At 44.4% G+C, this 72,089-nt stretch overlaps 2 protein-coding genes across 5 annotated transcripts in view; both read left to right on the top strand.

Moving 5' to 3' along the window:
- The window catches only part of LOC147013357 (ras GTPase-activating protein nGAP-like), a 404,833-nt gene extending 399,249 nt beyond the window's left edge, over window positions 1-5,584 (top strand). For 2 of the 3 annotated variants that reach the window (XM_085855117.1, XM_085855120.1), the window contains exons 20-21: window positions 1,155-1,242; window positions 1,494-5,584. In XM_085855117.1, coding sequence (XP_085711243.1) covers window positions 1,155-1,242; window positions 1,494-1,658 — 253 coding nt within the window. In that variant the 3' untranslated portion in view covers window positions 1,659-5,584. Of the gene's footprint in view, window positions 1-1,154; window positions 1,253-1,493 lie in introns of all 3 variants that reach the window. The other variant, XM_085855118.1, reaches the window with a different exon arrangement.
- Window positions 5,585-23,923: 18,339 nt separating this feature from the next.
- On the top strand, window positions 23,924-34,851 carry LOC147013360 (uncharacterized). 2 transcript variants are annotated; one of them, XM_085855122.1, is made up of 7 exons: window positions 23,924-24,105; window positions 28,540-28,656; window positions 29,222-29,376; window positions 29,577-30,564; window positions 30,971-31,030; window positions 31,131-31,413; window positions 33,679-34,851. In XM_085855122.1, exons 3-4 carry the CDS (start codon window positions 29,252-29,254, stop codon window positions 29,893-29,895), a joined length of 444 nt encoding a protein of 147 aa, XP_085711248.1. In that variant the 5' UTR covers window positions 23,924-24,105; window positions 28,540-28,656; window positions 29,222-29,251; the 3' UTR covers window positions 29,896-30,564; window positions 30,971-31,030; window positions 31,131-31,413; window positions 33,679-34,851. The 2 variants fall into 2 exon arrangements, with proteins under 2 accessions (XP_085711248.1, XP_085711247.1); XM_085855121.1 differs by lacking the exon at window positions 23,924-24,105 and having other exon boundaries at window positions 28,206-28,656; window positions 29,577-31,413.
- Window positions 34,852-72,089: the final 37,238 nt, after the last annotated feature.

The raw sequence follows: 72,089 nt of genomic DNA on the forward strand, positions 1-72,089 counted from the left end.
TTTTTTTTCCACATCATCAAAACCATCATAAAGCACTCAAAAAAGATTGAAAGTATTGGTTCATAAATGGATACACTTTCGAAACTCAAGAACCACAATTATTCGATCTATATTCCATCTTTGTCACAAACAAGTGTCCTTGTTGAGGAATGTCATGGCTCGTTTCATTGACCTTTCTCAAGTCACGCAAACGTGTCAGCTAGCCACATGGTATGACATTCAAGTGCTAATGAAATAACAAATACAACAATGAAGGAAACGTTTATTTTCCTCGTTTAACATTTGAAACAGTATCAAGGTGTGCAAAACCCCATATTGATGGTGAAACGTACGACACTGGAGCCTGGTGTTGGCTTAGCGGTTAGGGTGGTGGCTTGAGATTCTAAGGTCCTGAGTTTGAGCCCCATTGGTTGCTGAATTAACACCAGGGGTTTGACTCAGCCTGTCATCCTTCCGAGGTTGGTGAAATGCGAACCAGTGTACTGGTAATAGGGGCACTGCATCAGTGGCATAGCTGTGCCAATGAGCAATGATGCAACCAGTAGCCAAAAAGGCTGTACACAAAGGGACTACACTGTGAACATTTCCATGAGGTGGATATCAGTTTGTGGATGGTCACAATATATATATATATATATATATATATATATATATATATATATATATATATATATATATATATATATATATATATATAATACTTACATTAGACCTCACTTGTTTTGAGATACATGTATACACACACACACACACACACACACACACACACACACACACACACACACACACACACACACACACACACACACACAGTTATGTTCCATATTCCAATGTACAACCATTTGCAGAACATTTGAAAAATGCCTCATACATTTCTGGAAAGGCTGCATGCAAAACACCTAATTTTTGATTCATTTCACACCTTGATTTCAGGTAATCTATAATTAACAGCTGAAATACTGAGATTGATCGGTATTTGTGAATACCAACTAAGGTTTCGCCATGCTTTCAATTTCAAAGCTTTTCTATTTCACTGGCTTTGTCTCATTCTTCTTTAACTCACTGGTTTCATGATGGAAAAGCTGTTTGGTGAAAGAAAGCCTTTGCTAATGAAGCAAGAAACGATCAGAATGATGCAACTGTTTGGTCTGCAGGCTACGTGTGGTGGAGGATGAGCTTAAGAAGGACCATGCAGAGATGCAGGCCATTGTTGAGTCCAAGCAGGACATCATCCTTGCGCAGGTAGCACACGGTACATGACGTCTGCTTCTTGACACATCTTACGAAGATTATATGCTGTGCCGGCCTCGTGTTTGAGGGTGATGGGTAATAATGTCCTTGTGACAACACTGTAGTGAAGATGTGTTATACCAGCTGTCAATTATAGCTTGTGTGTAACACAATGAGCAGATAAAACAGTAAATGCTCGCTTGGTGTGCAAACTGATGCATTGTCCCAGAGTGTGCATGACATGGCGCACTGCCTGCGTACAGAATCAAAAGATGCATTCGCTGGAGGAAGCAAATGGCCGCCTGCTGAGCGCGCTGACGCAGCTGAAGGAGCGCTACAGCAGGCAAACACGCAACGGGCTGTCGGGCAGCGCACAGCCACCCAAGCTTTCTATCACCGAGAACGGAGAGTTTAAGAACAGCTCGTGACATCATATCGGCCCTGAATCGTGCTACGACTCGAAGACTTGGGCACCCAGCACTTATAGACTCGCAAACTTGCTGTTTCAACAGTTTGCAACTGTGACGATATTGAGGGTTTTGAAATTTTTGAAAGCCGCGAATGTTAACAGGGCTTCCCCTCTCTCTCGTTTTGTTTTCCAAATGGCTTTGCGTGATTGATCACAACTGACTCAATCTCGGAATCTCCACTTGGAAATGATGCTGCAGGGACCATTATTCTTCCACAAGTCTTGTTTTCAAACACCTCAACTGAATGTGGACCAACATGAACTTTTAACTGGCTGCAAACCCCTGAAATACAAACCACTATATTGATCAAAATAGCACATAACATACTGATTGGGTGACAAGAATCTCACATGAACTGCACATATTATAGCTTTCTGGGTTATGCTAGTGAAGATATCTAAGCAGTTATCGATGCATGGAGCGAGTTGCGTTTCTGAAGTCAAAACCACTGGATGGTTTCAAACAGATTGGCCAATGATGGAATGGATATGTTTGTTTGGAGCCATTGTGACATGGTGTTTGTGCAGTAAGAATCTGCAAGATCTGAGAGAGAATCATCCAGTGAGCCGGAAGTCGAAGGCAAGGGTGGAAGATGCAGATGTCGCTTTGGCAGCAAATTCCTCTGTGGTGGCCCAGGCCCTCCGAGGGATGTGAATCTCAAACCCGAAACATACCACTCGCTCCATGACCAGGGTGAGCAGGAGAGAAGATGAAAAATCACGATCATAAACATCGGATCCGGAGCTTCACCGACCATTGGGATGAGCTGATGAATAACCTTCAGGTGGTCCTTGTCGGTGACCCCGTGCATAGACTTGTTTGTTTTTCGTCTCAAAACCATGTCCAGTATTTCTTTTAGAATCCGCCATGACAACTTTGATACCCGTTCCTGCAAACTTTTTAACTTGTTTGCCTTCCCCTGCTCCTGTGAAGAATCAGTGCCAGCCAGAATGTACGAAGCAAACAGGGTACCGGACAAGGTTCTTCCTGACGACAAGGGAAGGCGAAAGCATTTCCTTTGTCCGTTTGTTTTACCACTCTTCTTTCTGAACCACATTTGAACGTGCAAATGAAATGACCATATTTATTACCGTATTACCTTTTGCATCCTTTTCAGCACAAATGGTGTTCTTTCGTCTTCTTTTTTTAACGCAACTTGTGAATGGAATTTTAGACACGATGCATCTACGATCTCGACTGCTACAATGCAGTTTTATTTGCACTTTTTAAATCCATGAGCATTATACTTCCGAGTTTTAACGCGCGCCTTTTCCGCGGTAACATTGTAAATAATTATTTTTGTTAAGCATCGACCTTCCAAAAGAAACGAAAAGCCATCTCATTTCCCTCACCTTATACCTCATCAGCAGCAGAATTGAAAAAATATGGATAGTTTGAATATATACATGTATATATATATATATACATATATATATATATATATATATATATATATATATATATATATACATATATATATATATATATATATATATATATATATATATATATATATATATTCGTAAACCAATCACTTTTTGCTATGTTTGGGCAATAGCCCATAACCTTGCATGTAATTCAGTTACTTTTCGTCGCTGCCTTAATTTAAACCGATACTACCGATTTACATTGTATTTCTCGACCCTCTGTTTTATTCCCGAAACGTGTACAGGGTGAATCGAGTGCAATGTCGAACATATTGTGACCACACGGTAAATGACACATTTTGTGTCATGCAGCCTCTGCTATGGACCGAATAGCTGCGTGTTGTCAACCTGAAGTGACGATCTCAGAAGACCCGAGTAGGTACGAAGCAATATGTGTAGGTGGGGGGCTACCTGGCTGGTTAGCATTCTGGTTGCACACGTCCTCGCCTCTGAAGGCATTTAGCTCGAATTAACCCCTGAATGGTTAGTCACCTGCTGGTTGCCTTATCGCTTGTCTAGGTATGACACCAGGCAGTGGCAAACATAGGGTGCAGTGTCCGGGTCATCTAACGGTGGAGTCAAGTGGCGTCGAAGCATTCTGCGTACATGCACATGTCCATGCTTTATCTGTGCAGGCAGTAATGAACTGCCATGTAACACCGCACCACCTTGCCCCGTCTAATAATTCATGATTGCACAATCCTTCGCCAAGCCTTTATCTTGGCAGTGACAGCAGTCGCAATGCAGGAAATGTCCCTGAGAGAGGACTCTAATTAAAAACCTCATTCAGGCACCAACCAAATCCTATGGGTTTGCATGAGATTTGGGCACTATCTCCATGATCAGATTCAAAGTTTAACGCCAAGCGTAAGTCCCAAAAGTTAATGAGCTAAACCTACACGAGCAGATGGGCCATCCTGATTCATCTTCTCTGATGAGCCCTCTTGGACCGGCTATCACTGATGTGCCAGGTGCCTGTTTCAGAAGAACATTCAGCCTCGCTGACACACTCATGGCTAATTTGAAACGCAGCTGCCTCCCGAACATTCGTCCTTTCTCAAATTCCTCTGCATAATGCAGCCAGGGGCAGAGTGGTGGGGGAGGGGGGCAGACGTTTCATATTTAAACAGCACAGCTGTACAGAAGTGGGGCAAATGTCAAGTTGATGGAGATGTCATTTTCAATTCCGATTGCTGGAGCGAATCGGCATGCATCTCGTGAGGCATATGCTTGGCCATCGAGGCAGCCTGAATTTTAAACTCGCTTTGATAATACCACAGACCATTCTCAACATCATGGCTGAAAGGGATGATGTATATGATGGAAAGGGGGAGGGGCGAGGAAAAGGTGGTCTGCAGAATACAAGCTCTTAATGTTTTGAGTAAGGTGCTTTGGCAGCCTTCTCATGAGCGTTCTGCACTAATTATAACTGCAAGCTTCCGACAGCTCATATTTGCCATCTGTTTGCACCCGAAGAAGAATCCCAAGCTTTTTAGCTCAAACGCCGCTTTGACATCATGTTGCAGCCATGGCACCTTAACTCCAACTTCAGGGACCCGGCTCATGCAACGTTCCGACAAATTGGACCTGATTGCCTGAAACGTGCCCCACCAACGTCTGCTGCGATGACTTTAAAAGTTTTCGATGAAAAATAATATCGTCAAGCCGTTTGATCAGTGCAGCATCATTTTTAAAACAAAATATTTCACCCTTTCTTAGTTTACGCAGAGTCGAATCAGGTTTTTGTTTCTTTCAAGTGCTTTGTTTCCTGATGTGCTTTTTCTCGAGGACCGTCAGTTCGTGCTCTCGCATTGGGATTTGCTATGTAATTAAACATGTCATGCGCTGCTTGATTTTATGCTTTCATCGAGTTGGTTTTTGGTTACATATTGCGCACGGAAAAGGATTGATTGTGATGGTGCAACAACATTGACGGATTGGTGGGTGGGGGCCGCATTGCACAATTCTGTATCTGTGGACATTGTAATAATAGCTAATGCTGATTTATGGGTCTCATTATGTACACCGCTCTCATTTGGCCTTTGGAAATTTCATGTAGCTGGGGGTTGAGACCACCCTCGCCGGTGGCTAAGCGCTCCGACTCCATGGTGGTGGGATCTCCAGTTTGGGTTAAAATCATGTCATCTCCCCATGCCCTATTCATGATTATGCATATTTGCTATCTTTCATATGTGCCACACATCTCCATATACACATATATGCATAGGATATAAGCCGTGGCTTTAAATTTTTTTTTACTTTTTTTCCCCAATTACACAATACCATCGCTTTGTTTCATCTGCTTATAACACAACATTATCTGGAATTCCTGTGTATCATAAATACATGTACATATAAATATTTGTACAGAACCAGAGGGAAGACAAAACATTCCCGCTGAGCGTTGCCTATATTGTATCTCGGTCTTAAATGAATTAAAAGTGTTATTCTGTTGCATGGCTTTGTCCATTGAGATCTGCTCATGGCGCATGGAACCAGATTCCTCAACAACACTGATCAGGGGATGCTGCTGGAAGAGAATCGTTAAATGCGTCTCGGTGCCCGTATATTGCACGCCTAAAACATGGTTCCGTTTCACAATGGAATCCAACCGCCTCTCTCCCAGTGCTGCAACTAAATGGAAAATCAATTTTGCTGCCTGTCTGAGTGCAACTCTCTGTGGAAGGTTTTGCATTTGGACATCAAGGTAAGGGCTTTGGGGGGGGAGGAGGGAGAAGTGAGGGGAGTAGTGGAGACGGTATATTTTTCGTGGTCTCCAGGTGGGCCAAGAATCATTTCACCATGCAATGAAGTGCTTGGAAATCCATAAATAGATATGACGGGGCCTCGGATGCTTTCAGCCCAGGGAATTGCAGGGTATGCTCACTGTAAGGAGGCAGCCACAAGCCAGTCAGGTCTTCCCCTGGCGCCAAATGAAATCTCAGGCGGGATGTGACATCGGAGATCGGTTTTGCATGATCTGAGCATGCTGTGCCGGGATGCTTTTCACGCTTGGTTTATCAAACGCTGCGCTGCAAAGTTTCGCACGAAAGTTTGACACTTTAATCCCGTTGGAGGCCAAAACAAAAGGCTTTCCACAGATGCAGCTGGCAATTCTCGTGTGGCTTAAACCTTCAGGAACTTTAAGCGGTCCACTTCACAAGACTTACACGTACACAGCCACAACTGTGCCTCAGTAACTTTACTCTTGTTCTGAGTCATGATAAGTGTCGATACTCAGTCACACGGATGCTGCAAATCATAGCGGATGTTCAGTACATGTGATGCAACCCCAGGCAGGTGTTCCATACGTGTGATGCGATTCCAAGTGGATATTTGATCGCGGATAAATATTTTGTCCATATGATGCAACCTCTGGTGGATGTTCCTCTCTTGATGCAATTCCAAGCGCATTTTGTAGTGGATGCTCCAAACTTGTGATGCAATTCCTAATATGTTTTGTATTTAAACGAACATTATGTGATGATATGGTTACTGAAAAAGGATTCGTTTTTGCAATTGTGCTTTAGTTCTTTCTGCAAGGCATGGCACCATCGAATGCCTGCTTGCAATATAGTGGGGCAACTTAGCTAAATATAGCATAACAATTGTGCATTTTGTGAGGAAAGCACCAAATTTGGCACACTAGTAGCCGATCATATTATGAACAGATTTGGATATGGGGCCATCTCAAATTTTTGATGGCAGTGGAAAATGGCTGCTACAGCCATCAGCAGCTGAATTTGAGATGGCCCAATATCCAAATCTGTTCATAATATGATAGGCTACTCTTGTGCCAAATTTGGTGCTTTCCTCACAAAATGCACAATTGTAATGCTAAGTTGCCCCACTATATACCAATGCCAGAAGTTTAAATAATGAGAGATGGAAGAGCTTGAAGCCAAAGTAGATAGCGAGGAGTACGAAATAGTTGTAGTGAGTGAGACATGGTTTAAGGAGGAGAGTAACTGGAGGACAGAATTAGAAGGCTTCAAGGTGTGTTGGTGTGATAGGAAGGAGAGAATAGAAGGAGTAGCAATCTGGGTAAAGGACAACATTGCATCAAGAGAAAGGGGTGACATTAAGGAGGGAATTAATGTGGAGGATTCTGTGTGGGTAGAGATTAGAGATTGTAAAAACAGTAAGATACTGGTGGGATGCTTTTATAAGGCTCCGGTGTGAAAGAAGAGGAGAAAGGAGGAGAACATGAAGAATTCAAAAGGGCATGTAGTAAGGGAAGAGTATTGATTATGGGGGATTTAACTTGCCAGGGATAGAATGGGTCCAGGAACAGGGAAAGGGCAGAGCGGATGAGGATTTCCTCGTTTTAGTCCAGAATTGCTTTTTCACTCAGTTTGTAGATAAGCCCACGAGGGGGAGTGCAGTATTAGACCTCCTTTTAAGTAAAGATTCCAATATGGTGGAGGAGGTGGAGGTAGGGGAGCATTTTGCATCAAATGACCATAACATTGTGTGTGCAAAGATTCTGTTAAGCATTAGAGTTCAGGATAGTGGAGTAAGGCTATTAAATTTCAGGAAGGCATACCTTGAGGGTCTGAGGAGAGAATTGGGTGATGTGGATTGGGAGACTCTAACAACAGGACAATCAGCATCAGAGAAATGGGAAACCTTCAAGGAGCAAATGTGTCGAGTGTAGAGTAAGTACATTCCAATGAGGTGTAAAACTGGAAGCAGAAAGAGAGTAGTGTGGGGGTTGAGCAGTGAGATGAGGAATGCTGTTAAAGAGAAGCAAAAGGCATTTTTATTAGGTTTAAAATAACAGGACTGGAGTTAGATTTATATCACTATCGAAGTAAACAGAGGCAAGTTAAGAAAATAACTCGGCAAGCCAAAAGAGAGTACGACAAGGACATGGCTAAGAATATTAAACATAATAGCAAGGCTTTCTTGAAGTATATCAGGGGAAAAGAACAGGTTAGGACCAGTGTGGGCACATTGAGGAATATCACCAGTTGAGTGGTTAGTGATGAAAGTGAGATGGCAGGCTTATTAAACAGGTATTTTTCTTCAACTTTTGCACAAGAACAGTCAGGAGAATTTCCAACAGCTGAGAGTATCTATCGAGGAGGTGAGGAAGGGCTTTTACACAAGATCCAGGTTGGAGTGGAGGAAGTAAAGGAACAGCTAGGTAATCTCAGAGAAGATAAGTCTCCGGGTCCAGATAATATGCAACCGAGAGTATTGATGGAGGTAGGTGTGCAGGTAAGCGAGATGTTAACGGATATTTTCAATGTTTCACTGGAGTCAGGACAGGTACCGGAGGATTGGAGAGTAGTAAATGTAACACCATCATTTAATAAAGGATCCAGAGAAGAATTGGGAAACTATTGACCTGTTAGTTTGACTTCAGTTGTGGGGAAGGTGTTGAAGACATCAATTAGGGACCAGATGAGGAACCATTTAAATAAATACAAGCTAATTAAAGGTAGTCGGCATGGGTTTACCAAAGGTAGTTCCTGTTTAACAAATCTTTGAGGGTTCTATGAAGCAGTGTCTGATTGGGTGGATGAGGGAAAGGCAGTGGACATAGTATATCTAGACTTTAAGAAGGCATTTGATAAGGGACCACATCGGAGGTTGTTAGCCAAAGTGAGGGCTTGTGGAGTGGCTGGTCAGGTCGCAAATTGGATTGAAAACTGGCTTAGTGATAGGAAGCAAAGAGTGGTTGTGAGCGGGATGATGTCTTGCTGGGAGGATGTAAGTAGCGGGGTACCTCAGGGATCAGTACTCGGACCATTACTATTCATTATTTACATCAACGATTTGGATAATGGGGTATAGGGTAACCTTTCCAAATTTGCAGATGACACAAAGCTTGGAGGTAAGGTGAATCGCAGAGAGGATGGTTATCAGATACAGGAAAGTATTGATACTTGTATAGATTGGGCAAAAGATTGGCAGATGGAATTTAACCTGAGCAAGTGTAAGGTGTTGGGGATAGGAAAGAACAATGAAAATAGAGATTACAGGATGTAAGGGGTCATTTTGGAGCGTGTCACACAGGAGAAGGATCTGGGGGTGGTAATAGATATGGGAGGTGAGCAGGCAGCACAATGCCAGGCCGCTATGTGTCGAGCAAATCGAGTTTCAGGTTGTATTCGGAGGGGGATCAATTAATTATAAATCAAAAGTGGTGGTGTTAACATTGTATCGGAATTTAGTGAGGGCCACATCTCGAATATTGTGTACGGAGTGCTGTTTATGGGGGTCTTGTCAAGGGGGGTTGTGTGGTTGATGTTGTGTGCTTTTAACCAAGCCCATGCGCCCTCCCCTGAGTGGAAGAAAAAAAAATACCAGAACAAAAACAAACAAACAAACAAAACTTTTATTTCATTAATTAAAAACTTTTTTTGCATTTTCTTCCTTGGATCTTGTGTTGATAAATTAGTATGGTGTTCGCGAAGGCATGATGGGCTGAATGGCCTTCACCTGTATTAGATTTTGTTGTGAATATCTATAATATATATATATATATATATATATATATATATATATATATATATATATATATATATATATATATATATATATATAAATATGCTCTTTGATGATAGGAGGAAACGCACAGGTTTCCTTCCCTTTCCGTAACCTTCCCGGGTCAGATTGCAGTAGTGTGTATCAGGATGGTGCTGAAGTGTCGTCCACCAGACGGCGGTCTCCTTGGGTTAACCTGAGGCGGTCCCTTCAGGTGGGTGCCTGGAATGTCCTATCTCTAAGAGAGGATGATCACCTGTCTCTGTTATCATCTGAGATCAAGCGTTTGGACATCGGTATTGCAGCACTCTCTGAGGTTCGGAGACCGGATTGCGGCGAGATCATGGCGGATGGTTACACCTACTATTGGTCTGGTCGCTCTGATGGTTACCATACCCAAGGATTTGCTGTCACTGTGTCCAATAAGCTGATTCCAATGATAATTGAAGTAACACTGGTCAACGAACATATTATGAGACGAAGGATTCGTCACTCCTTAGGTGTCGTTTCCCTGGTGTCTGTATGTGCTCCGGCTGAGGCAAGTGATCTCACCGTGAAGGATGCATTCTATGCCACGTTCGAGTCTGTAGTTAATCAATGTCTTCTTGTCTTCTTCTTATTCTTATTCTTCTTCTTATTCTTCTTGTCTTGGGGATATTCTTCTTGTCTTGAAGGATTTAAATATATCGACTGGAACTGATGGGGATGGTTAATCAACATGTGTTGGTCCCCATGGGTCTGGAACTGTGAACCAGAATAGCACTAAGTTCCTTGACTTTGCAAGAAGTCATGGACTTAGGGTGGCCGGTTCATGGTTTCAGTGCCCACAGGCTTATCGCTGGACTTGGTATTCCAACTCTGGTGGTGTGGCAAAGGAGATTGACCACGTGCCGTTGATGGTCACTGGAGGATGATCCGGAACTGCGGGGTCTACCGGAGTGCTCATTTCCTCAATACCAACCACAAGCTTGTTGTAGCAACTCTGAAGTTGCAACTTATATCTGGGAGAATGGTACCATCCCAGCCTCGGCTGGGATGAGAGGGTAGCTTAAGGATGAGAGGGTAGCTGAGAAGTTTGTAAACAGGTTCAGTGGGGCATTAGGTCACTTAATCGGGGCATTATGTCACTTAATGTGGTCACATAATAGGGCATTAGGCCACCATGTGTGGCCAGTACAGCCTGTACGTGCCATCATATGGAGTCCACCAGCATCTGGAATTCTGCAGTTAGGATGCGGCACCATTCTTCCAGGAGTCATTCAACTCACACCTGTTTGATGGAGGTGGAAAACGCTGTCTCAGGCACCATTCCAGAATATCCCAGAAATGCTCGATTGGATTCAGATCTCTTGACTGAGAAGGTCATGACATATGGATAACATCAGTGTCATGCTCATCAAACCAATGGGTGACCATATGCGCTCTTTAGATAGGGGCATTGTCATCGGGGAAGACACCCCTCCCGGCAGGAAAGAAATGCTGCAACATGAGGTGGAAATGGGCACTTGGTACCAGTAAATATCGATTGGCATTGACCTGGCCTTCTAAGGGAATCACTGCACCCAAACCATGCCAGGCAAATGCATCTCACAACATTACAGAACCACCTGAACCCTTCACTGTTGGAACCAAGCACTCAGGGTTGGGGAGTTCTTTAGGTTGGCACCACATATACACTTGTCTGTTTGTCGAGAACATGGTGAAGGATTATTCATCTGACCATTTCACTTTTTTTCACTGCTCGGTAGTCCATTGCCAATGTTCTTTGCTCCACTGGACTCTCAATCGTGCATTTCCAGGTGTGATAAGCGCTTTGTGCACTACAACCCAAGCATGTTATCCCGCTTGTGGAGTTCTCGGCGGACTGTTTTTTTTTTTTAAATGAAACCTGCTACTCATGCCCCAGGTTGAAATTTACAGTCAATTGATCTGCAGTTGCTCACCAGCTTTGCCTTGTACTTCAAATTAATGCCCATATATCACGATCCTGGAGGATGTGCTTATGCCGCCCACTGTTGCCCTTTGCTGATGATGTCTTTCCCTCAGAGTTCCATGCTGACATCACGTTAAACACTTGCTCGTAAAACATTAGAACGTTGAGCTGTCTTTGTCACTGAAGCTCCTGCCAAATGCGCCTCAACAATCATCCCTCTTGTGGCCATGCTTGCCATAGTTATGGGCAACCAGGCCTGTGCAGCATATATATATATATATATATATATATATATATATATATATATATATATATATATATATATATATATATATATATATATATATATATATATATATATTACATGACCTGAAGCATGCTGGGATATTACTTCCTTCATAAACACATGGGCCACACCTGTGTGGAAGCCGTTGCTTTCAATATACTTGGTGTCCCTCAATTACCCAGGTGTTTCCAGTTTTTTTGTCCACTACCTGTCTGTATAAACATCTTTTGAGACACCCCGTATATATATATATATATATATATATATATATATATATATATATATATATATATATATATATATATATATATATATATATATACATATATATATATATATATATATATATATATATATATATATATATATATATATATATATATATATATATATATATATATATATATATATATATATATATATATATATATATATATATATATATACACACACACCCCATTCATATCATCGGTGCAGCGACGCTCCCAGCAATGATGTGACCAGCAGCCACAGGTGCATACGAAATGATGTTGAACACCCCATTCATATCATCCCAAATGGACTTGAGGATTAAGTTTGGTGATTTGACCCACAAAGCTGCTCTTCACCCTTTCCAACACAGAGTAGTGTGATGAAATTAAAATATTTGGTTCTGCAATAAAAATCCTATGTTTCCACGGTGCTGCGATGTAGACTAAAGCCTAACCACCCCAGGCTTGGAAAACGCCCGACATGGCAATTTGCAGTATTGAATTTAGGAATACATTGCTGAATGGGATAGGAGATAATGGATATAATAAAATCCAGGATGCCTGTTAAAATTATTTAACGTCCAGCCCAGAAACCCAACGCGTGATGCAGAGTGTGCGTCTGCATTGTATTGCAGTGGAGTATCAAAGCCTCACTTCTTCAAGCCATTTCACTTGCACGAGGTTTTTCGTGGCCGTTGTTTTCTGAAGATGGGCACCTTGTGCTCACATCTCGAGTTCATGGGAACACCTCTCAAAGGCCCTCTTCAGAGTTGTATGCTGGTCATTTTGAGTACCTTTCCGATGGGATCTCAAAGTGTGATCTTATTTTAAGGAATAGGAAGACAGAATAACAAATTGAGCAAATTCCAAAAGATGATTGAGAACTGTAACATGATACTTTGCCAAAAAAAAAAACAACCAACTGGTGCAGCGCAGAGCTGTGTATGAAGGAGCATCATTGTTCAATAAATTCTCTCCATGACGAATTATGACCTTTGACACCAGCTTTCAAAGTCGTATATCCTTTGTGATTTGTGATGTACAGTGTAGTACTACACTATTTTCAGTATATAAATATATATTTCGTCAATAAGGTACTTCCAGCTGAACTCGCAGTCTGCAACGGGAAGATCTTGTGAAAGACACGGACTGCACACGAGCAGTGTCAGCTGCCACCTGTGGTCCGTATGCCAACCAACCAATCTTTTCAGAAAAATGCCAGTCCATAACTTCGGAATCAATCCACGGATGCATTTCTGGATCACTGGCCTTCATCGGGATGGAGTGGGGGCAGTTTTGTATATTTCATGGTCTCTGCCCATTGTAGATTACATGTTAAGCTAGAACGACATTTTTAAGGATAAAAATCTTATTTCCTGGTTGCCTAAATCCTCGTAAACTGTGCAATCCACCTAAATAAGGTAGATGTGTTGTATGTTCCCCCTGTCAGAACCCTTGCAACAATTGCTCGTGTGACACAAGGGTTCATGGTGACCGTTCCAGTGAAGAGGTACCATTTTGTATATCTTTATAATTAAAAATGTAATGAAGCTGCATGCATATGAAGCCTTCGAACCTATCTAAGCTATGTAACCATGATATATATATATATATATATATATATATATATATATATATATATAAAAATATAAAAATATATATATATATATATATATAGTTACTCCTTGTGTTTTCACATCCGCACCCAACCACCCCCGTCCACAGGTTGTGAATAATGGAATGACCCTCACATGTGTAAAGGTTAGCTGCGTAAGTAGTTGGGGACAGTCTGGCGGTGATTGTTGAGGGTGAAGTTGGTTAACCGATGGAATGGTTATCCTTCAAATAGCCAATGATCCAATCTTCTGGAGAGTCAGAGGTGCCATAAGTCCTCTCCCCCACTGTCTTGTGGGTCATCCATGGTGGAGTAAAATGAGGAGAAGAAAAACCCTGATGTAACACCAATAGGCTGCAGAAGCTCATTAGGCTTGGTTGCCAATTCTCCTCTTAGCTGATGATTGCAAACCTCATCCATCCTTGGTAGCAGTGATGATGCACCACAGTCATAGTCAGTTGAAAACATGAAAATCATGTCACAACGTTGAGTGGAGGCCAAATAATAATAATAATCATAATAATTATTATTATTATTATTATTATTATTATGTATGCGCATAAGCAGTAGGCATGTTTTTGCTTCATATAATACGCCGGGTTTATTCTTTTCAGGGGTGATTGAGGCAGCTGTCTGACCAATACATGACCCAAATAAAGGGATGAGCAATTTGTGGACGAAATGAAGGTTTTTGTATGTAAGCCTGAGTTGTCAAGGCTGGACAGTGAGTGTATCATGTAGTGCCATTCCTAACAGCAAGGACCACCCTGCGATCCAGCAAGCCATCTGCACCCGTCCTGGGTGTTCGAGAGAGATGGGGACCACTGCACATCAGCCCCATGTTGAGTCAGGAGCTGACATTCATGGCACAGTCACAGGACAATTGGAGGCAGATGCAGAACAGCACCCTCACGGGGAGGATGACCTCACTCTGGACCAATGTGCACGCCATGCTGTAAGGAAAGAGGGTGACACGTGGCCCATGCTCCCAGGAACCACTCCCACAATGAGTGGGGATTCACCCTTGATTCCATCAAACTTCACCCCCCCCCCGACCCTCCCACATCCTTAAGTATCGGCACTGGTCGTGGAGATGAGTGAGTTAGTCTTCACCTTCGTCTGCAAGTTCTTCTTCAGCCAGTGGTTTGGCTGGAGAGACTTGCAGAGAGAGCTTCCGGAGAAAGCAGACCAAGCGCCAAGCAGTATTGAGCGAGAGGTGAAATCCGCATGCACAAAGGAGAGATAGTTCTCATTCTCACACGTTCTTTCTCCCTTTACCAACTTGTCTACTGTGGATGCATAAGAGTCATCAGCAATGGCAAAGCCCGAAGGACCACTCTTTTTAGAGCAGCCACTGACTCATACCATGTCTTTCTCACTCCATACACCACACCACATCTCATTCACACCTCTTCAACACACACCCAGAAACCCCCTAAGCTCTTCATCATCTGCCACCCTCACCTTCCCTGAACTTTGGACGAGTACGTGCCCACATGTATGTCCTGGGTAAGCCGAAGGTTGCCAATGCCTCAGCTTTTCTCTCATCTCTCTCGTACTTGTCTACCCTTCCGTGAAGTGATCCTAATAGCAGCCGTTGTGTTAGCTTCAACACCTGTTGTTGTTATCAGCAGCACATCTGCACCACCAGAAAATGATGCAACCAGCAGCCACAAGCTGCACACGATAGCTAGTGAGCCAGCACGAAAGAATCAGGAGAAATGTTGGAATGATCCGGGAAACTCCAAGAGCAACCGTTGAATTCAAAACTCAAGCTGGTCACCAATCTATCCCTTTCCGTTCATGTGATGACGTCATGCTGTAATCCCCACAGCACATGAACCAAAGTATTCAATGTTACATACCATAAGCACAATGAGGCTATTTGGATCTTTTGCTTACAAACTCCGGTAGAGAAAAACATTCATTCTTAAACTCTATGAATACACAGGTTTTATTGTGCAGTACTTACAACGAATGAGTCATGGTATCTGCACAATGGATTGCATACAGATACAATGACTGATTAATTTATATTGTAAGTACAGCACTGAACAATAAAACCTGTATATTAAGAATATAAAATGTAATGCTTTGCTGAAGTGGTAAAGAGACCTTCAGGCAACCCTGCTCACGAATATTACAAACCATTATATCATTACATAATACATGGGATGATGATACAATGAAAACTGAAATGGGTTGTTGAGAACCGAACATGGTTACCATGACAACAATGCTTGCAGCGTCACAAAGACCATCGTGGTGATGCATTGTGTGTTTACGTTTTGGAACATTTAGACCATTTGGCCCCATTCGCTGCTCCGATGTGGTCGTACCTTGTTGTGCTCTTGGGTTTTTTCCAAGAATTTCAAGAAAATATGTTTCCAGTGCACCTGCAAATGCGTCCTGGCTTGTGGGCCAGAAGGAAATCTTACCAGGTGAGTGGGAAACGTAGAGAGAAGACAGTCACTGATGGGCATAAGGTAAAGGGTGAAAGATCTCATTGATTGTTATTAAAAGGAAGTTATAGGAAGGGCGCAGGTTGTGATATTAAATAAATAATGACGGTTTCATTCCGGTGTGAACAAACGCTCTCAAATCTTGTTACAAGCAAACCACACCTGTTCTGGAATGTTCGATCCGTTTGCTGGGCTTGTGGTCAGAACATCAGGTTTCAACTTCAGTTTCAAAGGATCCCATTTAAGGATTGTTATGAAGGAAATAGATTCCTGTTTTCATTGAAATAACATAAATATATTAAACTTGTTATATCCGTGTCCACAGGTCTTTGGGAAAGGTTCCATCTTTGGTCCGATGGATGTTGGAGAGCTCGTGTTGCTATGGGAGAGACTTGGACATGCTGTCATGGTCATCTCCATGGTGATATTTATCATCAACTCGCTTTGTGCGATTTACTTATGGATGAAGAAACGGCTCCGGTAAACCTCTTCACAATTCTTCATTTTATGATTGATCTTCAAATTAAGAACAGCAAACTATGATCCCGATGGACCTCTCTACCGATGAATATGTTATTATTGGAGTTTATATATCTGGTGGTACTCTGATTGATACATTTGAACGACGCAGAGAAGTGTTCTCCAAAACGAAGTTATGGTTATTTGTGTGTGTTCACAGAAAGGACAACAAAGTGGATGGAGAAGATGAGGCTGATGGGGAGGATAAGGATGTGCAAGATGATGATGACGATGACGACAACATGTTGGATTCAGACGATGACAAATGTGATTGTGACGATGGAGATGATGAATGTGATTGTGACGATGGAGATGATGAATGTGATTGTGACGATGGAGATGATGAATGTGATTGTGACGATGGAGATGATGAATGTGATTGTGATAATGGAGACGATGAATGTGATTGTTATGATGATGATGGATGTGATTGTGACGATGACAACGAGTGTGATTGTGACGATGGAGATGATGAATGTGATTGTGACGATGATGATGGATGTGATTGTGACGATGACGACGAGTGCGATTGTGACGATGGAGATGATGAATGTGATTGTGACGATGACGGATGTCATTGTGAGGGTGGAAACAACGAATGTGTTTTTTCCGATGATGATTCTCATTGAAGACCAGGAATCCCAGGTTCGCAAGGGAGGAGGGGAAGAGGCTTTATTTTGTGTTATACAACTTCCACGGAGTTGATTTCGTTTTCGCGATCGTTTTTCCAAGTAGTTTTCGAATAGATAAGGTCACTAACACGGTTTCTCCATCCTCTAGCTGGGTAGAGTTTGCACATCACTTGCTGAAAAGAGTAGTCTGTGTTGAAAAAAGACTATTTTGATGTTTGTGTGGTGCGTGGTTTCAAGGTTCTAAAGGGGTCGAAGCAGTTCAAAGGGTGTGAAGGTCGTACGAGATCTAAAGGGCTTCAGGGTCAACAGGGTCTAAAGGAGCAACAGCAGCAACAGAAGCAGCACATTGTTGAGGGGCTGCAGGAAAAGTAGAAGCCTCATTGTGATGACAGGCCACAACAGAACCAGAAGCAACACGTCACTGAGAGGCTACAACAGATGCAGCACAGTGTTGAGGAACTCCAGCTGGACCATAATTCTCACCATGACGACGGGCTCCAACAGCAGAAGCAGCACGGTGTTGATGGGCCATAAGATCACGTGCAGGACGTTCAACAGGTAAGCACTCTTCAATACTTTGGGGAAGTTGGAGTGAACAGACTGGATGCAAACACAGCAAACCCCACAATCAGGAGATTAAGCTGAAATACATTTTGGTTGTTGTTTTTTTTATAGACATTGCTGTTCACACTTCCTTCCATGAAGAAGAATGTTCTTAATTGTGGAGATAATTGTAATTATACTTTTGGTGTGAAGGTGACTTATTGACATGGTCATCGCCATAAAGGAGAGATATCAAAAAGTTTCTCCCCTCGATTGAATTAGATCACCTCATTCACCTTTTCGGCGGTACCTATTACGTCAATGCATTCCCATCTGTGCCCTTTCCTGAACAAGTTATCAAACTGATGAAGATATCAATGTGTTTAATCTCTCATATTTTTGTTGTTTTTTTTCCAAAGAAGAGGTGCTTCTTCACTCTCCTTCACCCCATCGAATGAAACAATCATACCGGTTGGAACGTAAGTTGCCAAGATTCTTGCCTTACATCACAAATTATTCCAAACTTTGAATAAACTACATGTTCTTCACCCCCATCTTGTCCCTTTCTGTGTGTCTCAGAAGCGTTGAGAACAAACAAATGTTTTGCTGCACTCTCAGCCTGACAATCACCAAACAGGTCATCCAATTGGTGAAAGTCTGGCATGAGTGTTCATGGACCCGTACAGAAGTCAGCGTGTACACCTGGATGATCATTAAAATTAATTAAATCGATGAAGGTTGTTTATTAAATCGAAGCAGGTTGGACGTCACGTGGCGATTCTCAAGCTTCCTCCTTACTTCAACACCTCCTGCCGTGACCAAGGGGAAAGAAGTAAGTCCTGTTTTTTTAATTGTATTTGCTGTATTAACTTTTCCTGTTTTAAGGTAATTGTTTGAAAAACTTCAATCAAAACCCAGTGGGATTTTGTGATGAAGAAAATCAAGATGTGAAATTGAAGGCAAAATAAAAGAAGAATTGAACTGAGATGCAGAAAGCAATGGACAGAATACAGGGTTTCCAGGATTGTGTTGGAAGGTATTATAATGATGAAGATTATGGTGGTGGTGCCATTGAGTGGTTTTCACTTCGTTTTGCTGATGTTTGTGCAGAGACCCACAAAACGAGTTCTACCCTGATGACCCACAAAATTCGTGAAAATCAGGATAAGAGTTCCACCTTGATGGCTCATAATGTGAGACCTTCCTTGGAGACGCACAGAATTCAGGGAAATCAGGAAAATATTTCTGCCTTGGAGACTCGAAAAGCGGGTTCTATTTTGGAGGCTCTTCTTATGGGTTCATCTTTGGAGACCTTTGGAGTTCTCAACCTATCGATGTCGTTCTTCGTTGGATGGTGCTTAATGAGTGGTAAGTTCAGTTCATTAAAAATTAATGAAATTATGTATTATTTAATTCGATATTTGATTTGTAATGTGTTTATTTATTCTTTTTCAGCAATATCAAGAAAGAGCAAGGAAGACCTGGGATTTCTTTGTACAAATTTACAATATATCTCCTCCTTTCTACTTCTTCAAACTTGAAAGAACTGAAACTTCATAATCAAGGCAGAACTCGAAGAAAACAAAGAAACAAAAAAAACTTTGTTGAGTCGAAAGACTGTATTAACCTCGTCATGTTATTGTGGATCTGAGAAAGAAATAAATAACGATTGAACTGTTAAAAATTTTCTCGAAAATTTTATTTTCCACTCTGAACATCAGTGTGTTGCACCGGAAGCGGATTAACACAAGGCAGATTAATGCAAGTCCCCACACTCGATTGTTCACTGGGCTTTGAAGACGTTTGTGTGTCACAAACGAAACATCGCCTGAGACTTGATTGGCTCGTGCCAGTTTCAATTAAAATTGGTGCGAGTTTGGTCGAGTTTTGTCATTTTGGCTGGCTGTACCTTTCTAATAATCTATATATTAAAACTGAAGGACCAATTTTGTGCTCCTCCGAGGGGTCGCGTCACGTTTTTCTCGGTGCTGTGAACTGGACTGAAAGAAACTTCGTTCCTGTAAGAGTGCATCGCTCATAGTGGCAATAGCCAATCTTCAACTCTGAAGCAGAATAAACACTTTTCGTTGAGACGGCGGCGATGAGTGAAGAGGCGGGGGCTGGGGTGAATTAGGTGGGGTTGAGTGTGAGGGGGTGGACAAGGGGTGGGGGCCCGGGGGCAAGTGGGGGGGGGAATCAAGAGACGGGGGGCGGGGAGTGAAGAGGCGGGGGGCCGGGCCAGGGTAATTACATTTTTGGGCGGGGGTAAGCAAATTGAAGGCGGGGGGGGAATGGGGCAGGGGCGGGGGGTGAGTAGGCGGGGGCAAGCATGCCCTGTCCAGTCCATGTCCCTCGAGTGTGGGTGAGCTGGTGAGGGTGGTTGAATGAATGGAATCCATCTGTGACGGGGTTTCGGCTAGTTACAATGAATCATCCCAACCACAAAGACTTGATATATAATTACAATGAACCCCCTCCCCCTCCCCTACCCCTGAATGATCTGCTGGGTACCCTTGTCTGTGTTTAGCTGTAAGTAAATCATGAGTTACATTTACTCTATGGCTAGGATACGGCGGCCGTTCCTCCCCCCCCCCATTGAATTGACAGAAACGTGCGGCGGCCACAGAGTTTCTGAGGTGGCCTCAGGGTGGCCCTACGCCGTATGGCTATCTTTTACAGGCCGTAGGAGTCTCCGTGGAATTAAAGCGCGGAGTTATAACGTTTTTCATTTCTAGGTTGTCCGTAGCAATTCGCCAAGCCGTAGCCATGACGTAGATGTTCCACGTCAACCGTATGTAGGGCGTACGGTGGGCTTGCGTTATTTGTGTGGCTGCCGTAGGCTCTTATCAAAGAAAAATGAATTTTCCCAACCCCCCCCCCCCACTTAAAAATTACGTTCGCCTTAGGGCCCCCCTGCGGTCGCCTTGCAGGCACCTTGAGGCTACCTTGAAAATTCTATGGCTGCCGCAGGGACGCCATAAGATCATTGTGCGACATCAAATCAGACTGTGCGGCACCCCCACGTTTTCGGTCTCCACAATTTCTAAATACCCCGTGTGGCTACCCGAAAAATAAAAACATATGTGACTGTTCCATTGTGTGACCGTGGAAATACTGCGGCCGCCCTATAATTGCTAGTGGCCGTAGATTTTTTAGACCCTACGGCCGCCGAGCCAAATGTGACTGAAGCATAAGTCAACCCCCGATAAGCATTTGCTCTTCGTCTCTTTCCTGGCATTTTGATTGATTTTGCTTTGAAATTCATTCTTTATTTACCTCAGCAAATCTTCTTCTTCTTCTTCTTTCGGCTGCTCCCGTTCGGGGTCGCCACAGCGGATCATCCGTATGATCCGCATAGTGATTTGGCACATGTTTTACACCGGATGCCCTTCCTGACGCAACCCTGGTCGCCTCTTACGACACAGGGATATGGTACACCTATTTTAACCGGGGTATACACCGGCCCAGTGCACTGGTACTCATTTCGCCGACCTCGGAAGGATGACAGGCTGAGTCAACCCCCTGGTGTATTAATTCAGTGGCCCAACGGGGCTTGAACTCCGGACCTTTTGGATCCCAAGCCGCTGCCCTAACTACTGCGCCAACACCAGGCTCAAATAATATTTACCTCAGCAAATAAAAAGTTGTTTTTATTTATTTATTTTATTATTATTAAATTATTTGTCGATTTCCAACCTGTCCGTGTTTGTCCTTTCCTTCCATTGGTCCCGTATTGTCCGAACGAGATAGACTGGGAGGTAATTACCACAGATTTGACCAAAAAATCGTCGGCATGCATCAGCGGTTAAAACGCTCGGCCGCCCTTATTAAAATCTAATCAGATAATATTGGTGCTTTTCGAGGGCGCGCTCCACGCTCAGGTAACCACGTGACCTCTAGTTAAACGGAATAATTAGATGGTGGACACTGGAATTCGTGGTTGAATGGATGGCGTTCATGGATTTAAGACAACCCACCATACCACAATATTAAATGTGAGCGGTGGCCCCAGGTCCGGCTCTACCGACGACAACTGGGGATTAATCCCCCTGAGTGACAAGCTGGTGTCTCGTTACCCGTAGCGGCAACAACTGGTGTTGGGAGTGGGAGATTTTTCGAACCCCACTTGATCAATAAATTGGTGTCAGGTCGTCGACCTGTGGTGTGCTTGACGCACCTCGAAATTCAGAGCGGTTAGACCAAATTTTAGTTAAATTTATTGGGACGAACAATGGCGGACCAACACGGGCAGGTCCTGGTGGGCCATGTAGATGATGTAAATATGGATACGGGATTGACCCAAGACCTGGATGAAGTCACAATGGAGGGTGAAGAGGAAGCAATGGGAGAGATGGAAAATAACCCCCACCTTTGGCCTCTGGAAAATGCGGCACCGATAGCACAGAACGCCGGTTTATCGCCACCAGTGCTGCCCGAGAATGACATGATGTTGTTCATGAGGCAATTAATGGCACAAATGAAAATGTCGAGCGAAGCGATGAGCAGAAAAATGGACGTATGGACGAAGAAAACAACAGCAGAATGGAAGCGATGAGCAGAAAAATGGACGTGATGGGCGATGAAATAACAAGGGAGATGAGTGAAGCGATGGGCAGAAAAATGGTGGCGGTGCGAGAGGAGGTAAGGGAGTGTCGGATCGGTGTCCGGGAAGAGATGAGGGATGAGGGATGAGGGAGAGCGAGGTCAGACTGATGGGACAGATTGGGAACATGACGAAGGAGGTAGAAGGACTGACGATAGGACAGAATGAGTTGAAGGAACAAATGGAGAAGAACACAGGGGCGATAAAGGATGTTAAGAGCCGCCAAGAAGGAAACAACAAGAGAGATGACGGAAATTAAGCGAATGTAAAATGGCACATGAGAAACTAACGAAGAGAGTAGAGGAGGTGACACAGACGATGAGAACACAGGGAACGGGAAATGGAAACACAAATAGAAACAACGAAGGTGACGTTAGAGGGGGAAATACAGGGGGCGCATCGGGAATTAACGATGGTTAAAGAGGAGGTGGATGAGGTAAAAATCGGGATTATTGAAATTAAAGCAAAATAGGTAGAAACAGGTAGTGGAGTAAAGGAAGAGATTCTTTATTGAATGCAAGGACGTTATATTTGCAGCGTGACAGAGTGCTCGAAGGACGGGAGGAGGTGGGTATGACGAAGGTGAGTCATGGCGAGACCGGGAGTGTGCATGATGCGATTGGGTGTGTGTCGAGCTTGGGGGGAATGAAAGACCCGGGATTTCTTGGAGTGCCCAATGTGCCGGAGTATGTGCGGAGTGCATGTGATATAATATGGATGAGTGCACACAAAAGAGTGGGACACGGATCGACCCAGACGGGAGTAGTGGTGAGTGTGACAGACCGGAGGGGCGAGCCTCCTGAGAGGGACAGAGGTGTATTGGAAACCACGCCAGCTCCATGGGACTTTGCGTACGAGGTACGGGAGTGTGCGCGGTCCGTGCCTCGCAGACCGCCCAAGCACGGATGGTGGTGCGATGTGTTAATGGCTTCAGAGGGGCCGGCGTGGAAACGCTCCATGACAGCTCATTATCATAGGAGACGGTGACGGTAACCCCCAGGTGTGGAGCACAGTTGTGAAACAGCCCCACACACCGGGCCTAAGGGGTTAGGCCCACGTGGGTCTGGTGGGAGTGCTAGCGATGGTAGCCTCCATGTGGGTACCGAAGCAGAGACCATGAGGGAGGGCTAGCATAAGTTTTGGGACCAAGAGCAACAATAGGGACTGTTTAGGTAGAGACATGAACGTGTCGTGGGGACGAAGCTGAGCGACAGAGTTAAATGGAACGTGCATCGTATAAAGGAAGACGAGAGTGCACGAGTTAGTGAGGGGAAATTAGTTTGGTGATGCTGTGTCGGTGAGTGGAAATGTGTTTGTGTGTGATAAATGAATTATGAGTGTGAGTGCAGGGCAATGGCCGGTATGAGTGTGAGTAATGGAATGCATGGTGTGAAGGATTGAATGGGGGAGTGGATCCCACCCAAGGAAACCCGGGGGTTCGTTTAAAGTTAGGTAGAGGGATTAGGTAAATTTACACATGGATGTCGTTATGCAGTTGGTGCTGATTGTGGAAAGTTTTTTTTAAAAACATTTTTTGTGTATGGTGCAGGAGATAATGGACCGGCTGGGGGTGTGGCTTGTGAGTGTAGTGTTCGGATGAAGCAGGCTCCCCGGGGGTCGCTGTTGGCTCGTCGGCCAGGTGAGGCTCTAGGTAGGTCCAGGGGACCATTAGTGTATTCGTGGACGCAGGTACCCAAGGAGAGGGGGCCTGGCGTGCCAGTGTAGTGTTCAATTAGACCGGGTGCCCGAGCAGCGGAACCCGGGGCGCTGAAATGCCATGTGGGCATCGAGTGGGGGATTGCCAGTGAGAGCATCCCCCATGTTAGGGTGAGGAGCAGGCAAGCTCGGAGGCAGCTCCAGCATCCCGGGGGTGCTCATGGCGAGTATGCAGGTGAGCAGACCTGCTAGTGGAGCCACACTACCCATCCACGAAATTGTGCGATGGTGCAGAAAGAAAATTTGGTGGGCAACACCTAAAATTGTTAGACCACCAACACGTAGGCAATGGGAAATTGGGTTTTTAGAACCCCATCGTTTAACAAAGGCCTTTTGGCAGGGTATAACCCTGGGGACAGTTTAAAAGTGTGACAATATTAGCGTAGTTAGGATTGATGAAGACCCCTTCGCACCATCCACTGTCGGGATGATCGCCGGCTGCTGGACTTGCCCTCCGTCGGACTCGAGAACGAGACTTTATCACGATGTAAGTGTAGGATTGCATGTAGTTCGGCTCTTCCTTCCCATGGAACTTTGGTGGGATTGGGTACGAATTTGGCAATGTGGATAGTGGGATATAGGAGTCGAGACGTAGCGACAAATTGTAAAAAGAGGGGGGCTCGGGTCGTGTATATGGGAAAGATGGATGGGTGCGGACGAGTAGGGCCAACCTCGAGCTCTCTCTCCCGGTACCACCACCACTGCCTCAAGTATTTGCACACCAGGGACCGGCTGACCATGTTGGTCGGACCTGGTGTTTGGCATTACCTGGATTGCCTTTTTTTTTCTTTTCGTGCTGTTGCTGTTTCGCTTTGCGTACGAGGTACGAGTTGTATGGACTGACTTTGTCAGGTCAGGTTCGATCTGTGACCTGCTACAGGTACCATGTAAACCTGTACTAACCTGTTCCATGGTCGGGTTGTCGGCGACTAAACCGTCTCCCCCACCAGGTTTTCTGGTGAGGAGGGTGTTTGGATATGGACACCCAGCAGGATTAAAAACAAAACCTGTCAAAGGGCGGAGGAGCTCCTTGTGAGCCAACGGCCATCCATATCTAGTGCCCAACTGTGTCTGCGGACGTCCTCCTGCAGTTGGGTTACTTCTTATTAGGAGGTTGGTGGCAGGATTTGCACTCCGGCCACCGTAAAACGCTTCATTCCACAAAACGCAAAAACGCAAAAAAATCTGAAAACCCACTCCGTGGGAGTACCTCCTGTGCAGCTTCCCTTCGCAGGGCAGCTCACCGGATGATGGGATTGGGGCAAAGCCTTCGGGACCCCCAATCTTTGATAGGAGGGAAACCACGGGGTAACATCCCTGGGTCAGATTGCGGGAGAGTGTGTCGGAGTGGTGCTGAGGTGTCGTCCACCAGACGGCGGTCTCCTTGGGTTAACCTGAGGCGGTCCCTTCGGGTGGGTGCCTGGAATGTCCTATCCCTAAGAGAGGATGATCACCTGTCTCTGTTATCATCTGAGCTCAAGCGTTTGGACATCGGGATTGCAGCTCTCTCTGAGGTTCGGAGACCGGATTGCGGCGAGATAATGGTGGGTGGTTACACCTACTATTGGTCTGGTCGCTCTGATGGTTACCATACCCAAGGAGTTGCTGTAGCTGTGTCCAATAAGCTGACCCCAATGATAATTGAGGTAACACCGGTCAACGAGCGTATTATGAGATTAAGGATTCGTCACTCCTTCGGTGTCATTTCCCTGGTCTCTATTTATGCTCCGACTGAGGCGAGTGATCTTACCGTGAAGGACACATTCTACGCCACACTCGAGTCTGTGGTTGATCAGTGCCCCAGACGAGATACACTTCTAGTCTTGGGGGATTTCAATGCATCGACTGGAACTGATAGGGATGGTTATGAGGTGTGTGTTGGTCCCCATGGGTCAGGAACTATGAACCAGAATAGCACTAAGTTCCTTGACTTTGCAAGAAGTCATGGACTTAGGGTGGCTGGTTCATGGTTTCAGCGCCCGCAAGCTCATCGCTGGACTTGGTATTCCAACGCTGGCGGTGTGGCAAAGGAGATTGACCATGTCCTCATTGACGGTCGTTGGAGGATGATACAGAACTGCAGGGTCTACCGGAGTGCTCAGTTCCTCAATACAGACCACAGGCTTGTTGTAGCAACTCTAAAGCTGCACCTTAAATCCTGGAGAATGGTACCATCCCAGCCTAGGCTGGATGTTGCCAAGCTCAGGGATGAGAGAGTAGCTGAGGAGTTTGCGGACAGGCTGAGTGGACACTTGGGGGGTCTGGGTGCTTTGGGGGGTCCTGAAGAGTTGTGGAGCACCTTCAAGACCACCGTCCTTGATGTTGCCGGTGGATGCCTTGGAGTTCACCGCAGGGCAAAGAAGAATTTTGTCTCTCGAGGGACACTGGATACCATTGACCAGAGTCGCAGGACCAGGCTGAATGGCAGAGCTGAGCTGTTCAGGGAGCTGAGGCGTAAAACTGTACGTGCACTGAGGGTGGACAAGGAGGCCTATGTGCGAGGAATCTGTGAGGGTTTAGAGCATCACCTATGGACAGGTGATTCTCGTCCCGCTTACAGGGGAATTCGCGCATTACGTTCATCCAAGCCCATCCCTCGGAGCACTGCAGTTCGAGCAGAGAGTGGTAGGCTCTTGACAGAGGAGTCTGAAGTGAAGGCCCGCTGGGCCGGTTACTTTGAGCGGTTGTACCAGGCTGATCCCCCAGCTGTCGAGTTGGACGTCAAGGGTGTTACAATCCCTGTTGCTGACCCTCGAATCAACTGTGGTCCACCATCGCTTGTGGAAACACGGGCTGCGGTGAACCAGTTGAAACGGGGCAAAGCTCCAGGGATCTGTGGCATCCATGCCGAACTTCTCAAGGCTGGTGGAAATGCTGCACTCGCGTCGTTGCATGCAGTTTTGTGCTCTGCCTGGAACACAGGCATCATCCCAACTGACTGGAAGAGGGGCCTTGTTGTCCCTCTCTGGAAAGGGAAGGGTGATCACCAAGACTGCAACAACTACCGAGGGGTGACGCTGCTCTCAGTGCCGGGCAAGGTCTTTGCTCGGATAATTCTTGATAGGGTTCGCCACCATCTGCTTGAGCACCAGCGTCCAGAGCAGTCAGGCTTTACACCAAAGAGGTCAACGATTGACCGTATCCTTGCTCTTCGTGTCCTCACTGAACGCAGACGAGAGTTTCGGCAGGGGCTGCTTGCAGCCTATGTTGATCTCTGTAAAGCGTTCGATTCAGTGAATCGGGATGTCCTCTGGAGGATTCTTGGTCTTCGTGGGGTGCCACCAAAACTGATCGATCTGATGTCTGAACTCTACTCTGGTACTGAGAGTGCTGTGAAGTGTGGTGGTACCATCTCTGACTTATTTCCAGTTGTTACTGGAGTTCGTCAGGGGTGTGTACTTGCCCCCACACTTTTCAGCACTTGTATGGACTGGATTTTAGGGAGGATGTCGGAGAGATCAAGTTGCGGTGCATCGTTTGGCAATGTCAAGATCTCGGACCTTGATTTTGCAGATGATGCAGTCATCTTTGCGGAGACTTTAGACATCCTCTTGGGGGCCCTCGAGGTGCTGAATGAGGAGTCGGAGCCGTTGGGATTACGGATTTCTTGGGTCAAAACAAAGATCCAGGCTTTCGGTGACATCTTGGATGCTGCTGTCCTGTCTGTGTCTGTTTGTGGTGAGGATGTTGAGGTCGTGGATAGATTCACTTACCTTGGCAGTGATATTCATGTCTCCGCAGGTTTTGAGCCGGAGGTCAATAGACGTCTGGGTCGGGCCTGGGGAGTCATGGATTCACTGGATCATGGGGTGTGGCGCTGCCGGTACCTGTGCGGGAGGACGAAAGTCCGAGTTTTCAGGTCCTTGGTACTTCCAGTCTTGCTCTATGGGTGCGAGACTTGGACTTTGACCAAGGATCTGAGACGGAGACTTAATTCCTTTGGTACCAGGTCTCTTCGGAGAATCCTTGGCTATCGCTGGTCGGATTTTGTGTCCAACGAGCGGTTGCTGAGAGAGACTCGGATGAGATTTGTTACCTGCATAGTCCGTGAGCGTCAGCTGCGGCTGTATGGACATGTGGCTCGTTTTCCTGACGCTGATCCTGCTCACCAGATTCTCTCAGCGAGGGAGTCTCATGAGTGGAGGAGGCCAGTGGGCCGACCACGTGCCTCATGGTTGCAGCAGGTTGACCATCATCTCAAGGAGATGGGGATGGGCCTGGCATCTGCCTGGGGGATGGCCAGACGGAGGCCCCTGGAGTACCGGCGGAAAGTGGACGCAGCGACGTGCTGTTCTGGCACATGCTCCCATACCTGACCTGACCTGACCTGTTTCGCTTTGTCTCACCACTGCCCCAGGACCATCAAGGCTGTTATGCAGTAAGGCATCGCTCGCCTCACTTCACCGTTTGCTCCGTGGCCTGTGTTCCACCCACAACTGTTCTGTGGACTGCTGCTACTGCAGCCGAATACCAGGTGACACCGTTCCAGTTATCGTGGTGGTTTTGTTTGTTTTATTTTGTTGAACTGCATTTACTGTAGCAGCATGCCACCACACTTAGGGACTGCAACAAAGGGGCAGTCCATTTCTACCAGCTTCATGCCAGCTCATTCCCGCTTTATACCAGCTCATTCCAGATTTATATCAGCTCATTCCAGTTTCCTTCACTTGGTTTGCCACATATCACCGTGGCCATGAACTGCATGAACGCAGCTCTGTGGAGGAAGTGGCTCAATTCTTGTTGCTGCTTCTTGACCATTTTTGTTTAGAAGGCCTTTTTGAAAAGGAAGGGAGCAGGTTGTGATATTAAATAAATAATGACGGTTTCATTCCGGTGTGAACAAACGCTCTCAAATCTTGTTACAAGCAAACCACACCTGTTCTGGAATGTTCGATCCATTTGCTGGGCCTGTGGTCAGAACATCACGTTTCAACTTCAGTTTCAAAGGATCCCATTTAAGGATTGTTATGAAGGAAATAGATTCCTGTTTTCATTGAAATAACATAAATATATTAAACTTGTTATATCCGTGTCCACAGGTCTTTGGGAAAGGTTCCATCTTTGGTCCGATGGATGTTGGAGAGCTCGTGTTGCTATGGGAGAGACTTGGACATGCTGTCATGGTCATCTCCATGGTGATATTTATCATCAACTCGCTTTGTGCGATTTACTTATGGATGAAGAAACGGCTCCGGTAAACCTCTTCACAATTCTTCATTTTATGATTGATCTTCAAATTAAGAACAGCAAACTATGATCCCGATGGACCTCTCTACCGATGAATATGTTATTATTGGAGTTTATATATCTGGTGGTACTCTGATTGATACATTTGAACGACGCAGAGAAGTGTTCTACCAAAACGAAGTTATGTTTATTCGTGTTTGTTCACAGAAAGGACAAGAAAGTGGATGGAGAAGATGAGGCTGATGGGGAGGATAAGGATGTGGAAAAAGATGATTATGATGATGATTATGATGACGAGTGTGATTGTGACAATGGAGACGATGAATGTGATTGTTACGATGATGATGGATGTGATTGTGACGATGACGACGAGTGTGATTGTGACGATGACGACGAGTGTGATTGTGACGATGACGACGAGTGTGATTGTGACGATGGAGATGATGAATGTGATTGTGACGATGACAGATGTCATTGTGAGGGTGGAAACAACGAATGTGTTTATTACGATGACGATTCTCATTGAAGACCAGGAACCCCAGGTTCGCAATGGAGGAGGGGGAGAGGCTTTCTTTTGTGTTGCACAACTTCCAGGGAGTTGATTTCGTTTTAGCGATAGTTTTTCGAAGTAGTTTTCGAATAGATAAGGTTATTAGCACAGTTCACCCATCCTCTAGCTGGGTAGAGCTTGCACATCACCTGCTGAAAAGAGTAGTCTGTGTTGAAAAAAGACTATTTTGATGTTTGTGTGGTGTGTGTTTAAAGCGTTCTAAAGGGGTCGAAGCAGTTCAAAGGTTGTGAAGGTCGTACGAGATCTAAAATGTATAAAGGGGTTGAAGTGAGTCTATGGGGTCTCAACAGATCTAACAGATCTATGGGTATAAATGTCTAAGGGGTCAAAGCATCTATAGGAGTGTAAAGGGTCATATGGGATCTAAAGGTCTTTAGGGTCAAAAGGAGCAACAGTAGCAACAGAAGCAGCACATTGTTGAGGGGCTGCAGGAAAAGTAGAAGCCTCATTGTGATGACAGGCCACAACAGAACCAGAAGCAACACGTCACTGAGAGGCTACAACAGACGGCACAGTGTTGAGGAACTCCAGCTGGAACATAATTCTCACCATGACGACGGGTTCCAACAGCAGAAGCAGCACGGTGTTGATGGGCCATAAGATCACGTGCAGGACGTTCAACAGGTAAGCACTCTTCAATACTTTGGGGCAGTTGGAGTGAACACACTGGATGCAAACACAGCAAACCCCACAATCAGGAGATTAAGCTGAAATACATTTTGGTTGTTGTTTTTTTATAGACATTGCTGTTCACACTTCCTTCCATGAAGAAGAATGTTCTTAATTGTGGAGATAATTGTAATTATACTTTTGGTGTGAAGGTGACTTATTGACATGGTCATCGCCATAAAGGAGAGATATCAAAAAGTTTCTCCCCTCGATTGAATTAGATCACCTCATTCACCTTTTCGGCGGTACCTATTACGTCAATGCATTCCCATCTGTGCCCTTTCCTGAACAAGTTATCAAACTGATGAAGATATCAATGTGTTTAATCTCTCATATTTTTGTTGTTTTTTTTTTTCCAAAGAAGAGGTGCTTCTTCACTCTCCTTCACCCCATCGAATGAAACAATCCTACCGGTTGGAACGTAAGTTGCCAAGATTCTTGCCTTACATCACAAATTATTCCAAACTTTGAATAAACTACATGTTCTTCACCCCCATCTTTTCCCATTCTGTGTGTCTCAGAAGCGTTGAGAACAAACAAATGTTTTGCTGCACTCTCAGCCTGACAATCACCAAACAGGTCATCCAATTGGTGAAAGTCTGGCATGAGTGTTCATGGACCCGTACAGAAGTCAGCGTGTACACCTGGATGATCATTAAAATTAATTAAATCGATGAAGGTTGTTTATTAAATCGAAGCAGGTTGGACGTCACGTGGCGATTCTCAAGCTTCTTCCTCACTTCAACACCTGCCCTGACCAAGGCGAAAGGATTCTCGCTGAAACGTCGGCTTTACCGACGAGTAGTAAGTCCTGTTTTCTTTTTTAATTATAAACTTTTCGTGTATTAAAGTAATTGTTTGAAAAACTTCAATTGAAATCCAGTGGGATTTTGTGATGAAGAAAATCAAGATGTGAAATTGAAGGCAAAAGAAGAGAAAAATTGAACTGAGATGCAGAAAGCACTGGACAGAATACAGGGTTTCCAGGATTGTGTTGGAAGGTATTATAATGATGAAGATTATGGTGGTGGTGCCATTGAGTGGTTTTCACTTCGTTTTGCTGATGTTTGTGCAGAGACCCACAAAATTCGTGAAAATCAGGATAAGAGTTCCACCTTGATGGCTCATAATATGAGACCTTCCTTGGAGATGCACAAAATTCAGGGAAATCAGGAAAATAGTTTTTCCTTGGAGACTCGAAAAGTGGGTTCTATTTTGGAGGCTCTTCTTATGGGTTCATCTTCGAGACCTCTGGAGTTCTAAACCTATCGATGTAGTTCTTGGTTGGATGGTGCTTGATGAGTGTTACGTTCAGTTCATTAAAAATTAATGAAATTATGTATTATTTAATTCGATACGAGCATAACCCGCGCTCTGTGCGACATGTTGGGGTGGGTGTGTTTGAGAAAGGAACTGATGCAGAGTATCAGTAGTAATTTTACTTTAATGCAGTAAGTGGAATACGATTTCACTGTTTCAGAACCATTTTATTTACTTTTTTTTTGTACCATGCACCTCATGTGGTCTTTGAGATAATGTAAGCCGAATATCACGTTACTCGAGCGCAGAACAAAGTCGAAGATAGCGCGACACGAAACCACAAACTCGGAAATAATATATAAGATTAGATTTGTAATGTAGTTATTTATTCTTTTTCAGCAATATCAAGAAAGAGCAAGGAAGACCTGGGATTTCTTTGTACAAATTTACAATATATCTCCTCCTTTCTACTTCTTTAAACTTGAAAGAACTGAAACTTCAATCTCAAGCAGAACTAGAAGAAAACAAACAAACAAAAATAACTTTGAGTCGAAAGACTGTATTAACCTCGTCATGTTCTTGTGGATCTGATCAAAAAATAAATAAACTATTGAACTGTTAAAAATAACAATAATTATTCGTTGAGCTGTTTCAAAACATTTAATGCAAAAATGATTTAAACTTGGGCTTGGGGCACGAGGGTTTGGGTTTTGGGTTTTGGGTTTGGGTTAGGGTTTAGGTTTTAATGTGAAGGGTAGGGTTCAGTTTGGGTTTGGGTTCTGGGGGTTAGGGTTTATGTTTTAATGTGAGGGTTAGGGTTTGGGTTTGGGATCAGAGGGTTAGGGTTTAGGTTTTAATGTGAAGGGTAGGGTTCAGTTTGGGTTTGGGATCTGAGGGTTAGGGTTTATGTTTTAATGTGAGGGTTAGGGTTTGGGTTTGGGATCAGAGGGTTAGGGTTTAGGTTTGAATGTGAAGGTTAGGGTTCAGTTTGCATTCAGGATCTGAGGGTTAGTGTTTAGGTTTTAATGTGAGGGTTAGGGTTGGGTTTGGGTTCGGGATCTGAGGGTTAGTGTTTAGGTTTTAATGTGAGGGTTAGGGTTGGGTTTGGGTTCGGGATCTGAGGGTTAGTGTTTAGGTTTTAATGTGAGGGTTAGAGTTGGGTTTGGGTTCGGGATCTGAGGGATGGGGTTTGGGTTTTAATGTGAGGGTTTTTAATGAATAAAATAAACCTAAAATCTCTTCTTCTTTCAAATCATATCTACAGGCACGTACAAACCGATTCACCCCCTACCAATAACACGACATTTAAATGAATTCCGAATGACGTAGAAACAATTTTTCTAAATTAACTTTTTTATTCATAACTGAAGGGATCAAACGAAACACTGTTATAGGTGAAGGAGGTTACCTGTCAAGAGTACCTGCAAAAAACAAGTACAAATCAAAATTCACTTGTTGCAAAAGCATTCCGCCCCCTCCCAATAATGGCACATTTATGAACTTGTGGGCCCGTTGGTCCAATGGACCAAATCTTCATTGGTCTTCACAGCCTTGTTACACACCTGCCTGCTGCACTGCTTGAGCATGAGCTTGGCTTTCACCAAGCCGAGATGTACTTGGGGCTAGAGCTGGGATGATGTCTTCATAATTACCCTCGCCTCAGGATTCGAAGAGGGTATTACATTTGGGTCTGTTTGTTTATTTGTTTGTTTTGTTTGTCTGTTTGTTACTTGCAAAATCTAAGATTTTTCAAGTATATTGGTTGTTCGATTTTGTTATTCATTCTGTCTGTCTGTTTGTCGCCTACAGGTAACAATTTTAAACCGATCTTCTCGAAACGTCACCACGTGGTAGAATTTGTCAAAAGGAAGAAGCCTTTTTTTGAGGCCAAAAGGTCAAAAGATCAACATTGGCCAAAGGTCAACAACTTAGGTGAGATTTCTAAAATCCTCAACTTTCATCCAATTGACCTGAAATTTGAAGAGGATTTATATTTCATGTCAATGAATTCAACTAGCCAATTATTTTTGAGGTCAACATTGACCAAAAGGTCAACAGAGGCCAAAGGTCAAAACTAAGGTGGTATTTCTAAAATTCTCAATTTTCATCCTATTGACTTGAAATTTAAAGAGGATTTATATTTCAGGTCACTGAATTCAACTCGCCAATTATTTTTGAGGTCAAATTTGTTCTCTGGATTTTGCAAGTATCATGCTCTGCACGACGTCTTCTTCTTGTTTGTTCATCTGTTTGTCTATCTGTCTTTTTGTTTATCCGCACAGAACTTTCATGTTTTTCTCTGTAACCCCTTGTCGGATTGAGACGAAATTTTCACCATTGGTGCGACTACTCTTGTAGAATGCTTATTGATAATTATGACATCATAGGTCACGTGGTGTGGCACCCATATTGGAAAAACGGGAAAACTTTGGACCTCTGTATCTCTGAAACCGCACAAAGGAAAAATTTGAAACTTGGCACATAGAAAGTACTCCTCATGGGGTAATGAGTGTGATTTGTTATGATGTCATAGCTTCCCTCGTTCTGACATCACAATTGCATATATGGAATCCAACATGCAATCATGATGAATTTTTGAGGGTCATCTCGGGATAAAATGGTCCTCAGAAACACAATTCATGATGTCATCGGTGAATTGATTTGGCAGTCATTCTGTTTTGTTTTTTTAATTCTTCAAAAATATCTGAAGTGGCTGAACAGATCGAGGTGAAACTTTACACATATGAACGCCTGTCCATGTGGAACAAAAGGTTCACACATATGATGTCATCCCTCCCCAGAATGATCCGTTGGGTACCCTTGTCTGTGTTTAGCTGTAAGTCAACCCCTGTTAAGCTTCTGCTCTTTGTCTCTTTCATGGCATTTTGATTGATTTTGCTTTGAAATTCTTTATTTATTTACCTCGACAAATAAAAAGTTCTTTCTATTTATTAATTTTATTATTAATAAATTATTTGTCGATTTCCAACCTGTCTGTGTTTGTCCTTTCCTTCATTGGTCTAGAATTGTTCGAACCGAGGTAGACTGGGAGTTAATTACCACAGATTTGACCAAAAAATCGTCGGCATGCACCAGCGGTTAAAACGCTCGACCGCCCTAATTACAATCTAATCAGATAACATTGGTGCTTTGCCGAGGGCGCGCTTCCCGCTCAGGTAACCACGTGACCAAGTTAAACGGAATAATTAGACGGCAGACACTGGAACTCGTGGTTGACTGGGTGGCGTTCGTGGTTTTAAAACAACCCACCGTACTACAACGTTAATTGTGAGCGGTGGCCCCAGGTCCGGCTCTACCGAGGACAACCGGGGATTAATCCCCCTGAGTGACAAGCTGGTGTCTCGGTACCTGGCACCGCAACAATATCTTTTAAACCTCTGACTCACTGACTGATATTAAATATCGGTACCTTCCAGGTGATGTAGATAGCTGAAATTTTGCATGCCGATGTACATCGAAGCCGGTACTCTGGCAAAAATTACAGAATTGTCGGACAACATCTATAAATGAAAGTATAAATAAATGAAAAAAAATGCAGGTGAGCGACCCGAAACAATGGGGAAGCATGATTCGTATGCTCACACAACATGTGTTTACTGTTTATAATTCTCTTGCCATCTATCTATCTTCTAGATTATATTACTAAAACTCGCATCTTTTATATATGTATGTATGTTCCCAAAATACAGCCAAAACGGTACAAGATAGCGCAAAAATTTTTGGGCCACCTTACTCAGCATTCTCCTGCGGTGTGCAGTATCAAGTTTCATTCAAATCTGGCAACGAAAAAATTATTTAAAAAATAAATTCCCGATTCAGTCAAGTACTCTTCGGGAGTATTTGATCAATGCAAACAACCTGAACGGTATAGTTCACTGGAGCTATCTTTTGTTTTTTTCTTGAAATGATTTATTTTAAAATCTCAAACATTTAGTATAGATAAAGAACGATTTAATTGTAAGCATAAAATAAACATCGCCATTTTTATCTAATTCTTCCGTGTTCATTAATAAATAAAATTGTTTGGAAGATTACGCACAATAATTTCTTCTACTTTCTTTTCTCTTTTTTTTCACAATGCCATGCAGTATCAAGTTTCGTTCAAATCGGGCAAGGAAAAAAATTATTAAAAAATCAATTCCCGATTCAGTCAAGTCCTCTTCGGGATTACCTGTATTTGATCAATGCAAACAATCTCAGCGGTATAGTTCCCTGGAGCTATCTTTTTTCTGTTTTTTTTTTTTGTTTTTTTTAATTATTTTTTATCAACCGCTGTCAAAACGGGAACCCAACAGGTTCACGGTTCATCTAGTTACAATTTTAAAATCCCTTCTAATTTTCAACGTCTCCCATCAGCCTGCCTGCTTCAGTCTCCGACCTGCCTTTTACATCTAATCCATACTGGGCCACGGGGATTCCCCATGGTGACCCAGCAGCTGCGGCCTCCAGGTCCACTTGAGCTGTGTGCACTGCATAAAACCGTGCATGCCCCATGGCATGTTGTGCTCTCCACCCATAGGCTGCCTGCTGAAGCCTCCACTTGGGAATCCCACGGAGCCCCTCCCCTCAGGTCCCCGTGCCCCCACCTTTACGCAATTGTGCGAATTTTCCTTTTGCCTGCCACCTCCTTTCATTAACGCTCTTGGGGGATCCGTCTTGCGCCCCAATTTGCTTGCTGGCCCCCTCCTTTCCTCCAAGGCTCACGAAGGCCATCAACATTCTCAAGAGGCTCGGTCTATTTTTTTATTCTCTGGGTTCTCCATGAAACCCAGAGGGAACATGTAAATACAACCCTATTTAACTAACAAGGGTCTGCATTCATGCATGCATGCTCCCTCATGCAGCATTCCCTGCTCACCCCTTGGCTCATTTGGCTCACTTCAAGCCAGAGCCATGCTCACTAATTCTCGGAGAAGCCACTCTCGCCTCACCACTATCCAGTCCGTCACTGATTGTGGCTCCCCCATGCAGATTCCTCTTTCCTCCTCTCTGTCAATCTACATGCCTTGCTCACAGGGACCACACTCACACTACTCACCACACTCATGCACTTGCTCGCATGCTCACCATCCCCCACGCCCGGGCCAATACGCATGGCCTGAGCGGTCTCGACTTCCCAGCACGGCAACGAAACGTACGCTGAGGCACACAGTTCGCATCCCGACTGCACTGTTTCCATCGCACGGACCCTTGCCGTGACCTCAGACATATGATTGAATGGCTCGCGCACAGGACTCGCACACCACATGCATCGAAGAACACATACCTCCCTGGGTTGGTAATCTACCCAGACATCTGATTAACTGGACTCCCATCTCTCCATTCGCACCATTACTACCGATGGTGTCCATGTACAGTTTAGTGCGTCCGAAATGGCTGCTGGGTCCATTCCACATCATAACTCTCTGTCGGTTCCTCCAGCACGGATTATTGTGCCATTACCACCTGTGGAGCCGTGCACGTCTCTCATGACTTCTCTCCACCTGCACATCCTTCAACCTCCCCACAAATGGTCCACAATTTTTTTTGATGACGTCATCGGTCACGTGATTCAGAAGCCATATTGTTTTTTTTTAAAACACCTTCAAAAAATCTCTGAAATAGCTTAAAAGATCAAAGCGAAACTTTACACATATGACCGCCTATCCATGAGGAACAAAAGGGTTACACATATGACATCATAGGTCACATGGTTTGGCAACCATATTGGATTTACCCTAAAACCGATAAAAATACACCACTCAAAATAAGTCCTGGCAAGGGTTTGCAATCTCTGATTGCTCTTTTTCTTGTTTTCTTTTGTGTCTGTACTTCTTTTGATTTATATTTCTGTTCCCGTGTAAATCTGCTCCATCTCCCTTGCTAACCTGTCTACTTTCTCTGTTAACCCGTTCACCTCCCCATGAACGGCTGCCAGCTCAGCCTTCAGCTCCGTGTGGCCCGCTTTCATTTCTGCTTGGCCTGCATTAATTTTGGCCGTCAGTTCGGCTTGATACTTTGCTATGGCAGGCTGCCCAGCCCTCATCACTGCCTGGTCAGCCCTCATTTTAGACCCCGTTATTTCAAACATGGCCATCATGGCTGTAAATTGCTGGCTGAGGTCTGGGCTAGTGTTTCCCTGCTACCAGGGTGAAGCCACACTGCTGCTTCTGGGGGACAATGGCACATTTCTAAGGGGGGGGGGGGGTTGGCCTGAGCTGCTGAACAAAGGAGGTTACTCTACCATGCCCTCGACCTCAGTTTTGCTTGGGGTTACGGTGGTGTCGGTCCAGCGGAACCTCTCAGTTGACCCGTCGCAATCACTCCTCATAATGCTTTAGAGTCTAAATTTATCGCCGAACCACACGCTCTTCAAATTTGCTTCAAGGAATGATCTCTCACTTTGGTTCTTGTCCCAATTAGCTGTCACCAGTGTTGTGACAGCATCAGCTTAGTCAGGGTCCAGGTCTCGCTTCTGATTCACAAGTGTTGTGGCCGTTCAACTCGGACCCAAACCAAGGTTTGAGTCCCACTCTGAAGGCTATTTTAACACAACACAACCTGTTTTTTGATCACCAAATCTCGTGGGCCACGAAACCACATCTACGTCTCCCAGACGGATCAGAAATCCCAAGAAGGGTCCCAAGCCAGTAATTATACGTTGCATTCTCGTGGGTTTCTGAGCCACCCTGGCATCGTGCATTCATGCTGTAGGTTGTATCTGATGTGAGCCGAGCGGAACTCTGGCCGTGCATGCGCTGGAAGCAGTTGGCACTAAATGCTGAGGAAATTGTCCATCTTGTAGGCCAAGTGGTGACCATGGGTCATGCATAAAGAGCAGGAGACTGAGTGAATTAACCAGAGTGTGTATTTGAAATAAAACATGCCTTAAGCCTTCATTAATTTGAAATGCCTGAGGCCTTCATTCATGTGATTGGATGGAAAATGAGGGAATTCACAGGACATGGAGAGGTTGTTGTCAAAGGCACCTTGCAGAGCCGTGCAGGAGATCTGAATGCACTTCGACCCCAAGGCAGGGCAGTCGTTCAGGGCCGAAGAGAAAAGTGAAACTTGAGTGGCAGGGCAAAATCGAAACCAAACCTTCCCTCACGAATGCACAAGCTTCTCCTCTTCAGGTCACTTGTGTCTCGGGTCTTTTATTATTTTCAGCTCATGCCCTTTTGTTTCTTTGTCGTTGGTGGTGCCGCATTTTTGGGTGGGTGTCTTCACCATACCAGCAACGCCACGAGCCACGACCCGACTTCTCATGCATAACGGCTGGGACTCGAGCCGTCTGAGGTATTTCAGGTGCTTTTTGACGGTTATGGTTGGTTTTTCCCAGCAGCTTCATGCAGCAATGCTTGTTGTCCGCTTTAAAAGAACACAGAGGACAGATAACAAAGGGAAGAACAGAAAATATAAGCTCAGAGGCATGGATACTCTCGATACAGACAAGTGGAGGGAAGATGACCAATCTTTAACCCCAATAGGGTGATTCCACCAACACTATTGTGGTTAGGGATGGAGAAAGACGTGAGACGGTGGTGTCGTGTCAAGATGAATTCCTGGAGGGAAGAGTAAGATTGAACAGCCTCAGGAATCCAGTTCCATAAATGTGAGAAAAGAGCAACAAAGAGTGGAGGTGTGTGATAAGCCTGAATTTTGGGAGTTAAACCAGGAGTGGTTACTGGAAGAACGAGTGCATCCTGGAGGAGCTGGGGAGGTTTGGAATGCTAATAGAGCAGAGGGCACCAGCCCACAGGGGAGATCAATACTCCATTGAGCTCCGGACAAAAGCTTTTGTCGGCTCTGAGTTCTGATTTTTCAAGGAATGATTTGGAATGATAGAGGCTGTTTGTGGCTGGCTTCGCCTGCCAACCATGTAATATGGTCAGCCAGGATAGGTCATGACTAATGCTGAGGCCAATAAGTTAGAAGCTTAACCTCTGGTGGCTGACCATGAATATAATTAATAGGTGAATTAATTTGAGAATCTTTTCAGAGCAATAGGCTGAGTGTGAGATTTTCCAGGCTTGAAAGACGCGTTCCATTTGTCAAACCAATACTGTATCTAATCAATTCCTGATCTGCAGAGTTGCTCGGCTGCTTGATGCCTGTCAGTGCGAAGGGAGTCCTGTGTGGCATTACGTGAAAATCATCTGCAAACATGAAGAGAGCATCAGAGAGGTCGTTTATGTCAATGAGCAACAAGAATTGTCCCAACACACTGCCTCGGGATACTACAGCCACCAATGGGAGGGAAGAGGAAAGGGTCTATTAATAGCAAAGCACTGATTGTGCAAGTGTAGGAAGATGCCGAAGTGTAGGAAGATGAAAAAGAGCAGATGCCAGAGTGCATCGAATGCCTTCGGTATTTCCAGGGAGATGGGTCCTAACGTCTTGTTTGAGATCTTGAGCTAGTACCTCTTGCTTGGAGGAAAGTATCAGCATATATAGAGCTGAGTGACCAGGAAAAATTCAAACTGATCAAAGATTCAGGTTGTTTGAGATAAAGAAAGACTTGATGCTGGTAATGATGATGGATTCCATGACTGTTTATAATTGAAAGTCATTGTTGTGGTTTGTCATTGAGATGATCTGCTTTAACCATCTTCTTGTGAAAGGGAGTCAGAGCAACAAAGTTTAAGGACAGGCTGAAAAGTGCAGATGTATGGAGAAACAAGAGCGGCAGAGCAGGATTTGAGGATTTGGGTACTGATGCCATCTGGGCCCATCACCGAAAGCAGAGACGATGTTGCGTGAATTTTGTATTGGGCAGTACCATTTGCTAATCTTGAAAGGTGTCTAGAATGTATCCATTTTCATCGTCCGTGATCGAGCGATCGATGACATTTTTTCATCGCTTGTAGCTCTAGTTTTGTGACTGCATCCTGGTAATCATTCTGCTGGTTCTCCATTTGTTCCCCTATCGAGTCTCAGGATGAAGTTCACAAAAGTTGATGCGTGAGCACCTTTCTTTGGACACACCTGTGTCATTTTGGCAATCAATTATATCGCGATCCTGGACAATAGCCTCCTCACAATGAATGGTGCATTTGTCACCCTGATGCACATCTTCTTTTTGTCTCAATCAAACATGCAGGCTACTCATGTTCATGAATGGGACAGGCCCACAGTGCACTTGCATGCGGTCTTCAAGAGACCATGAGTTTCTGTAGATGTTGTCCTGAGTTGATACAATCTCAATCTTAATACGCCTCTTCATTTTCACCCCGTTTGTGGTTCGAGAGACAAACACCACCATCTCAGATCATCCCCAATCCAAAATCATGATGTTTTCCACCCTTGTTAACCCCCCAGCACATCTCCTTTCATATTTTTCCTCCTTGGAGTTTCTTTCGTTATCCATCTTGTCCACCCCATGCATCTTCTCCTGCTCCTATTCCTCCCCACAACCATTGTTTATCCACGTCTCCCTCTGTCTTGTCCTTCAACTCTACTGTTGGTGTTTCCTCCCTCTCTTTACCGTTCCTGTTATGTCCTGATCTGTTCAGTGTACTCGCTCTTCCATGAGCCTCGACCTGACTAAAAAAAAAAACATTTCTTTGAACACTTGTGCTTGGTGTAACAATCCATTTATTGTGCTCTAACACCTGTACACCTGCCCAATCTTGCAGACATCTCTAGAGAACTTAATTATACCCCTAGCTGTGCATGTTTGCCAGTTTATAACGTAGATGGTGATATTAAGTATAGTCCTGGGATTTGAGCGTACGCAATGCAGTTCAGTCTTGATGGCAGAAACAAGCATGTTTAAGATTATTTAGGGTTTTCAAAATTGAACAACACCAAAAAATACCTGTCAGGTAGGAAACCGGTCGGTAGAGGAGTTAGTCGCCGAATAATGCGGATTTCTTTGATTTTGAAGCATACTTACCGACTTGACGGAGTGTATACCGTACACAAGATTTCATGGTGTAAGGCAAACAGGGACGCCTATTGGGTAGACTCAAGAAAAGCAAAAATAAGTTGAGGATTAAGTCCGGTGTCACAACAAATGAAAACATCCCTGTTCATCAGACGATGAGGGATCGGCCCTCTCCGTGCGCTCGGGTTGCTCTTTGCGCATTTAATCAGTGGAAGAAAAAGCCAGACCAGCAACCCAGAACCTGCGTCTCAACTGAACACCCTCCCTACCCCATTCGCTCAGTGTTAATTGCATCGCTCGCCTAATCCCCAGCCCTTTGTGACGCTTTTTTCCCCCTTTTTTTATTCATTAATCCTTTGAGCCATGCTGCTTCCACTGGGGGGGAGGAGTGACTCTGCGCCGCGGGGAAAACGGCAGAGTGTTCAGTGAATAAATGACTCGGAAATTAAAGAGACAGAAATAAAACTGATGATGTTATTACTCAATTCTCCAAACTCAGAAACTCCCTTCATATACTGGTGAGGAGATTCCTTTGAGAATGACTTTTTCCTGATTAACTCTGCATAGTTGCACAATGGCTCAAAGATCCCTTGCCTTTGTGACGTCATAGAGGTGGTCTGGGGGAATTGCGTTGGGGGAGGTTGACAAAGAGGAGGAGGTTCTTTCTGGATTTGCACCCTTCTTCCACACGACATTTTGACCACAAAACGCACAATCTGTTCACCTTCGTCTCCTCCCTTTCCCAACATCTTCTTGATTTCCGTCATCGTTGTACAGTGCTTGGTGTTGCCTTAGTGGTCAGGATGGTTGGCTTGGGATCTTAGGGTCCTGAGTTCGAGCACTCTTGGCTGCTGAATTAACACCAGGTGGGGTTGACTCAGCCGGTCATTCTTCTGAGGTTGGCGAAATGAATACCAATGTACTGGTACAGGGGCACAGCATCATAGCTGCCCAGATAGTCGTGCCCCAACAAAATGATAGCTGCTCAGCAGTCAAGGTGTCATACACAAGAACAAGATCGTTCTGCAGTGTACAGTTCATGATTACTTCCCCTATATCTATATTCATTTAGGGGTGATAATATATATATATATATATATATATATATATATATATATATATATATATATATATATATATTAACAGGCTATGTAAACATGGTGAAATCATCCCCCCACCCACCTGTGTGATTCATACATACATGCTTTCAGGTCAGGTCTGGGAGCATCCGCTGGAGCAGCATGTCGCTGCGTACGTGCTTTTCTTTCCTCCAAAAGCTTATTGTCTCCAAATCCTTGTCCCCTCCTTCTCTCTCATCCTTTTCTTCTCTTCCTTTTCTCATTTTTCGTTTTCCCATTTTCACCCCCACATCACCACCACCCTCTTCCATGCGTATGTAATAAATAGATGGCTCCTAATCTCACTGCCTTCCAGACCACCATCGTCTCATCTTCGCTCAGCACGTGCCTTCATCGCCTTCAATCATCTCGCAGTCAACACCTTTCTCACATTAATTGGTATGTGTGACGTGCATTGTTGTTAATTTTTTTGCCTGTTACTCACAAGCATCATTCGCAAATCCCAGGTCGTCTTCACTTGCAACTGAGTGCTGTAGAATCACAGTGTGGGGTTAATTGTGCGTCTTGGCCACTAAGCCATTGCGATGAGTGTGCATGGGGGTATTGTGTATACCCACGAGACAAATCACGGGGCTATTGTCCGCAAAAGCTTCGGTGACAACAATCCGATATCTTAATCAGAACACTTTCACTCTGCAGACTCGTACAAACAAATGGCATTGACGCAACAATCGAAATTGTAACAATGGTGCTCAGCCTCCCTCTCCACCCACCAAATCCTATTCCTCGAGACAAGTGAAGACTGTCTAAGTGAGATCGAGGTGCCACACTATGGTCGTTTTGTACATATCTGCTTGTCATACGCCTGAGGATAAGGGTGATTGTCACAATTGTCCTCTTCTTGTGGACAAATGAATCGATGACCTCCAGTGTACCTTGTGACGGATTTGATAGAACAGATATGACGTTTGTGAAGACACACAAGTGTTGGTGGTCACTTATTGATTTGCTTCTCTGCTCACAAGTTTCGAGAAACAAATTCTGCTTTTGTGGAACAATAATTATTAAAGGAAAGATCTCAAGTTTTTATTATTATTATTATTATCCTGTTAATTTGTTCATTAATTTAAATTATTTAATATTTACAGCTTGAGGTGGTGGTAAATGTGCAGGAGTGTTGGGCATCATGTATCACAATGGAGTTTCTACCCTTTGCACATACTGATTGGAGCAATTATAATTTCTTCCTTGCCAGTTACCACTCATCGACATAATATGTATGCAACCGAGGAGTTTGCACTGTTGTCCTGATGTCGGAGGTGTTTTCTTCTTGTGCAAAGCAATCAGGTTTGTTTTTGGAAGTTTTTTGGTTTTAGTGCCATCTTCAGAGAGCCATTCCTGGGTGCCAATAAAGCACAAGGACCGATTAGATGTTGGACATACCTTGATCTGTCCATCTAGAAACAAAGATATCCATATCAGATCAAACATACTGTAGCGAACTACTTGTGTCGTGGTCCTTAGAATGATTTTATGAACATGATTCAAAACCTCCTTTGGGATGAGCTGTTTTGCAGGTAATGCCTTTTGTAATTAAAGTGTAAAGATTGTGGAGCTGTGGTTCGAAATCACACAGTTGAGTGGAGTTTCGGCTACAGCTCAGTCCGCGAGATCTGATGTGCTGCGAGATTTGATGAGGAGGTGTATTTCAGGAGCCACCTTCGTACTGCCAAGTGGTGATTATCTTTGCTGCTCTCTATTCATTATCCTTTCTTCTTTTCACCCTCCACAGGATCGGTCAAGTGAGTAATAACATTATTCGCCCCTGTTGGATTTTGTCCGAAATGGGGGCTGATGGATTTTCGTGTGTGTGCGTCTGTGCGTCTGCAACCATATCTTGGACATGTGTGGACTGATTATGATCCTCGCCGAAGGAGAGGGTGTTGCATTTGGGTCCATTTGTTTGTCTGTCTGTTTGTTTATGATGTCATAGGTGCCTTCGTTATGACATCATAATTGCATATGGAGAACGCCACATCTAATCAGTATGAAAATTTTTGAGCGTCATCTAGGGATAAAATTGTCCACAGAAGAAAAACTTCATGATGTCATTGTTCACATGATTCGGCAGCCATATTGTTTTTTTTTTTTTTTAAACCTTCAAAAATCTTCTCTGAAGTGGTTGAACAGATCGAGGCAAAACTTTACATGTATGACCACCTGTCCATGAGGAACAAATGGTTCACACATATGATGTCATTGGTCACATGGTTTGGCAGCCATCTTGGATTTGCCCTAAAACGTAAAAAAAAAAAATATACCACTCAAAAGAAGTTCTGGCGAGGGTCTACAATCTCTAATTGCTCTTTTTCTTGTTTTATTTGTACTTGGACCAAAGACAACACATTATGGAATACATATGCACATCATTTTGTTTCACAATGCAATCAAAGATGGCCGACTGGCGGCAATCTTAGTTGTAACAAAAATACCTGGTGTCAAACGTGTCCTCAACCATTTCTCAGACGTGCATTTACTGATCTTATTCAAATTTGGCAAACAGATAACAAATGATGACTTTCATATTCCTGTCATTTTGTTTTGAGATCAGATCCAAGATGGCCCACTGGTGGTTATTTTGTTACTTCAACGTGTCCCCAACCATTTTTCAGACATGCATGGTCCGATTTTGTTCAAACTTGGCACAACCACAGCACATGAGGGCGTGCACGTGCAGCTCACTTTATTTTGCGATCGAGTCAAAGATGGCAGACTGTCGGCCATTTTAAATGTACATAAATATGGGCTTGCCGTTTAACTCCGTACAGCAAAATTACTAAAACAATGGGGGCTATTTCATTTGATGTCATTTTTTTTACTTGTTCATATTGTCTCTGTTTGATTGTATTCTGATTGGTGGGCGATCTCTGCATTTTGATATTCATAATGGTTCTCATGATGTGATGTTCAACGTTCTTTTGCGATGCGAATTATTCTTTTCTCTGTTCTGGATTGTGATTGCAGCTTGGCAAACATCCCTTGGTTTGTTACCTCTTCCACTGAAGGTGGCTGGAAGTTATGTTTTCACCCCTGTCTGTCTGTCTGTCTGTGAGCTTGATATCTCAAAAAGTTATGGCTGATTCGGACGAAACTTTGTGAACAGGTTGGGTGTGTGATGAGGACAGATCAGTTCGATTGTGGTGTCGACCTGAATTCAGATATGAGAATGTTTTTTAGTTTTTTTTAATTGATTCTTCACCATTGAGAGATAGTGCGAAACCGATATATAGCACGATGTCTCAAAAAGTTGTGGATGGAATTGGACGAAACTTGGACAGGTTGGGTGTGTGAGAAGGAACAATTGATTCGATGTTTGTGGAAGATCCGAATAAGAATCTGGATCTGGATACGAGATTTATTTAATTTTAAAGTGATTCATCACCCATTGAGAGATGGGACTAAAACGATATATTTATGGGGCCTGATATGCTCTATTGGATCAGGCATTTCACGGTGGAGGTATGCGCTCTACCGAGTACCCTTCAAGTTTTGGATTGGGAACGATCTGAGATGGTGGTGAATATCTGTCTTGAAGACTTGGAGGCAAAAATGAGATTGAAGTGGATGTGGAAGTTGATTCCACAGGCGGGGGGTGGGGGAACAGAACCAAATGTATTCTCGCTTGTTAATTATTTGTGTGTGCGAGTAGTATATTTTCTGTTCTGGTTTGACGCATGTGTGTGTATGTTTGACTTGTATGCACTCCTTCCACGCTCAATTGAATGAGTTGAAATCTGGCAGTTGTTCTTGGGGTGTACCCAGGAAGGTTTAGGCATTAAAAACAAAATCATTGTCACCGGGGTTTGGGAGGGGACGATGATGACTTCAATCCTCTATGTGAATGTGTACCGTATAGCGCCACCCGGTAGTGGTGATAGGTGTTATAAGTCAGTTGTGGAGATGACTTGCAATTTTGCACTGTACATGTGGCATTGTGCAAGTGCTTTACTGATTCCCTGCGAGAGGGAGGTGGTATTAAGCTCACGTCGAGAGCGGCTTCTCGTTGTTTTTGGTTCACTCTTTGTGTCGTTGTCAGGCTGGAGTCTCAATTTTATGTTGAAAACTAAACTGTGCATTACAGTTGTTGTTTTTTTTCTCTGAACAGTCCTCATGTTGACCATAAAGGAGGTAGGTACCCCAATGGATTATGGAGTCAATGTTTTTTTAATGACAGTGAAGCATTGAATGTTGGAGCTTGCTCTACAGCCTCACAGGAAGATTCAGGGATATTATGTAATGTTCTGGGATAACATAGTTTGAAGACTGCCAGATGAGGTCACGCCAGGGAAGGCATCATAATAGTAAAAAACTATCAGGCTGATGCATTATGTATTATGCAGTCAATCAGTGGGGCTTCCTTGGTAAGTATATTCTGTTATTGTTTAGAACATGTCTGTCATTAGCTTAGATCAAGTGACATGCTGTATTTTATACAAGAATCAAGGTTACCCATTCAGGGTTGGGTTTTAATGTCATCTGGGGGACAGTTAACCTCTTTCTCCCTGGGTTCCTCAAGGAATAAGCTTATTGACCATGGTGAAGAAGAGGTCCATCTCTGCAGGACTCGCGAAGAAGAATATCGAAACTTGAGCACATCGCTCACCAGATTAATAAGGCTCAATGAGATAATGGCAGGATTTTTATGCTGGTGGAATTAAAGTCAGTGTGCAGTGCTCTGATGGGAATTATCCCCAATCAAACCTCAGAAGCTAATAAAAGGCATCGGAAGAAGTATTCCAAAACATAGTGACTGGCTCGGATCATGGGGCCTCTGTTTGAATCTCACCCAGCAACGTCAGCTTCTTTTTCCATTCCATGTGAAGAAGCAGAAGCTGGATTTCTGAGCTTCTGAGTTGATATGAAGGGCAGACTGATGGCAACATGCCTGAGGTCATTGTTAAATCAAAATGGAATGGCTGATGTGGGCCACATAGTTTGATGATGGGGCTGGGGTTCTGATGGAGAAACTGCAAAGAAAGATTTGCCGTGAGTGTATCTCTTATTTTGGGCTGGCAGGATGGCATAGACGAGAGGTATGGACACTTGTCTCAAAACTGTCTAGCCTTGGTTCGAATCCCGACCCAGTTACAAATTGTCATCCTGGTGTTTCACAGGCAGGGTGATTCATCAATATGTGTGCCATCCTTAGTGTGGATGTTCAGCGGACGTCCTGCCTGCCCCGGCATTATTTGATGGACGTTAAAGATCCCATGGTGTCCATTGTGAAGAGTAGGTGAGCAATTGCTGGTGCCATGGCCAAAAAATTCCAAAATCCCTTCCTCTTCCCTTGTATTATGCCTATCCCAAGGGAACGAAGTCCAAAAGGTTCAAATCACAAGGGGGGTCACTACACCCCTCAGCTAGATATGCGGATTAGTCGTAGTAATAGCAGTTGTAGGATCTGGTATTTTGTTGTTGTGCAATGTGGTGAGTTGGATCTGAATTTGCCATTGAGCATGAGTTCCTTCTTTTAAAGTCTGTACATTCAATATGCATTGAACTGCTCTTAAAAAAAAAATAGACAAATTCCACCCCCTTTCCACATCCACTGCAGATCAAATCGAAGCAGTTCCTGAAATTCAGTGTACTGTACAACCTGATGTTCATACAACTGGCTGCATATTTTATTATTCGTGCTATGCATTGATAGCAAAATGCAACTATGCATGCAAGATCCTTGAGCAGATTGACTTTCTTTGATCAAATTGATGGAAACCCTGGTGGGTAGAACAGATAAACTTTCGAGCCCATCAGATATGACTAATAAGTTTGTCTTTACAACCAACAAACAAATGATGGTATAGACAAGGAACAAGACAATTTCTCTCCGTTTTTGATGGTGACATCTCGAGCGTGTTTTCTGAATCTAAAGGGTTATCATTGCCATTCCAACTCTATTACCGCCTGGGCTGGAGTCGGGGTTTCCATCTGCTCGGAGCACGGGAAATCGAGAAGACCGGTCATGATACGACCGTAATGAAATCACAAAGAGTGTTCAGTCGGGCTGGAGTTGCCAAGTCCAAATGCCCTTTGACAAATTTATAACTCTGTTAGTATCCCAGACCTTAGATGGTGGAACAATTCGGTGATTTGTGGTGGATTGTGATTTTTATTTCTATTTTGCTTCTCAAAGCACTGCCTGAATACATGATGGGGTTGATTGTTTCTTTACATATCTTTATCACCGAGGGGTCTATTCCACAACCTGAATGGATCGTCTGCACACCCATAGTGAATGTCCCACACCATCGCTGTTATACAAACGTAACATCCTAAAATAGTGTGATTGCAGTGACTTCCTGTTTGCTCAACAAGTATCATCATGCCATATCAGTCAATCATTCCAGTGCAAAAATGGATGAAATCAACCGAACGTTGAGCAAAATATGCTAACTGCCGTGGGAAGCAAAGATAATCTGACATTTCAACCATTAACCCTTTGTGCGGTTTTTTTTTTTGTATTCATAGTTGAGGCCTGTGGAAGACCTCCCACACTGAATGGATCAGGACATAACGGACAAAAACAGGACGCAAAACACGGGTGTTTTCTTCCAAAGGCAGGACCATGGAGCTCAGTTCAGATCTGTCAGTGGACGTCCACCGTTTAAACTGAATTTCATCAATAATTCAATATCCTCTAGTTCATAAGCACTCAGTAGCTCGGTTTTGAAGACTTCAATTTATGGGCAACTTTCACAAGTTCTGAAATAACATGCCAGTTGTGCTGGGTTACAAACTATGCGTGCTATCACATGATGATAGCTCGGAAGTTCGGCTATCTGTGGCATTTTGGAACCAAACATCATGAGTTTCACATTTTGATGTATCGTACATACACATACACTGTGTGTACCGCCTGAACCGGCCAGGACACACTCCGAGGGACGGAGCATGGCGAACTTTGCGAATCCAACTTTCAAGCCAGGGTTCTTCTCTTTGAATTTCTGAAACAGTTCCTTGAGATTGTTTAGTACCAGGTGCTTTTGAATTTTGTCTTTTCCATGTTCATTCCTGACCACCATACAGTCCTTTTTTCCTGGCATTATTCGGCTGACTTCATCACTTCGGTAAAATTCGGTTACGGCGGATTTCACTTCATCAGGCAATATTTTACCGTGTTTGGGATCTGGAGACGATAGCATACCATTTTCTTTCTCTAAATTTTTGGCTTGCACAGCCATTCTTTGGGAGCAACTGAATTCACTAATCATCCCTCTGATGTTCATATTCCTAGCAAATATTATCAGTATACGTATTTGCTCTGAACGGCTCGAAACAACGTATTTTTCTTTCAGGCTTTTGATCACCTCTGGCATGCAGTTTTCATCACATTTTGACGCTGTATTTTGTGTTTTCTCTGCAGTGCTTGGTCCAGCAACTAGTTCTAATTTCTTTCGCACAGAATCTTCCACTTTACTTCGCTTTTCAGGAACGTACTCTGGGTTCCTTTCCGCCTTTCGTTTGTCGAATGGGCTTTTGCCTATCATCGACAACAACTGGTTTAATAGGTCAACTTCTGCTTCTCGCTCAAAAACCTCCTCGTCCTCATCTGTCGAAATAGATTCTGAAATGCCTTCGATCGTACCTTCTGATGATAATTTTGAACTCGTCGAAGATGATTCTTCAATACGCTCTGGTGACAACTGAGAGTTTTTTTTCTGCACGAAGTACAAAGTCTGTCATCTTTTTTCACCTTTGAAGAAAATTTCATCCACCTATCATTTGACACATTGCGAAGATCTTTTCGTTGTTTCGTTTTATGGCAGCTGAACGGATCGCAACAGTATTTTCGGAACTCCTTTCGATCTTCAGTCAAAATGCTTACTGAAAAATATGCAAAAACTGAGATTATCCCATTTATAACTTAATTTGATGATGGTTATACAAAAAATGTACACTTAAAAATAAATAGACACAATAGGCAGAATAATTTTTCGCAAATGATGCTATATATATATAATAGTCCAGAGATGATGATTGTCAATTTCAGACATGAAGTCGCCTGCCAGCAGGTGACATCATTGGAACGATGACGGCAAACGTCACCCAATGTCGAATCAAGAATTAGTGATATGTGGACCCCAAACAATAAAACCATCATCACACTTGAACCCATTGAGATCCCATTTTAATTTATGCTGAGGTGTTGGAGTATATGAAGGGGGTATTCTCACACGAAAAAAATCGGGATCATCGGTTTGGCTGGGGGCGGGGGCCCAAGGTCAAAGGGCGCCCCAAACTATAACTTTTTGAATTACTGTTTTGGAGTGATTTTACTTTACGCCATTCGAAAGATCTCGCTTTTACGAGCATTTTGATACCAAGGTCATCCAAATCGGACCACTACAACCTGTGATATGGCCACTGCAAGGTTGTGGGTCAATCGGGGGTGCCCAAATTTGGAGGGGGGGGCTAAAATGGGCCCCGATGGGCCCCCAGATCTGAAAATTGGCACATGTTTTACCATGGATACAAACACTTGCACGCAAAAAAGAGTGAAATCTGAGACGATGTGTGAAAATTTCGCTGAAAAATGTGTACACTTGACATGGAACGCCCCACCTCCCGCTTTGAAGTTACAGTTAGCCACTGCGACTTTGATAAGTCCAAATTGAAAAGGGAGTGGAAAGACCGGAGGTACTACTTTACCACTACTTTAGCAAGGTGAAAACCAAATCTTTGTGGAAAAATATCTTTGAGTACCACAAACATGAGTTTCAAAATGTGCGTTTGTTGGCAGATATACGTATGTGTATAGGCATCAGCAATAGCTTTGTGGTGGAGGGGTTAAGCCACATCACTCAAATGTTGTCAAACAGGAGGCATGTGGCACCATGGAGGATCTTCTTGTTAAAGTCAACAATTTGGTCTGCACAGAAAATGAGAGGGAAGAAGTGATGGAAGCTGCCCTTGACAACTACATGACGCTGTTGCAGGTCAAACTGGACATCACTGACTTCCCATCAGGCAGCCTTTGAGCCCAAGTAAAACGGTGCAAAATCAGACACAGTGACTTTGAAAAATCAAGCAGTGGCAGTGACAGTAATGTTAGCATCAGCAGTCATGACAGTTGTTTTGGGGGTGGAAGTGGCTATTATTGGAATGATTTGGACACATCAGATATGGAGGACGATGCCCGTGTTTTTGGAGGCTCTTGTTGGCAGCTCTGAGAATGAGGACATTACATTAGTTGTGTTGAACTTCAGTTGTGTTTTTGTGTTGATCCCAGGCTGATGTTGAATGACTTAACATTACTAGTACGAGCCCGTACGTGCGTGGCCGTACGTGCAAAAAAAAAACAAAAAACTTTCAAACAAACACACAGGCCATTCCTTCACCCTCGTAAACTACGACTGGATTGGGGCATTGTGTTCATCTATAAATGCGCATAAGAAATCGAGAAATTATTAGAATACAGTAAGTCATCACTATCCAGAAGTGGTGCGTACGGAATGTTCACATCATTCCACGAATTATCGCTTGCATTGAAGTAACAACTGCTGTGATACTTACACACACAGAGTTAATTAAAATCAACTTTACCTCCCTGTCTTTGCTTGTCATGACATTCGCTGCCATTGACCATTGTCACTCCTATGCCACGGTAACTAAGGCACCGATCCTGATGTTTAATGTAAAAACGACAAGTTTAATGTAAACAACCATAAACCTGATCCTGATGAAGGATAGACCAAAAAAGTCTGAAGATTGACAAGCAGCTCCATGTTATGATGACAGGCCTATGTCAAAGCCCTCGTCAACACCCATTCTTGTCGGCCTCCTCGACGAGATCACAGCAGTTTCCGACCTTGGGGAGCAAACTATCGATGATAATGGCGTGATTAGGATCCTTTATTGTCACCTTTCCACGAGCACCCATGACCTGGAAATGATTGTGAGGCATTGGTGATGACAATGCCTTGTGTTGGCTTAATGTTTAGGGTGGTGTGTTTGGGATCCTAGGATCCTGAGTTCAAATCTCACTTGCTGTTGAATTTATACCAGGTGGGGTTAACTCTGCCTGTCATCCTCTTGAGTTTGGCAGAATGAGTGCCAGCTTGCTGGTACACTGTGTCAGAGTGGCGACCTGTCCAGGATTGTGCCCGATAGCTAAGGAGAATGCTTAGGCAGCACCAACACTCTGCACAGACTATGGTCCCAATGGATGGATGGATGGTGATGACTGGCGGTGCTGAATGGTTTGGCATAGCATTGATGAGGTCTCTGGATCATGGATAAAATGGCCCCTGAGGATAAAGTATATTCTTTCCTTCCCCCCCCCCCACCCCCAACCCATAAATCAGGGGAATATTCTTGAATCCATCTTTGTTGATCATACGTTTATATCTGTGGAAATATGTAATCACAACCACCTGAGTCCATTTTTCAACCACCATAACCACCTGAGTTTGTTTTTCTGCTTCACCTTTTGTCCTAATGCTTCTACACAACATCGATCCTCTCGAGTGGATTTTGATATTAAAAGCTGTTTCTTTTTGCTTTATATTTGCAATTTACCTTCTGGTGAGAATAATTTGCATTAGGTGAGTGCTTTTGTTGTCACATCATATTGATTGCATCTGTTTGCAAGACACCGATAGCCATTTGCAAGCAGCCAAAGTACGAAATATTTGGTAAAAATGTCTTTTGGTCTCGGATTACCTTTCTTTGACCTTGTAGTGATGTTCTGGAATTTTTAATTTTTTTATATATATTTTCTTCACTGATGGGAAATCTGTGGCCCTGCCTGCAGTGCCAAGCCTGAGCTATCTGCTCACATTTCTGTTGTCAGTCTTACATTCATTTTCTCTCCTGTTTCTCCAGGTTCTGAACACCAATTCTGGGTTTGGAGCATTGGCAGGTCTCCTTGGGGGCTCCCTGCTGATGATCTCAAAGTTAAGTTTCCGGTCGTTATCTGTCCCGTTTTAACTGTTTATTTTCTCAACTACATGTTACTGTGTGTTCTTAGTTCGGTTTTATTTAAAAAATCGTGTTATTTTGTGAGATTTCATCGAACTTGTCTTACTGGGTGCTTGAGGCCTATCCTTGAGGTTGAGGCCTACCCTTTGTTCCTCTCGGTGTATGATCGTGTTTATTTGTTTTTTCTCCCCATTATCTTCAATTTCTATCTTTCCCACTTTCTTAACGTCCCCCATCCGTCCCAACTAATCCCTCCATTTCTTATCTTAAATAAAAGTTAAAAAAAAAAAAAAACCGCGACCTTTCTCCGACACTTCTTCTTCTTCTTCTTCTTCTTCTTCGTCTTCTTCTTCTTCTTCTTCTTCATCTCTTCTTCTCCCTACTCTTCTTCTTCCTCCTTTTTTTTCTACAACACTTCCATGACCGAATCTGTTGAAAACTTTCTCAAACATTAATAATATTCACAAAAACGATCTCTTATATTGCTTCATCTTCCTCTTTCACACTTGTGGTATTCTTTACTGTATCAGAATGCACTACTCTTCTGCTATTTTAATAGACTGCTCTCATTTCGAGCTCTCCTTCATTCCTTGCCTAAAAAATCCAAATATTACAGCGTTTCTCTCCATTCTCTGAATTCGCCTTCATTGCATCCATCAAGAATTGTGTTAAGTCGCATCTCTGACCTAAAACTTTTAAAAACCACAGTTTGCCATGGATGTTCGCTTTCCATCAACCATTCTTTTTTTCCAACTTCAGTGCCAACTCACCCCCCTCACCCCTCACTCTCACTCTCAAACAAAGCAACCATCCCACTCTTCTCCCTCCAAGCCTCCCTCTCACCTCTCTCAAAAACTCCCCCTCACCTTTCTCCCACCATTCATCCCCCTCACTCATCCTTCCCAAAGTTGCCCCCCCTCCCCTCCCCAAACCTGCCTCCTTCCACTCCCCTCTCACCTCCATCTCTCCACTCCACCTCCTCAAATCCTCAACTGCCTTCTTTCCCCTCTCTTGTCCCCCTCTCCCCCAGCACCACAGAGCCTTTTTTCCTCCTCATTCGGCCCCCTCCCCGAGCTATTCTGCAATCCCCCACACTCTTTCAACAACACTCCTTACCTCCCCTCATCCCTTGTCCTATCCTCCCCCTACCCCCCACCCCCTGCACCCAAAGCCTCCTCCCCTACCTCTTCATTAAAAGTATGGATGTCAAATATCCGGGGCCTTCGCTCAAACCTTTCAGATCGTTCCATACAGGTTGCCACTGACAAACGAGACATAATCTGCCTAACAGAAACTTTCCTCCCCCAAGACATGTCTGACTCCCAAGTATCTCTCCCTGGTTACTCCCTCATCCGGTTTGACAGACCTGAGCCTCCCCCTGGTGGAAGAGTTGCTCTCTTCATCAAAGACTCTATTCCTCACTCTCCATGCACTGCCCTCACTCCCCCACACCCCCAGGAATACCTCTCGCTACGGCTTCCCCTCCACTCCCACCTCATGTTTATATGTGTACTGTACCGTCCACCTGACAGTGATGACTCCATCTACACCTCACTATCTGAAAACATGGACCAACTTCTATCTTCTCATCCAAACTCTCTCTTCCTCATATGTGGCGAATTCAATTGTCATCATGCCAGTTGGCTAGGTGTGGGTACCTCTCTCACCTGTCATGGCACATCAGCAAAAGCTTTCTGCGACTCATTGGGACTGACTCAATCAGTCAACTTCCCTACCCGGATCTCAACCAATGGTACTCCATCTCTTCTGGATCTGATTTTGACAAATTTCCCTGACAATATCTGCTGCTCTTCCTCTGCTCCAATCGGTTCTTCTGACCACATCCTTGTCAAAGTGGACATCTCTCTGGCTATTATCAGAGAACGACCCCACCGCCTTCGAGTCTGGCATTTCACTCAAGCCGACTGGCAGGGTCTCCCAGCAGCCCTCAAATTTATAGACTGGTCTCCTATCACAACTTTCTCCAACATCAACTCATCCTGGGAATTCTTTCAAAGAAACTTGCTCTCCCTCATGCACAGATTTATCCCCTCTCGTCTTCAGTTGTCCTACCCTTCCTCCCGCCCTTGGTTCACTGAAGCTTGTGGTGAAGCAGTTGTCCTGAAACAACTTGCCTTTGCCTCATGGAAAGCAAACCCAACTGAGGGCAATCTCAGTTCCTACCATAAAGCTCGGAACAAGGGTGTATCTACCCTCAGGAGAGCCAGAAAACAACATGCTCCTCATCTCAAATCTGAACTCTCAAACCTCTCTCCCTCCTCGAAATCCTGGTGGCATCTAATCAAATCTGTTTCTGGTGTATGTTCCCCCTCCATCCCCTCCCTTACCTCAAATGGCAGCACTGCTGATACCGCACGTGAAAAAGCTGAATGCCTAAACTCGGTGTTTGCAGCTAAATCTTGTGGCAAAAACCCATCACTTTCTCTACCCAACTTACCCAGTCGCACCCAACTGTCCCTGGACTCTGTGTCCTTTTCTCCTGACAAGGTGGAGAGCTTGCTGTCAATCCTCGACTCAGATTCTGCAACAGGTCTAGACAGCATCAGCCCACGTTGCCTCAAAGCCTGCTCTTCTGCTCTTGCTCACCCTCTCTCTGTTCTATTCACCCTCTCATTTGCTCAAGGTCATCTGCTTCAACTTGGAAATCAGCAAACATCACTGCCCTGCACAAAAAGGTGCAAAAACAGATCCCTGCAACTACAGACCAATCAGCCTTCTCCCAATCATTAGCAAGGTTAGGGAATCCATCATCGTTTCAGACATCAAATCCTTCCTCTTCTCCAATGGCTTGATTTCTGATCATCAATTTGGTTTCAGACCAGGTCACTCTACCCTGGATATGCTGCTTCTGCTCTCCCAACAATGGATGGAAGCCCTCAATGCCAGACAGGAAATCCGAGCCGTATCCCTGGACATATCACGTGCTTTTGACACAGTCTGGCACCCTGCCCTGCTCACCAAACTCTCTTCCTATGGTATCCAAGGCCATCTCCACTCATGGCTTGCAGACTTCCTCTCCTGTCGCAGTCACCGTGTGGCCCTAAATGGACTTCTTTCATCCCCCCTTCCTGTCCAGGCTGGAGTTCCTCAAGGTAGCGTTCTGGGCCCTGTTCTTTTTCTGGTTTTCATCAATGATCTCTCAGACTCTCTAGAAAATCCTCTATATCTCTTTGCTGATGACTCCACCCTCTACCATACCATCTGTCATCCCTCAGACCGACAAGCAGCAGCTTCTTCGCTCACTGCTGATCTGGATAAAATCACAAACTGGTCCAACACGTGGAACATGTCTTTCAATCTGGACAAATCTCACACTCTCACGATGTCTCTTCGAAAGGACCGTTTAGAACCCCCCCCCCCCATCCACTTTCTCAACAATCCTCTGGAAGAAGTCCTTTCTTTCAAGCTTCTGGGTCTCACTATCTGCCATGACCTTTCCTGGGAAAGCCACATTTCAAACCTCGCCTCCAAAGCCAGTCGCCGACTGGGAATCCTCCATCGTGCAAAGTCTTTCCTCGGCCCACCTGAGCTCCTCACCACTTACAAAGCTTTTGTCCGCAGCGTGATGGAGAACTGCTCGCCCCTCTGGGCTGGTGCTCCTGCCTCCCACCTTTCTCGGCTTCACCCTGTAGAAACCAGGGCATTTTGGATCATTGGCATCTCCCGCAATGAGGCTGAGTCTTTGGGCCTCTCTCTCATTCACCGCAAGTTGGTCGGTGGTCTTTCTGTCTTCTACCGTCTCCTCTCCAGCCTCGCCCCCCCTGCTCTCTCTGCAATTTCTCCCCACCATATTTCCGCAGGGCGCTCAAGGTCCGCCAACAACCCCTTCTGGTAAAAACTACCAAAATCACGAATCACTGCTCACCATCACTCTTTCATTCCTCTTTTTTCCCACCTTTGGAATAAACTCCCTCACTCTATTCATTCCCATTCTTCCCTCCAGGCCTTCAAAACAGCTGTTCACCACCACCTCTTATCATCCCCCATCCAAATCCTCGATCTGTTCTTCCCCCGATAATCCACTCAAGCCCACCTCCTTCAAATTCCCTGCTTTCCTTCCTGAAAGACCCTGTAATGTCCATCTTCTATTCCCCATGTTCCCTGTCCCATCCCTCTCCCTTCGACAGATCTAATGTCTCTGTTCCCCACTGTTTTGTCCTCCCCACTCCCTCCCCTCTTGTCTCATGTCCCCCATGATGTGCGTTGTGTGTTAGCTCTTACTCGAGCCTCGACAAGGTATACCAAAAAAAAAAAAGTGGATGGAGGTTATGCTTTCACACGTTTGTTTGGGTGCAGGATATGTCAAAAAGTTATGGACGGGATTCAGACGAAACTTGATGGACAGGTTGGGTGTGAGACAACGATGAATTGATTCGATTTTTGGTGAAATTCTGGATCCGGATCCAGATGTGATATTTTTCAAGTGATTCTTCACCATTAATAGTGATAAAAACAATATGCAAGGTGTAACAAAATTATGGAATCGGAGGTAATTTTTTTTTTTATTGTTGTTCTGAAATCTGTTGTGTATGCCAAGTCTGAAAACAAGAGTCATTGAAGGAACGTACTTGAGAGGATTGTAACTAAATCAGTATGCACACATTGCTTGCAGTTGTTGAAACAACAAAACACCAAGATTATATATTCAAAGCATACCACAGATTACAATTTGAACATTTATTGGAATAAAAACCTTAGATTCTGGAATTTTGTTACACAACAACAAAAATACACAATTAAGCTTTGATTCCATAATTTTGTTATTGTAATATTTTTAACGTGATTTTTCACCTCTATTCTTTTAAATGCTTAGCAACAAGCAAGGAAGGAGCATGTACCATTTTAAAAAATCTTTGGTAAGAGTCAGCCAGGGTTTGAACCACCCTTGGCCGGGGTTTGAACCACCCTTGGCCGGGGTTTGAACCACCCTTGGCCGGAGCTTGAATCACCCTTGGCCGTGGATTGAACTACCTTTGGCCAGGGTTTGAACCATCCTTGGCCGGGATTTGAACCACCCTTGGCCAGGGTTTGAACCACCTTTAGCCAGGGTTTGAACCAGCAACCCACTAGACTCAAAGCATATGCTCTCACCTTTCACCACCAAATGTGGTTACATATCATATTAGCTGTCCTTATTTCAAAGCACACAATTATTTTATTTGAAAGGGTTGTGGGCCTGTGGGAAAGCAATCCACAAAAAGTGGTGTTGTCAGTTCGCCATTTGTCACTGTCGTCTTGGGGTTTTTTTTCTACATTAATTTTACATCACTCAGTCAAAGGTCTTTGAAGACCTTGTAAAAGACAATAAAATGATAGCTGAGAGTCATTGAGACACGATTAAATAGTGTAAATTATCGACTTCCACTTCTGGGTTTGGAGCATTGGCAGGTCTCCTTCAGGCCTCTCTGCTGACGATCTCAAAGTTAAGTTTCCAGTTGTAATCTGTCCCATTTTAACTGTTTATTTTCTCACCTACATGTTACTGTGTATTCCTAGTTCGGTTTTGTTTGAAAAATCGTGCTATTTTGTGAGTTTTCGTCGACCTTGTCTTACTGGGTGCTTGAGGCCTACCCATCATTCCCCTCGATGCACGATCATGTTTATTTGTATTTTCTCCCCATTACCTTCAATTTCTATCTTCCCCACTTTCCCAACGTCCCCCTTCCCTCCCAACTAAACACTATTTCTTGTCTTAAATATTTAAAAAAAACTACCTTTCTCCTTGCACTCACAAGTCTTGATTCTTCCTCTTCTTCTTCTTCTTCTTCTTCTTCTTCTTCTTCTTCTTCTTCTTCTTCTTCTTCTTCTTCTTCTTCTTCTTCTTCTTCTTCTTCTTCTTCTTCTTCTTCTTCCTCCTGCCAGCACACCATCTTTATTCTACTGAGCTGACTATCTCTCGCCATTACCTTCACGATTTCTTCCGATCTACAACCTTCCATTCCCGAATCTTACCTGTTCTTCAAAAATAATAATCTTCCTTGTATCCTTTCGATCTCTACACCTCCTGCAACCATGTGTCTCTCGCTACTCTTTCTGGTACTTTTCATCAACCCAGCAGCTTCACACTGCGTTTACCATTCCAAATTCACCACACACTTCCAGGATTTTACTTCAACCTTCCCTTTTCCAAATGTTATGCAATCCTTATTTAAAATAAATAATTTCACTTTTGACTATGCAGCTCCCAGAGCCAAGTGCTTCTCCCATAACCACGTGATCTGTTTACAACCCCCTGCGTTTATCAATCCAATTTCACCATTCACCTCACAATTTTTCTGCAACACTTCCATGACCTAATCTGATGAAAACTATGTCAAACAATAATAATAATAATAAAACGATCTCTTATAATGCTTCATCTTCCTCTTTCACACATGTGGTACTCTTTACTGTATCATAATGCACTACTATTTAAACAGACTGTTCTCAATTCGAACTTTCCTTCATACCTTGCCTAAAAAATCCAACTGTTACAGCATTTCTTCTCTCTATTCTCTGAATTAACCTTTTTTTTTTTTTTTGTATACCTTGGTCGAGGCTCGTATGAGAGCAAACACACAACTCACAGCAAGGAGGCATGAGACAAGAGGGGCGGGAGTGGAAGGGACAAAACAGTGGGGAACAGACACATTAGGTGAACTGTGGAAGGGAGAGGGATGGGGATGGGACGGGGAACATGGCGAAGAGAAGATGGACATTTCAGGGACTTTCAGGAAGGAAAGCAGGAGAAATGAAGGAAGTGGGCTTGGGTGGATTATCGGGGGTAGAAAAGATCGAGGATTTGGATGGGGGAAGATAAGAGGTGGTGGTGAACAGCTGTTTTGAAAGCCTGGAGGGAAGAATGGGAAAGAATAGAGTGAGGAAGTTTATTCCAAAGGCGGGAAAAAAGAGGAATGAAAGAGTGAAGATGAGCAGTGATTCGTGATTTTGGTAGTTTTACCAGAAGGGGGTTGTTGGCGGACCTTGAGCGCCCTGTGGAAATGTGGTGGGGACAAATCGCAGAGAGAGCAGGGGGGGCAAGGCTGGAGAGGAGTCGGTAGAAGACAGAAAGACCACTGACCAACCTGCGGTGATTGAGTGAGAGGCCCAAAGATTCAGCTTCATTGCGGGAGATGCCGATGATCTTAAATGCCCTGGTTTCGACAGCGTTAAGCCGAGAAAGGTGGGAGGCAGGAGCACCAGCCCAGAGGGGAGAGCAGTACTCCATCAGGCTACGGACAAAAGCTTTGTAAGTGGTCAGGAGCTCAAGAGGGCCGAGGAAGGACTTAGCACGACGGAGGATTCCCAGTCGGCAACTGGCTTTTGAGGCGAGGTTGGAAATGTGACTTTCCCAGGAAAGGTCATGGCAGATAGTGAGACCTAGAAGCTTGAAAGAAAAGACTTCTTCCAGAGGATTGTTGAGAAAGTGGATGGGGGGGTTTTGTAAACGGTCCTTTCGAAGAGACATAGTGAGAGTGTGAGATTTGTCTGGATTGAAAGACATGTTCCACGTGTTGGACCAGTTTGTGATTTTATCCAGATCTGCAGTGAGCGAAGAAGCTGCTGCTTGCCGGTCTGAGGGATGACAGATGGTACGGCAGAGGGTGGAGTCGTCGGCAAAGAGAAATAGAGGATTTTCCAGAGAGTCCGAGAGATCATTGATAAAAACCAGAAAAAGAACAGGGCCCAGAACGCTACCTTGAGGAACTCCAGCCTGCACAGGAAGAGGGGATGAAAGAACTCCATTTAGGGCCACACGTTGACTGCGACAGGAGAGGAAGTCTGCGAGCCATGAGTGGAGATGGCCTTGAATACCATGGGAAGAGAGTTTGGTGAGTAGGGCAGGGTGCCAGACTGTGTCAAAAGCACGTGATATGTCCAGGGATACGGCTCAGATTTCCTGTCTGGCATTGAGGACCTCCATCCATTGATGGGAGAGCAGAAGCAGCATATCCAGGGTAGAGTGACCTGGTCTGAAACCAAATTGATGATTGGAAATCAAGCCATTGGAGAAGAGGAAGGATTTCATATCTGAAGCGATGATGGATTCCATCACCTTGCTGATGATTGGGAGAAGGCTGATTGGTCTGTAGTTATAGGGATCTGTTTTTGCACCTTTTTATGCAGGGCAGTGATGTTAGCAGATTTCCAAGCAGATGGCAGATGACCTTGGGCAAATGAGAGGGTGAATAGAACAGAGAGAGGGTGAGCAAGAGCAGAAGAGCAGGCTTTGAGGACACGTGGGCTGATGCCGTCTGGACCGGTTGCAGAATCTGACTCGAGGTTTGAAAGCAAGCTCTCCACCTTGTCAGGAGAAAAGGATACAGAGTCCAGGGACAGTTGGGTGCGACTGGGTAAAGTGGGTAGAGATAGTGATGGGTTTAGGACACAAGATTTAGCTGCAAACACCGAGTTTAGACATTCAGCTTTATCACGTGTGGAATCAGCAGTGCGGCCATTTGAGGTAAGGGAGGGGATGGAGGGGGAACATACACCAGAAACAGATTTGATTAAACGCCACCAGGATTTTGAGGAGGGAGAGAGGTTTGAGAGTTCAGACTTGAGATGAGAAAGATGTTGTTTTCTGGCTCTCCTGAGGGTAGATACACACTTGTTCCGAGCTTTGTGGAAAGAACTGAGATTGCCCTCAGTTGGGTTTGCTTTCCATGAGGCAAAGGCAAGTTGTTTCAGGACAACTGCCTCGCCACAAGCTTCAGTAAACCAAGGGCGGGAGGAAGGTTAAGACAACTGAACACGAGAGGGGATAAATCTGTGCATGAGGGAAAGCAAGTTTCTTTGAAAGAATTCCCAGGATGAGTTGATGTTTGAGAAAGTAGTGATAGGAGACCAGTCTGTAAGTTTGATGGCTGCTCGGAGACCCTGCCAGTCGACTTTAGTGAAATGCCAGACTCGACGGCGGTGAGGTGGTTCTCTGATAACAGCCAGAGAGATGTCCACTTTGACAAGGACGTGGTCAGAAGAACCAATTGGAGCGAAGGAAGATCACCTTTATTACATCTATCAAGAAATGTGTTTAATCGCATCTCTGACATAAAACTTTTTAAAACCCCAGTTTGCTATGAAAGTTCGCTTTCCATAAACCATTCTTTTTTCCAATTTCAGTGCCAACTCACCCCTCTCACCCCTCACTCTCAAAGCAACCATTACACTCTTGTCCCTCCAAGCCTCCCTCTCACCTCTCTCAAAAACTTCCCCCTAACCTTTCTCCCATCATTCACCCCCCTCACTCATCCTTCTCAAAGTCCCCCCCCTCATCCACAAAGCTGCCTCCTTCCACTGCCCTCTCACCTCCATCTCTTCACTCCACCTCCTCAAATCTTCAACTGCCTTCTTCCCCCCCTCTTGTCCCCCTCTCCCCCAGCACCACAGAGCCTTTTCTCCTTCTCATCCGGGCCCCTCCCCTAGCTATTTTGCAATCCCCTACACTCTTTCAACAACCCTCCTTACCTCCCCTCCTCATCTCTTGTCCTACCCCCCCCCCACACCCTGCAACCAAAGCCTCCCCCTTCCCTCTTCATTAAGTGTGGACCTCAAATATCCAGGGCCTTCGCTCAAACCTTTCAGATCGTTCCATACAGGTTGCCACTGACAAACCAGACATAATCTGCCTAACAGAAACTTTCCTCCCCCAAGACGTGTCTGACTCCCAAGTATCTCTCCCTGGTTACTCCCTCCTCCGGTATAACAGACCTGAGCCTCGTCCTGGTGGAGGAGTTGTTTTCTTCATCAAAGACTCTATTCCTCACTCTCCATGCACTGCCCTCACTCCCCACACCCCCAGGAATACCTCTGGCTACGGCTTCCCCTCCACTCCCACTTCATGTTTATATGTGGACTGTACCATCCATCTAACAGTGATGACTCCATCTACACCTCACTATCCGAAAACATGGACCAACTTCTATCTTCTCATCCAAACTATCTCTTCCTCATATGTGGCGACTTCAATTGTCATCATGCCAGTTGGCTGTGTGTGGGTACATCTCTCATCTGTCATGGCACTTCAGCAAAAGCTTTCTGCGACTCATTGGGACTGACTCAATCGGTCAACTTCCTGACCCGGATCTCAACCAATGGTACTCCATCTCTTCTGGATCTGATTTTGACAAATTTCCCTGACAATATCTGCTGCTCTTCCTCCGCTCCAATCGTTTCTTCTGACCATGTCCTTGTCAAAGTGGACATCTCTCTGGCTAGAATCAGAGAACCACCTCACCGCCGTCGAGTCTGGCATTTCACTCAAGCCGACTGGCAGGGTCTCCAAGCAGTCATCAAACTTATAGACTGGTCTCCTATCACAACTTTCTCCAACATCAACTCATCCTGGGAATTCTTTCAAGGAAACTTGCTCTCCCTCATGCACAGATTTATCCCCTCTCGTCTTCAGTTGTCCTACCCTTCCTCTCGCCCTTGGTTCACTGAAGCTTGTGGTGAGGCAGTTGTCCTGAAACAACTTGCCTTTGCCTCATGGAAAGCAAACCCAACTGAGGGTAATCTCAGTTCCTTCCATAAAGCTCAGAACAATTGTGTATCTCCCCTCAGGAGAACCAGAAAACAACATCTTTCTAAGCTCAAGTTTGCACTTTCAAACCTCTCTCCCTCCTCAACATCCTGGTGGCTTCTAATCAAATCTGTTTCTGGTGTATGTTCCCCCTCCTTCCCCTCCCTTACCTCAAATGGCCGCACTGCTTCTGCTCGTGAAAAGGCTGAATGCCGAAACTCAGTGTTTGCAGCGAAATCTTGTGTCCAAAACCCATCGCTTTCTCTACCCACCTTACCCAGTCACACCCAACTGTCCCTTAGACTGTATCCTATTCTCCTGACAAGGTGGAGAGCTTGCTGTCAAACCTCGACTCAGATTCTGCAACCGGTCCAGACGGCATCAGCCCACGTGTCCTAAAAACTTGTTCTTCTGCTCTTGCTCACCCTCTCTTTATTCTATTCACCCTGTCATTTGCTCAAGGTCATCTGCCATCTGCTTGGAAATCAGCAAACATTACTGCCCTGCATAAAAAGGTGCAAAAACAGATCCCTGCAACTGCAGACCAATCGGCCTTCTCCCAATAATCAGCAAGGTTATGGAATCCATCATCGCTTCAGACATTAAATCATTCCTCTTCTCCAATGGCTTGATTTCCGATCATCAATTTCGTTTCAGACCAGGTCACTCCACCCTGGATATGCTGCTTCTGCTCTCCCAATAATGGATGGAGGTCATCAATGCCAGACATGAAATCCGAGTCATATCCCTGGATTTTGATCCAGGATTTTGATCAATGAATTTGTTGCTGATTTGGAAAACTATCGCACTCAACATTCAGGTCCTATAGATGAGTTATTTCGGTATGAGTTTTATAGATAGCTTCCTTGCCCTTGTCTAATGGGTCATTAAATGTAAATGCACTGCGTAGTTATTTTGATAGTTGGGGTTTTTCTTTTGTTTATTTAACAAGAACAACAACAGCTGCAGATCACTCCAGCTCAGAATAAAAGAACAACGACAACCCTCTGCTCTCGGCATTCTCTGCGTGCTCGCTTGGCAAAGCGCCAAGTGGGGAAAAGGTTATGCCCCCACCTACCGATTGGCTCGGCAAAGTGCCAAGTGGGGAAAAGGTTGAGCCACGCCTAAAAACGATGAAACGAATGTCGCCTGAGCGAGCGTGCTGAGGACGATATAAAGGAGCAGAGGATCCTGGCAGAGAGGGGGGTCTGTCTGGCTGGTCTTGGTCGTCGTCGTCATCTTCTTCCTCCTCCGCCGCACGATCGAGCGCTTGAGAGACACCATCCCCCCGGCAAGAACCGAAAGGGGTCTCTTGCCGGTGCCTGGATTCGGCTCGCCTTTCGCTGAGGCCCGGGTCGACTCGACTTGAAGACCGCACGAGGCGGACAGGTCTGAGCTCGGTCTCAATAAAGACCAATTGGTCTGGTCATTTTGGGGTATTTGTGTGTGAGTGTGTGTCCTGTGGGCCCCGTCTTTAAGTAGTAAATTGTTTAAGTGCTTGTGCTGTATAAAATTGCAATTATTAATATTCGGTTTAGCTCTGCCCTGACATGCTTCCCTCATTCCCCACCTATTGCATGATAAATAAACCCCCATTTGTTCAATGTTTCAGCTCGTTCGCGTCAATTCTTTCAGTGACTGAGCCTGTTGCGTGCTGGGGAATTAGCAGGCCACTACCGTGGCCGTTGTAATGGGACAATCGGACCTACGGAACTCGGCGATCAAAGCACTCGGGTTGCACACGGAACGAGCTCGTGAAGCAGCTCGTTCCGTACGGGTGCCGTCGAGGGTGTGAAGACTCGGTAGATCGCCACGTGGTCTCTCGGTATTTTAAAAATTGGCGAATAACCCTGTACCACGTGGTGGAAATATTGACCCTTCATGGTCCAAAAAAAGGACCCGTACTTTCCGGAGTTTTCCGAAGAAGTACGATCTGAATTCCGGGCGATTGGTCGAGCCGACTCCGCAGCTCCATCTCGCGGTCGTGCTCGCGGCCGACGTCCGGCCCCGCAATGATATCACGTGCTTTTGACACGGTCTGGAACCCTGCCCTGCTCACCAAACTCTCTTCCTATGGTATCCAAGGCCATCTCTACTCATGGCTCGTATACTTCCTCTCCTGTCACAGTCAACGTGTGGCCCTAAATGGAGTTCTTTCATCCCCTCTTCCTGTCCAGCCTGGAGTTCAAGGTAGCGTTCTGGGCCCTGTTCTTTTTCTAGTTTTCATCAATGATCTCTCCGAATCTCGAGAAAATCCTCTATATCTCTTTGCTGATGACTCCACCCTCTGCCGTACCATTGGTCATCCCTCAGACCGGCAAGCAGCAGCTTCTTCGCTCACTGCAGATCTGGGTAAAATCAGAAACTGGGTCCAACACGTGGAACATGTCTTTCAATCCGGACAAATCTCACACTCTCACTATGTCTCTCCGAGAGGACCGTTTTTATAACCCCCCATCCACTTTCTCAACAATCCTCTGGAAGAAGTCCTTTCTTTCAAGCTTCTGGGTCCCACTATCTGCCATGACCTTTCCTGGGAAAGCCACATTTCAAACTTCTCCTCCAAAGCCAGTCATCGACTGGGAATCCTCCTTTGTGCAAAGTCCTTCCTCAGCCCACCTAAGCTTCTGACCACTTACAAAGCTTTCCTTCGCAGCCTGGTGGAGTACTGCTTTCCCCTCTGGGCTGGTGCTCCTGCCTCCCACCTTTCTCGGCTTCACGCTGTGGAAACCAAGGCATTCCGGATCATTGGCATCTCCCGCAATGAGGCTGAGTCTTTGGGCCTCTCACTCATTCACCGCAGGTTGGTCGGTGGTCTTTCTGTCTTCTACCATCTCCTCTCCAGCTTCGTCCACCCGCTCTCTCTGCGATTTGTCCCCACCACATTTTCACAGGGTACTCAAGGTCCACCAACAACCCCTTTCTGGCAAAACTACCAAAATCACAAATCACTGCTCACCTTCACTCTTTCATTCCTCTTTTTCTCCATCTTTGGAATAAACTCCCTCACTCTACTCAATCCCATTCTTCCCTCCAGCCCTTCAAAAAGGCTGTTCAACACCACCTCTTATCATCCCCCATCCAAATCCTCAATCTTTTCTACCCCCGTTAATCCACCCAAGCCCATCTCCTTCAAATTCCCTGCTTTCCTTCCTGAAAGTCCCTGTAACGTCCATCTTGTGTTGCCCATGTTCCCCACCACATCCCTCTGCCTTCCACAGATCTCCTAATGTCTCTTCGCCACTGTTTTGTCCTTCCCACTCCCGCCCCTTCTGGCTCATGCCCCCCTTGCTGAGCGTTGTGCATTTGCTCTCATACGAGCCTCGACAAGGTGTACAAAAAAAACATACGAGATGTCGCGGTGAAATTGAGGGGCCGAGTCGACCGGTGAGATCCCACAGGATTGCGAGAGTGACCGCATTGGGGCTTTCTGAGAAGCTACATAGCTCATGGGCTCGCTAATGATTAGCGGGAAGCAGAGGTTAGCGGGACATAGCTAATGGCGTGCGGCGGGGCTATGGTCTCGGTTAGCAAGCACTCGTGCAGAATTGCCTCTGCTGTTTGCGTGAGCAGTTGGCTTGAGGCAATTAAGTGGGCAAATTGGAACGTATAGTGTCGAGCGTGGCGGAGACAATTTAATTTTTGCAGCAAGTGTGAAACGCCACAGCTAATGAGAAGAGGGGTTGCGAATGAGGGTGATGCAAAGAAGGGCGTAAGATGCATGCGGAGTCAGCATGTCCAAGTGGCTGATGAAATTGGTTTGCCGCTTCTTGAGTGATCTTATGTCGCTCTTGAATTGAAGAGAGTACTGCAGTAATGTATAGAGTGGTGATTCCTCGAGCTCTATATATCTTAAGAGTTTGCTCATTGATTAGCGTGCTCTATAGTCTGTTTGATTCTCAAAGAAATCACGTCTAATGTCAAATGGTTCTGGTGTTAACACAGGCAGCATATTGCTTCATGGAGGAGACTATCCCACTTGCACTTTATTCACAAATATATATATATATATATATATATATATATATATATATATATATATATATATATATATATATTGCATAATAATGACCATTAGCAAAGTGTGTTGAGTTGCAAAACATACTTTTAATACAGTTATACAACAAAGATAGGTAGATTTGTGTGAATACACAAAAGAGCAATAGAATTCAGGCAAAATATATCAGCATCCAATATAAATCCAAGCGTTTTTGATACAGTCATCTATAAATAAATACTACTGATGGATAAAGAATGGTTATAGTGTCTCCGTATGAGAAATGCTAAGAAAAACAACTCTTGGGGATGGGGTGGGTCGGGGGGGAATCAAAATGGCAAGCTCTGCACGTTATGTTACCCTACAGTCACTGTCATCATTGTCATCACTTGCAGCTTACGGAAGCAGCCCGTCCCTGTACAATTTACACCTACGTAAATATACTTCATTGCCAATCTGAGGCTAATGGGACATTAGAATCCCCTGTGCTTACAAACTGTCACCTTACTGGCATAGTCTCCTCAAATTTACAATCTGCTTTGATCTGTGTGCACATTCCTACCTTTATAGATTGCCACTGCTTCTGTGCAAGTCTCCATTTCCAGAGCTTGTTCTGGGATATGACCGTAGCCTCCTTGAAGTCATCGTGTGACTTGTCCTCCTCAAGGCTGTCACCCAATGTCAGTGATGCATGCCAACACATGAACCACTATTCTGCCAAAAAGGCCCGGATATGTTGTCTACTGCAGGTCGTTCCTGGATGAAGAGAACTACAGAACAAAATTGTGAATTCATCCGAAAGGGTTTTTTAGATTCAGTAGTCTTTGTTGCAATAGAGCACCATTTACATGCATTCACATGTTCACAGATGAATGAATCCAACGATTGAATGCTTTAATGAACTGTGGAAGGGTAAATCTGAAACTGAAGATAAAATATGAACATCTAGGGAGTTCAGAGAACATGTTACCCTGTGCAGTGTTTAAGTGTATACAGGACTTCAATCCTTACTGTAATTCAAGGACCGGTGCTTGTTTGTTTGTTTGTCGCGCTACTCCTCCTACAGTTCTAGTCCAATCTCATCCAGGCTTCCTACATAGGATCAGCATGATCCAATTTAATGTACAGGGGTGTTTTTATCTTTGCCGGTGGTCTTGGGGGAATGGGGGGAGATGCAAATTGTCTATGTAAATGTGTATCGTGTAGCGCCACTTCCAGGTGGGGCAGGGTATTACAAGTCTCCTCCATTTACAGTACAATATTCCTGTCTCCACATTTTCCTGTACAGTGAGGTGTTTTGAATTATAAGCAGAAGGTATGTTTTTGCTTCATGCACATAACCCAGGTTTTTTTTTTTTTTTGCGTATTCAGAGATAGCTGTCAGTTGCCTCTACACCACCAAATTAAAGGCATGCGTCAGAATAACGCGTTGCATCGTTGGAACATGACTGGCCGTATTGCGGGCACTCTGCCAGTTTAAATATAACAAGTCTGGAGACGGCAATGGTTCACGAGCGGTATTTGACGATGTACATTGTTTCAGAAGTCAAGGATGAGAAAATGTGATAATTTTTGACCAAGTTATAAAAATGATCAACATGATGTGGTACGAGTGACAGGTTATTTGCTGCAAAATGTCGAAAACCCGGTTTTGTTCAACAACTTTCAAAATTTGACCTTTGCATAACCTTTAAAGGTCACAAAACAATGTTGTGGACATTAAAATAAGGAAACAGAATACGTGCTATAGCTTATTGGAGTTAGTTCGTCTCAGAAGGTCGAAAACCCGGTTCGATTCCCACAACTTTGAAAATTTGACCTTTGTGAACTTTAAAGGTCAAAGGTCAAGGATTATGACCTTTGGTGCAAAACTTCCTCTGGAACATTCCAGGAACAATATAACGTCATATAGGCTATATGGCATTTCGCACTCCTCGGATTATCCATACTTTGATGAAATCAGCATAAAAACAAACTTGAAGGGGGCGCCACGGGCAAGGTGTTCTAGATAGAGCAAAATTGTTTCAAGACTTTAGGTGGGGAATGACCTCAAGATTATGCAGAAAAAATATTGTCATCCGAGCTCTCAAAGTTTGGGCAGTCGTATGATTTTTATGTCAAAATTCGCAATTTTCTAAGTTCGTGACCTTGTGACCTTGACCTTGGGACGAAAATGAAAAATCGAGCTCCGTGGGGCTATGCAGGTGCCATTGGGCTAACCAAATACCAAAACCCCTGTCAGATTTGACAAACCCCCTCGGAGAAGATGTAACTTGAAATAGGCTACCCCTAAAAACATGTTTTTTGGGCATGGCTCTGCCTTTTCTCAGGAAAACAAACCTGTTGGGAAAACCAAAACCCTAACCACACCCATTCTCAGGAAAACACAACTAAATCATGATATAAACCTCCCACCCAAATTTTATCAGGATCGGATCAAAACCCACGGAGCTATGCTCGGGACAGACAGACAGACAGACAGACAGACAGACAGACAGACAGACAAGCCGGTAGATGGACATGGGTAGTCGACTACCCAATAGAACCTGACGCGATGGGCCCGTTCGATGGGGAATGACCTGAGGATTAAGCACAAGAAAATTCATGATTCCAGCTTCAAGGGTTAATGCTGCAGATTGTTTTTTCATTAAAATACCCCCACATTTAGAGGTTTTTCGGCCGTTGCGAGGCAACGGAGGGGTCCATAGCAACGGTTCTTTCTCACACATAACTAGGACATACCATGAACCTACCATACCAGTTTCATGTATATCTGAATCATAGTCTCTGAGATATAACGAACTTCGTTTTTTTATTGTTTTCGACCAGGGTTCATTCAGTCTTTCTTCTCTGACAGTTTTCATAGGATCTGGCTGGAAATTTTTGACAATATGGCTGAATGTACTGCCCACAGTTGCTCTGGGCCCGATTTTTGATTTTCGAAAAAATTAATTTTTTTATGATTTTTCAAAAAATTCAAAGTCCCGTTGCTAGGCAACGGTGGTGTCCACAGCAACGGTTCTCATTTGCACACAACTAGGTCATGGTATGAACCTACCAACCAAGTTTCATCGAAATCGCCATTGTATTAACGGAGCACTGGACCGAACAGAGGGAGAGACAGACAGACAAACAAGCCGGTAGGCGGACATAGGTAGTCGCCTACCCAATAGAACCTGATGCGATGGGCCCGTTCGATGGGGAATGAATGACCTGATGATTAAGAACAAGAAAATTCATGATTCTAGCTTCAAGGGTTAATGCTGCAGCTTGTTTTTTTGTTAAAATACCCCCACATTTAGAGGTTTTTCGGCCGTTGCTTGGCAATGGAGGGGTCCATAGCAACGGTTCTTTCTCACACATAACTAGGACATACCATGAACCTACCATACCAGTTTCATGTATATCTGAATCATAGTCTCTGAGATTTAACGAACTTCGTTTTTTTATTGTTTTCGACTAGGGTTCATTCAGTCTATCTTCTCCGACAGTTTTCATAGGATCCGGCTGGAAATTTTTGACAATATGGCTGAATGTACTGCCCAGTCGCTCGTAGCCCAATTTATGATTTTCGAAAAAAATATTTTTTTATGATTTTCAAAAATTTCAGAGTCCCGTTGCTAGGCAACGGTGGTGTCCATAGCAACAGTTCTCATTTGCACACAACAATGTCATGGTATGAACCTACCCACCAAGTTTCATCGAAATCGCCATTGTATTAACGGAGCACTGGACCGAACAGACAGACAGACA

Source organism: Eptatretus burgeri, chromosome 14 (assembly GCF_056783735.1).
Source record: "Eptatretus burgeri isolate ZD-2024b chromosome 14, Ebu_testis_v1, whole genome shotgun sequence".
Taxonomy (NCBI): domain Eukaryota; kingdom Metazoa; phylum Chordata; class Myxini; order Myxiniformes; family Myxinidae; genus Eptatretus; species Eptatretus burgeri.

Excerpts from the sequence above, each read along its gene's own strand:
- LOC147013360 (XM_085855122.1), top strand. The coding sequence starts at position 29,252 with ATGGATGTTGGAGAGCTCGTGTTGCTATGGGAGAGACTTGGACATGCT. Across the intron at positions 29,377-29,576 it reads TGGATGAAGAAACGGCTCCG|AAAGGACAAGAAAGTGGATG; the intron begins GTAAACCTCTTC and ends GTTTGTTCACAG.